Raw genomic sequence first — 72,089 nt, forward strand, 5'->3', positions numbered from 1 at the left:
GAAAGACCGGCACAGATGGTTACTATTATATTTTGAATCATCACCAGGTGTTCTTCATATGAATGATATTTTTCGTGCAGTTGAAATGGGACTTCTGCACGTTTTATAATAAATGAAATCTTGTGGTCTATTAAAATGATGAAAATGAAATGATTACTATAAACTAATGAACTCACCAACCTTTTGGTTGACACTTGAAAGCATGTTTATTCTCAGGTTTGAAAGAAATCTTCCGCTGTGCATTAGCTCATTTTAAGGATATTACTTGGAGTCATTCATGACATATTTCAAAAGACGTTGCATTCGAGTCGTTGAAGTTCATTAGAGATTATTATTAAGTAAATGACAGATTAGGTCATTTATAGTTGGATATTATGAAATTGTATGCATACCTGTCAACTTTCAATGAAATGAAAGTTTGTCTTTTAAAAACGAATGCAATGTTTGTAAAAATGTATCATATAGAGGTCAAGTACCTCGCGATGTAATCATATGTTATTGTATTCGTCCATATGGATTAGGACGGGTTTTAATAACTTGTAGGAGACGGGTCGGACCGGGAGTTGATTAGTGCTTAGGTTTATGTGAACTAACCTTGCTCTAATTGTTTTGTGTTGTGTTAGCAATCATCAAGCGAGATAAACGTTGTACTAGCAAGTTAATGCGACGTGCTCACGTAACAATGATTAGCTACCATTGTTACGGGTTTAAATCGTGTCAAACAAGCAATGTACGACGATTGTTGAGCAAGATGGGGTAGTGTGGTGTGTATACATATGTGTTAAGTCTTTTCGTGCGTTGCTTAACCTTTTCCGTTTTATAGTATGAAGATGAGAAACGGACCCGAGACCAATGAAGGGGGTTCGAGCGAGGATGTTGAGTTTACGGCCAAGGTTGAGGCCATTATGCAAAGGCGTCACGAGGCCTTCTTAGAGGATGTTAAGAAGATGTTATTGGATTCGATTGACGAACAAGTAGTCAATCTAGTCAAGGAACAAGTTAAGATTGTTCTTAAAGAGGATAACGCGGGAAGGCGAGACTTCCACTATAAAAACTTCAAAGATGCTCAACCACCCACCTTTGAAGGTGAACGAGACCCACTCAAGAGTGCTCGATGGATCTCCAATATGGAGGAGGCTTTTCGTACTAGTGAGTGCCCTCTCGATAAAAAGACGAGGTTTGGTAGTAGCATGATGAGGGGTGATGCCAAGTTGTGGTGGGACGCGAAAATCCGACTTTATGGCGAAGAACAAAGTATGAGTTTGACGTGGAACGAGTTTAAAGAAGAATTTTTCAAGGAGTACCGAACTTCGGTCGATCTTTCAAAGCTCAAGGACGAGTTACGTACTTTAAGGCAAGGGTCAATGGATTTGAACACTCTCAAGTCCACCTTTTTATCAAAGACCCAATTTTGCCCGGAGTATGACGGGAATGATCATATGTTGAAAGAAGATTTCTACCGAACCTTGAACGATAACTATCAAGAAAGGATTAGTAGGAATTCGGCGAAGACTTTTGATGAGCTTTTTGATATCGCTAAGGGTTTTGAGTCGCTTGCTCCAAGAAAGAGTGACTTCACCTTTGGCAAACGAAAATTTGAAGCTACTAGCCACTCGAACAAGAAGAGCAAGAGTGTGACCGAGAGCGTTGGTAGTGTGAAAAAGTAGGCTTCTAAGAGTTTTGGGCCCACGTGCTACAATTGTGGTCGACAAGGGCACTTGGCCGGTGATTGCACGAACTCATCTTCCAACAAAATCGTTTGTTTTAATTGTAATAAAGAGGGGCACAAGAGGCCGGAGTGTCCTGAATTGCACAATGATAATGTTAAGAGGCTAGAGAAGGTGGCGGGTACGGCTAGGGGTCACAATTATTTGATGACCAATGAGGAATCCAAGCAATCTAATGAAGTTGTCTCAGGTACTTTCATGGTTAATTCTAATCCGGCAAGGATACTCTTTGATAGTTGTGCAAACTTGTCGTTTGTGTCACCGAAATTTGTGCCTAAACTTAATAAACCGTTAGCTAAGTTAAGTCGTCCGATAGAAGTCGCAATAGCGGATGACAAGACGGTGCTAGTGGTTGATGTGTGTAAAAATTGTAATGTTGTGTTTGGTGCCGAAAACTTTAAAATCGATCTCATCCCGATGATTTTGGGTGATTTTGATATCGTTGTTGGTATGGATTGGCTCGATCATAATAGAGCCGATATTGCATGCCATGAAAAATCTATTCGAGTGAAGACCCCTAGTGGGGGAGAGTTAATTATTCATGGCGATAAGCGGAGAAGACTTGAACCGATATGCACTTTTGCACGGGCACGTCGTTTCCTTGTTAGTGGTGGCATGACTTTTCTTGCCCATGTTGTCGATACTCGTGATGAGCCATCACCCATTCGTGAAATTCCAGTGGTTAATGAATTTGAAGACGTTTTTCCGGATGAGTTACCGGGTGTTCCGGCGGAAAGACAAGTTGAATTTCGCATTGAGTTGGTTCCGGGGGCTACCCCCATTGCTAAAACTCCTTATCGTTTAGCGTCGACGGAAATGCAAGAGTTGTTAAATCAAACCCAAGAGTTACTTGAAAAGGGTTTTATCTGACCTAGTGATTCGCCATGGGGCGCTCCGATTTTATTCGTGAAGAAGAAGGATGGTAGTATGCGGATGTGCATCGATTATCGGGAGTTGAACAAAGTGACGATCAAGAATTGTTATCCATTACCTCGGATTGATGATTTGTTTGACTAACTCCAAGGTGCAACGTATTTCTCTAAAATCGACCTACGGTCCGGCTATCACCAAATGCGGGTCCGTGAGGAAGATATTGAGAAAACGGCTTTTCGAACGCGTTATGGGCATTTTGAATTCGTAGTTATGCCTTTTGGTCTTACGAATGCACCTGCGGCATTCATGAATCTTATGAACCGAGTGTGCCAACCTATGTTGGACAAGTCGGTAATTGTGTTCATTGACGACATACTTGTCTATTCGAAGAGTATGAAGGAACATGAACATCATTTGCGGTGCGTGCTAAAGACGTTGCGGAAGGAGAAGTTGTATGCTAAATTCTCCAAATGTGAATTTTGGCTAAGGGAAGTTCAATTCCTTGGCCATATTGTGAACGAAAACGGTATTCAAGTAGGTCCGGGGAAGATAGAGATGGTAAAGAGTTGGGGACGATCGACTACTCCTACGGAGATCCGAAGTTTTCTCGGATTGGCCTGTTATTATCGTCGGTTTATCCAAGACTTTTCCAAGATAGCTTCTCCATTGACGAAATTGACTAGAAAGAACGCAAGGTTTAATTGGGAGAACGAGCAAGAAATTGCTTTTCAATTGTTGAAGGAGAATTTATGTCAAGCTCCGGTGTTAGTGTTACCGGAAGGGGTAGAAGACATGACTGTTTATTGTGACGCGTCTTTAAATGGGCTCGGGTGTGTTCTAATGCAAAGAGGTAAAGTCATCGCGTATGCCTCCCGACAATTAAAGGAACACGAAACGGGATATCTGACTCATGATCTTGAGTTGGCGGCGGTCGTTCATGCGTTGAAAATTTGGCGCCATTACTTGTATGGTGTCAAGTGTACGATTTATTCGGATCACAAGAGTTTGAAACATCTTTTTGATCAAAGAGATTTGAATTATCGTCAACGTAGATGGATGGATGTTGTGAAAGATTATGATTGTGAAATACTTTATCATCCGGGCAAGACGAATGTGGTCGCGGATGCATTAGGTCGAAAGAGTCAACACCCGACGTTACGATTGGGATTGTTACGTATGATTATTACTAACGATTTTCTTGAAAAACTTGGTTTGATTCAAATAGAGGCTTACGTTCACAACAAGCATGCGGAACGAATTGTGGGGCAATCGGAGTTCATTACTATGGGCTCGCGTGGTTTGTTGTCTTTTCAAGGAAGAGTGTGGGTGCCTAAGATGGGTGATTATCGACAAGTGCTACTTGATGAAGCACATAAGTCAAAGTATTCCATTCATCCGGGCGCGACGAAAATGTATCTTGACTTAAGGAAAGATTATTGGTGTCCGGGCATGAAACGTGATGTTGTAAAGTATGTTGAGCAACGCTTCACGTGTTTGCAAGTTAAGGCCGAGCACCAAAATCCGTATGGTAAGTTACAACCGTTAGAAATCCCGAAATGGAAATGGGAGCACATTACCATGGATTTCATCACAAAGTTACCTAAAACGGCGAGAACCCAATTTGATTTGATTTGCGTTATAGTTGATCGATTGACCAAAAGTGCTTTGTTTCTTCCCATTCGGGAAGCGATATCGTCAGAGACCTTGGCTAAGTTGTTTATCAAGGAAGTCATCTCTCGACACGGAGTTCCTATATCTATTATTTCCGATCGAGATACTCGCTTTACATCTCGGTTTTGGGAAAAGTTTCATGAAGATATGGGTACACAATTAAAATTGAGCACGACATATCATCCTCAAACGGACGGTCAAAACGAACGTACGAATCAAACTTTAAAGGATATGTTACGGGCGTGTATTATTGATTTCGGTGGTAGTTGGGACGAGCACTTGCCTTTGGTGGAATTCTCGTACAATAATAGTTATCATACTAGTATCGGGATGCCGCCATATGAGATGCTTTATGGGCGTAGGTGTCGAACCCCGATTTGTTGGGGTGAGGTGGGTCAAAAGGAAATCGAAAGTACCGATTTGGTTTTAGAGACGAATAGCAAAATTGATATGATTCGGGCTCATTTGAAAAAGGCTCAAGATAGACAAAAGTCGTATGCCGACAAACGTAGGCGAATGATCGAATTTCAAGAAGGTGACATGGTGATGCTTAAGGTTTCGCCATGGAAAGGTATTATTCGGTTTCGAAAGTGGGGAAAGTTAGCTCCTCGGTTTATTGGGCCATTTAAGGTTTTAGCTCGTGTCGGTGAAGTCGCGTATCGTTTGGAATTACCCGAAGAGCTTGTGGGGATCCATAATACATTTCATGTTTCCCATCTCCGTAAGTGTCTTGCGGATGATTCATCGTGGGTACCATTAGACGAAATTGAGCTAAACAATAAGTTAGAGTATATTGAGGAGCCGATTGCCATACTCGATGAGAAGGTCAAAAGGTTAAGACATAAAGAGGTTAGGACTTCTAAAGTTCAATGGCGTCGTAGTAAAGGTTCCGAGTTTACTTGAGAGCCCGAAGAATTCGTGTTGGTTTATCTTCCCTCTTGTCATGCAGCTTGGATCGCGAGGACGCGCTCCGATTCAAGTGGGGGAGAGTTGTAAGACCCAAATCTTCATTGTACAGCAGGGTATATATGGTACATAGCGTGTGGGTGAAGTTGTGTAATCAAACAGAAGTCAGAAGCTGAGCTGGGCTAGGTGCGCTTAGCGCACACCTAATGGTGCGCGTCGCGCACTGTTCACTGTAGCCGGATCCAGCTCTTTTATTCAAATATTTTGATGGGCTTTTTGGTAATTGCACTTGTGGGCGTGATAAAGGCTACCAGATCAGATTGTGAGGAGTCATAATTCCATTTTCAACTACCATATCCATATCACTTTAATTTTAGAGAGAGAGTGTGATTTCTTGAGTGAGAAAGCTAAATCCAAGAGGAAGAAGTTGTTCTCGGACCAAAGTGCGGGTATTAAAGTTGCTCATCTCCTCTCTAGCTCCGTTGTGGTTGTTGTGGTATGTTCTAACCTTAATTTCCTTACTTTAATTTATGTATGGGTTTGAGTTAGTGATGAACATAAAACCCATATTTGGTGATTTTGGGTGTTCTTGTGTAAGATTGAGTCATGAGGACTCAAAGTTGACTAACCTAGGGTTTCAAAGTGGTAATTGATGTTTATGAGTCCTAATTGGTTAGTTAATTGCTAGCACACCTAACTAATTGGTAAATGGGTGTTAGCGGGGTTAGTGGATGACCCGAAATGGGTGTGTTGACTTTAAATGAGTCAAAGGGGTTAATGATTGACCTAGTTGGGGATTATGGGTATGAATTACCCTAATTATGTTATAATTAGCGTTATTGGACCTTAATCACTAGCTTTTAAGTGATTAATGGTGGTCTTGACCCTTAAGGGCGGTTTTGGTGAAAATGGGGCATTTAATGCATTAAGTCATTAAATGCACATGAATGAAGTGTTGGTATTTAGTCCAACAAGTTTGTTTGTTGATCGAGTACTTATTATATTAGGTACTTTGCCTTGAAGCTTGCGGAAGTATAAAACATTCACCGAAGACGTTAAGGTGAGTGGAATGATTATATGCACATGTATGTAATGTATTTATTTGTATGCTATGGTATGAACCAAAGAGCCGGTAGTGCCATAGTATGTGCGAGCGTGCTATGATGTGAACCAAAGAGCCGGTAGCGTCATAGTACGTGCGTTATAGTGTGAACCAAAGAGCCGGTAGCGCTATAGCACGATTTGTTAGGGTGTGAACCAAAGAGCCGGTAGCACCTTAGTGTTGTTAGAGTGTGAACCAAAGAGTCGGTAGCACTCTAGCGTGAGTATGACTCGAGTTGTGATGTGAACCAAAGAGCCAGTAGCATCATGAAAAATGTGTATGGTGTGAACCAAAGAGCCGGTAGCACCATGACGCGAGAATGGTTAACCATGGTTGTGTATTGTTTTGTAGCATATTATATTATGTTGATTATATGTTATTGATTACGCTAGTAGTGGTTTGTTGGAGATTATTAGCTTGTACTTGAGATGGTATGCTAATTGTATTGCTAGCGTGTATGCGGTATATGTGTAAGTGATTGCAAGTAGGTATATTATATATATATGGGTATAATTATTGCATTCACTAAGCCTTGCTTACCCTCTCGTTGTTTATCTTTTTATAGGCTCCGGCGTTGACAAGGGTAAGGGCCTTCGATTGGATTAGAGATCCCGCTTGTTGTTTAGGGGACGCTTTTGGGATGTGATAGCTTTTGGAGTTTGACAGAGATTTGGGTAGTTTAACCCCAAACACCATGCTCATAGTGTCGTTTGGAATTTAAACTAGTGTGGTCGAAACTCGAACTTTTGTATTAAACTCGTAAAACGGCCGATGTGGGCCCCGTTTTGTAAAACTCATTTTATGTTTGAATCATATGAGTTTTTCATATTAGAACTTGTTGTGAAAAGCGTTTCGTCTAATTATGTCGGGAAGTGGGAGATCTTTATTTGCAAATTCGGAAATTCGGACAGAACTGAATTGGGGCCTGTGCGCGCTGCGCACCCCATGGTGGTGCGCGACGCGCACTCCTCTGTATAAAAAAAAATTTGTGTCTTCGCGTAATCGGTTGGTTATTGGTTTGGGTTGTTACATATATATATATATATATATATATATATATATATATATATATATATATATATATATATATAGTCAAAAGTTCAAACGAGAATCACAAAAATGACGAGAACTGCGAGAACTCTTTAATTTACAAAGATTTTCACATGTGAATAGATTGAATCATCCATACATGTTGATGAAGAGTAAGAATGAACATAAAATAGTTTTAAAAAACTTATATTATACCTATATAATCAAATATATAGTTTCTCGTTCACATGTGCATATTTGTTTGTGATACATGTGAACATTTCATATAGTTAACAATTTAACATGTAATTTGTGGTAATGAACATATGTTTGTTAATTATATGAGCATTAATTAACATTTGCATGTAATTTGTTGCATTTAAATGGATAAAAACTATGAAATTAAAAAGTTCTCGCAGTTCTCGCCCTTTTTGTGGTTCTCGTTTGAACCTGCCCTGTGCAGGTTCAAATGAGAACCGCAAAAATGGCGAGAACTGCGAGAACTTTTTAATTTCATAGTTTTTATGAATTTAGATGCAACAAATTACATACAAATGTTAATTAATGTTCATATCTTTAACAAACATATATTCATTATCACATATTACATGTTAAATTGTTAATTATATGAATCTGTTTACATGTTCACAAACGAAGATGCACATGTGAACGAGAAACAATATATTTGATTATATAGGTAAAATTTAAGTTTTTTCAATCTATTTTATGTTCATTCTTACTCTCCATCAACATTTATGAGTGATTCAATCTAATCACATGTGAAAATCTTTATAAATTAAAAGTTCTCGCAGTTATCGTCTTTTTTGTGGTTCTCGTTTGAACTTTTGAATATATATATATATATATATATAGTGGTAGCATCAAGAGGGAAGTAACCAATCGGAGGGAAACGGGGGGAAGTAAAAACTTTTTTTTTCGTTTTTTGAAAAAACTTTGTTCACGAACATTATAGATGAGATGAAAATATGAACATTTAATAGAGATACTTTGTGATAAATGTTTTTATTTTGGCAGAAAAACGCTCGAAGTAGTAATATATAACAATTATCGTGTTTTTTGAGCGTATGTTGAGATTTTAGCTATTAGGGTTTAGATATTAGGGTTTAGATATTAGGGTTTAGAAATTTAGGGTTTAGGGTTTAGATTTAGGGTTTAGATTTAGGATTTAGATTGAGTTTTTAACACGAACGGTTTAGAATTTAGGGTTTAGGGTTTAGAGTTTAAGGTTTGGTGTTTTGGGTTTAGGGAATAAACCCAAAACACCAAACCCTAAATCCTAAACCCTAAACTCTAAATCGGGCTAAATTTTACTTCACAAAACATTAAAAAAAAACGTTCACAATTTTCACGAACAATATTATCTTGAATGTTATTTTTGTCGATCGTTTTCCCGCCTAAATAATAACATTCATCACGAAGTGTCTTTTCTAAATGTTCATATTTTCGTGTGATCTTGATTCCGGAAAAAATTCCAAAACAAAAAAAAAAAAAAAAAAAAAAATCTTCCCCCCGCTTCCCCCTATTGGTTACTTCCCCATTGATCATGCCCCTATACATACATATATATATATATATATATATATATATATATATATATATATATATATATATATATATATATATATATATATATATATATATATATATATATATAAGTAACCAATAGGGGAAAAGCGGGGGGAAGCAAAAAAAAAATTGTTTTTTGAAAAAACTTTGTTCACGAACATTATAGATTGGATGAAAATATGAACATTTAGAAAAGACACTTCGTGATGAATGTTATTATTTTGGCAGAAAAACGATCGATAAAAATAACATTCAAGATAATATTCTTCGTGAAGAATGTTAACGTTTTTTTTCTTCATGTTTTGTGAAGTAAAATTTAGTCCGATTTAGAGTTTAGGGTTTAGGGTTTATGGTTTGGTGTTTTGGGTTTATTCCATAAACCCAAAACACCAAACCCTAAACCCTAAACCCTAAACTCTAAATCGTTCGTGTTAAAAACTCAATCTAAATCCTAATCTAAACCCTAAATCTAAACCCTGAACCCTAAATTTCTAAACCCTAATATCTAAACCCTATAAACCCTAATATCTAAACCCTAATATTCAAACCCTAATATCTAAAACCTCAAAATACGCTCGAAAAACACGATAATTGTTATATATATTACTTCTTCGAGCGTTTTTCCGCCAAAATAAAAACATTTATCACAAAGTGTCTTTATTAAATGTTCATATTTTCATCCAATCTATAATGTTCGTGAACAAAGTTTTTTTTTCAAAAAACGAAAAAAAAAAAATATTTGCTTCCCCCGTTTCTCCCCGAATGGTTACTTCCCTCTTGAACCTACCAATATATATATATATATATATATATATATATATATATATATATATATATATATATATATATATATATATATATATATATATATATATATACACACACACGTTTCAAAGGTGATTATTAACAATGAAAATCTGATTTTCATAACTATTCTAAATACTTACATAAGCTACAAAACAAACAAACGACAGCCTAAAAAAGTTTGGCATAACACAAATTAATAGTCGTAAACTATAGCACCATTTAAATAAAAAATACAGTTCAATATTCTATTATTACCAAATCAAGCAAAAGCAAATAAAAGCAAAGCAAAAGCATAGTTTCTCAATTTAAAGTTTTTATAATAATAGTAAGCCGCCGATGCAACCTAAGCAGTCAAATTATATTCCCACAATTTCTTCACAACATAGACTTGTGTACTCTATGAACAATTATTAAAAGTATAAAAATTCTTTATCTTTTTTTCTTTTCTTCTCTTTAATAATTACAAAATTACAATTACAATAAACAAACCCCAATTCGAATCCCAATCAACCCACCTCAAAATTCCTCTAATTTCCATTAAAGCTTCTTAATTTTTGTTGGGATCGTGAAAATGAATGGGTTTGTTTTGGAACTCGAAAAAGTTTGAAACTTTTTCAAAATCCAATTGAAATTATCAATCTTTTTGTTGTAATTTTTGTGGGTTTTGTGTGGGTGGTTGTTTACTATGATGGGTTTATCTCGATTTCAAAACTGTGCAAATTGAAGGAAAAAAAATTGATCATTGTTTGATAGAAAGTAATTGTATTTCTGTGCATTTTTGTTACGTTTTCAAATTGGAAATCAATATTAATTTTGAGGACAAATTTTGTGAGTGGAAGCACAAAAAAAAAAAGATGTTGTGTAGGATGATTCATAGAAAAAAGAAAACAGGGACTGTTCCTGTATATTTGAATGTATATGATCTAACTCCCATCAATGGTTATGCTTATTGGGTTGGCCTTGGTGTTTATCACTCTGGTGTTCAAGGTTTGTGTTCTTCAATTTTTTTTTCATACCTGTAATTAGATTAGAGTATTTTTTAATAAAAATGATGTTTTGTGTTTTACTTAATTGCAATTAGTATAAAATTATTTAGTTTTCTTAGTAAGTCCTGCTATTGTATATGAATTATGTATACTGAGATGATTAAATCACAGTCAAATACATATGAATTAGCCAGTATATCTGATGGTATGATAAGTTTAACTCTTGCATATGTATATATGGTTTCATATTACTATAATTATTGTAAAATTACTAGATTTTGGTTTTGTTTTCTATAACTTGCAGCATTTTGAGTTCACAAGTCAATTATCCTATGTTGTTTTAATTTTTTTTCGATACAGTGATTAGGTTCAGTATGGTAATGGGTTTAATCCAAAGCCAGTGCACTACGTTAAAATGTGTTTTTTCATTAATATGTTTGTATGGTTATTTGATTTTTGTCGATATGAGTATCTAGCTGGCAGATCTAAGTTAAATGTGGAACCTTACCCTACTAGTTTGTTGTTGAGGAACATAAGATGATGAAAGGTGTCAATCTTATTATATGATTAATTGTTCAAATAGTCTTTACTTTTGCAAGAATAATTGACTTAACAATATAGAAAATGTTTGGATTGAATACTCTAATCATAAGTATTAATTAAGTATTACCATGATAACATAGTTAATAGTTAAATTTTATTATGATCATTACCATCAAGATTGTGAAGGACTGTGATTCTTGAAATTTGGCAGTTCATGGTGTAGAATATGCATTTGGTGCACATGAACATTCAACAACAGGTCTATTTGAAGTGGATCCAAGAAAATGCCCGGGATTCACGTTTAGGAAATCAATATTGATAGGCAGAACAGATTTTGGTCCGAGAGAGGTTCGCGGATTTATTGAGAAATTGGCTGCAGAGTACTCTGGAAACAGTTATAATCTCATTACAAGAAACTGTAATCACTTCTGCAATGATTTATGTCAAAGGTTGACCAAAAAGCCAATTCCTAGTTGGGTCAACAGGCTCGCTCGACTTGGTAAGATCTCAAATTATAAATCATTTTCAGGTTCTGGGTTCAGGTTTTTTGAGTTATTATAGTTTCTTGATGATCTTAAGAAAATTAGGTTATTTTTTTCTCAGTATTCTAAGATTAATAAATTTGTTACAACTTTATACTTGAAATTGCCTTGGAAGTTATATTCTGCTTTTTATAAGATTAAATTAGACGGCAAAGCTTTAACTTTAAGTTGCAACATTCGACTTGATAACTGTTTAAGGAAGGCATTTTACGATTTGTCAAACGTTTATGAAATCGTATTGAAAGAAGTATTTGACTATTTGTAATGAGGAAATGAATGTGCTAGCAAATTGTAAACATGAAGTCTTGAAACTTATTAAAATACTGCAGTTTTCATGGGACAATTAAGAGTACTTGTATTGAATAAAAAAATATATTTTGACTTTTTAAGCTAGGTTTGATTACAATATAAAACTAAAACATAAGAATTTTTCACAAAATTTACACAAATTTATTTGTGGTATTAATGTTAAGGGTACTGCCGTACTGTAGTATATTATTTTACTTTATAATTCAAGACATTTATTTTTGACTATTTTGAAGCTGAAATAGCCTTTTGTACCTGTCATGTATTGGGTCATTTACATGAACATCCTTTCTTAATTTCTTGATTTCTGATCTAGCAAAGAAGTTTGGATATGATTTAGTTGACCGAGTCGAATTCCCACATGATCCCATGTTTATGATCATTAGAACCCATGAATCAAATTAGTTTTTTTTATGCTTAAGAAACATCTGCATTTAAGGTACAAACGTAAAGTATGAATCTCGGTTTACTTACAATTATGAGCTCTATTATCAAAGCCATATCAGCCTTAACTTCTTCTGTCATATGATTAAAAAAAAAAGAGATTATCCTACTTATCACATATTTTGTATAATGTTGATTTTGAAGGTTTTTTCTGCAATTGTGTTCTTCCTGCTGGTCTAAACGAGACGAAAGTGAGACAAATTAGAGCAGAAGACGGTCCTAACACTGAACAGAAGATTAGAAGCCATTCAAGTAGGTCTACATCAGCATCTAAACCTCAACCGCCATTACCTTCTCGTTCTTCAAGTTCATCAGCACGAAAAAGTGCACCTTCAGGAACAAATTTGAAGCCTGTAACAATCAGAAAGTGTGTTGAAAATTAGTCGATTCGTATGGAAATTATGACATGCTTTTAAAACTGTTTTTGATTGTTTGAACAATAATGCATTATTATCATCACAAATCTGTTTAAGTTGAAATTTTTTCTGTAAAAGTTTGTGGGCAAGTCTCCATATCAAAATATATATATATATATATATATATATATATATATATATATATATATATATAATAATAAAAAAAATTTAAGGAAAACACAATTTAGGGATGGGATAATTATATACTCCGTAATATTTATCGCGGTGAATGTTAACTTTCGTCGGTACAAATGTTAACAAAGAAGAAAGTGAAATTTAAATTTAAAATATGTTCTAATGTTGAAATGTTTAACAATTCTTAATAGATTCCTTTTGTAGGTTATAAACCAATTGATGAATATTATATCCAAACATATCCAGTGAGAAGTTTAGCAAAATTATGATGAACACAAGAGTACAATCAATTTGATTTTCATTGATTGAAGAAGATGAAATACAAATTACAGTTTACAAGCCCTAATTTCTTAATCTCTGCCACCTTAACTGTCGTTAACCATCTAATAACCAATCTGTTAGATAAGTTACATTACAGTCCCTAAACAATTAGAAATGACAAAATTAGTCCTTTAACTTGCAGTTGACTTTATTGTTGACCTTCTTGTCGTTATATCCAGTAACATTTATTGCGGTGAATATTAAAATGCTACAAAATTATACTCGTTTGGAAATATTTATGAAAAGGTTTCTTTCTTAGCAGCAGTTGGGGGCGGTTATGCAACTGCAGGAGATAAACGTCTGGGTGGTTTAGTCTCCTGGGTGATCCTGAACTGTTGTTAAAAAGAAAAAACGTGACCTAATGACTGAGATTTACTTTCCTTGTAGATTAACCATTTCCTCTAGATTACTCTTATAATAAGTTTGTGTAATGTACATGCAGCCCATAGGGTAATGGAATGGATGTGAATCTAGTCAGAATCTATATAAGTATATAGCAATGAAGTTGTTATGTAGCATGTTATGGGAGTGGACAGAGAGAAACATGAATGGTATGGATTGAACATATATACATTGTTTAAGGTATCTTAATTTTATCATGTGATCAAAGTGGTCCATTCTATCCACATGATTTGATTATTTTTATTATTGAGTTGCACTTGGAATTTACATGCATGGTAAGAGAGCCCTCCATGTGACGTTACATCAATTGTTGTTTCTAAGATCTAAAAACTAGCCAATAAAATGTTGAAAATTTAGTGTAATTTTGGGTTTTAATCTACACTTGTAAATGGGTTTGGAGGTACGGAGTGTACACCCATTAAGTGATAGATTACCCGGACCCAAAAGTGGTTTTCCATTATTTACTATCATGACTTGGTCTACCTGAAATTTGACTAAGTGTTTTCAGTACTAAGTTTTCTTAGTAAGCTGAAATTTGGCTAAGTGTTTTGTGCTGGTTGTTCTGCATTGCTGGTCCTTGTGCTGGTTGTTCTGCATTGCTGGTCCTTGTGCTGGTTGTTCTGCATTGCTGGTCCCTGTGCTGGTTGTTCTGCGCAGCTGGTCCCTGTGCTGGTTGTTTTACGCAGCTGGTCCCTGTGCTGGTTGTTCTGCGCAGCTGGTCCCTGTGCTGGTTGTTCTGCGCAGCTGGTCCTGTTTGCTGGTTCCTCTGCGCTGCTGGTCCTGTATGCTGACTTTTGCGCTGCTGGTCCTGTATGCTGACTTTTGCGCTGCTGGTCCTGTTTGCTGATTTTTGCGCTGCTGGTCCTTTTGCAGTGCTGGTTCTTAAGAGACAGCAGTAAGAAAACACTTAACACAATTTTGAGTGATTACGGAAGAATTATTCTTGCACCCACTTTTGCTTTAGTGGTTGGAGGAATAATACTTGTTTATTATAAAGTGATCACTCATGCTTTGATAGTTGTAAAATATAATATTTGTTTATTGTAAAAGTAACAACTTTTACTTTAATGATGGAAGTGATAATATTTGTTTATAGAAATATTCTTCCTGTAACCACTTTTGAATATTATAGAAGATACTTTTATTAATCAATCGGCCAATTGATTTTAATAAAAAGACTCTTTCATGATTAAGGGTGTATATAAATATATTAACCAATATGCATGAGAAACACACAAGTTACGAACACCAAAATATTCTTCTGCAAAAGGAATTCTTGTTTCTGCCAAAACAAGAATTTAATCTCTGTCTTATCCCAAAGTGATATTCGTGTAACCCAGGCTATAAGGGTCGAATAATTACTTTCGGAAAGTGATACCACGATTCAGTGATTTATCCGGCTATCGATTATTTTACCCTACACGAAAGAATTTAATAAAACCTCCAACAATCGAAAGTAATTATTTGTTATAATCGATGGCGGCTACGATGAAACACATGACGGCGAATTTCTCCAAACTTGATAAGTTTGAGGGAATTGATTTTAGGAGATGGCAAAAGAAGATGCACTTCTTTCTGAGCAGCATGAGTGTGGTGTACGTACTCAGCACACCAATTCTTGAAGATCATGGTGATGATGCCACTATTGAACAAATTCGGAAAAGGTGCAAGTGGGAGAACGATGACTACATCGCTAGAGGTTTAATCCTCAATGGTATGGCTGATTCCCTTTTTGATATTTACCTAAATGTTGAATCTTCTAAAGAACTATGGGACTGTTTAGAAACCAAGTATATGTCTGAGGATGCTTCTAGTAAAAAGTTCCTTGTGAGTAATTTTAATAATTACAAGATGGTCGATTCTAGACCGGTCTTGGAACAATACAATGAGCTCATTCGTATACTTGGTCAATTCACACAACATAAGATGAACATGGATGAGTCTATTCAAGTCTCAAGCATAATTGATAAACTACCTCCATCTTGGAAAGAATTTAAACATTCTTTGAAACATAAGAAGGAGGAGTTAACTCTTGTTGAGTTGGGTAGTCATCTGCGTATTGAGGAATCCCTCAGGTTGCAGGATAATGACAAGCCAAAGAGCAACGAAGTTGCTGGTACGTCTGTTGTCAATATGGTGGAACATAAAAAGTTCACTAGTAATAATGACAAAAAGGGCAAACGTAAACATCAAGGTTATAACAAGGCTAATCCGAACAAGAAGTCTAAATTGACTTGTTGGAAGTGTGGTAAAACTGGACACATGAAAAAGGATTGCAAGGTTATTTTTGGTAATAATAATGCCAAAGGATCTAGCACAAGCGGTTCGGGAAATGGTTTAAACAACCACAACTCGAAAGGTCAGAATATATTTAATAATTCAAATGAGAATTATTATGTTTCATATATATCTGAGGCTTATTTTGTGCAGGATGATGATGTCGCGTGGTGGGTTGACTCGGGAGCCACCACCCATGTATGCAAGGATAGATTTTGGTTCAAGACTTACGAGTCCGTGACTGATGGATCCATTCTTCATATGGGAAATGAGTCAACAGCCTCTGTTCATGGACGTGGAAGTGTGGATTTGTGTTTTAGTTCTGGAAAAACTATTTGTTTGTTTGATGTTTTGCATGTACCACAAATAAGAAAAAATTTGGTTTCCAGTAGTGTGTTAAATTGTTGTGGTTATAAACAAGTGATTGAATCTGATAAGTTTGTTTTGTCTAAACATGGTATGTTTGTTGGTTTTGGTTATTTATGCAATAGAATGTTTAGACTTAACATTAATCACTTGAATGTTAATTTTGCTTTTATATCTACTTCTAGCATAAATAATTCTACACTTTGGCATGCTAGACTAGGACATGTACACTTTAAAAGAATGCAAGATATGTCTAAAGATGGTTTAATACCGGCCTTTGACATGAACAATGAAAAGTGTAAAACGTGTATGTTAACAAAGATCACTAAGAAACCATTTCAAAATGTACATCGTGATACTGAAATTTTGGAATTAATACATAGTGATTTATGTGATTTGCATGCTACTCCTACTTTAGGGAACAAGAAATATTTTGTGACTTTTATTGATGATGCTTCTAGATTTTGCTATGTTTATTTGTTACATACTAAGGATGAAGCATTAGATAAATTTAAAATATTTAAAACTGAAGTAGAATTACAACAAAAGGCTTTGATTAAAAGACTTAGAACGGATAGGGGAGGTGAATACATTGACCAATCGTATTTCCAATCCGTTGGTATTATCCATGAGACCACAGCTCCTTATACTCCACAACAAAATGGTATATCTGAAAGGAAGAATAGGGTCCTTAAGGAAATGGTTAATTCCATGTTATCCTATTCGGGTTTAAGTGAAGGATTTTGGGGGGAAGCTATGTTAACAGCTTGTTATTTGCTTAATAGAGTTCCTAACAAAAGAAACAAGATTACACCTTATGAACTTTGGAATAAAAGGAAACCTAACTTGAATTATCTTCGGGTATGGGGCTGTAGGGCGGTTGTAAGACTACCTGATCCCAAGAAGAAAAGTTTAGGTGAAAGAGGTATAGATAGCATATTTGTTGGATATGTTGAACATTCCAAGGCATATAGGTTCTATGTAATAGAGCCTAATGAGTTTGTCTCAATCAATTCTGTGATTGATTCAAGGGATGCAATCTTTGATGAAAATCGATTTTCATCTATACCTAGACCAAAGGATATGATTCCAAGTAACAATGGAATCAATAAGGATTGTAATGATGAAGTCTCTGAAAAGGCTGTTGATCAGTCACTTGAGCTTCGGAAAAACAAAAGAAAAAGGAAACCTAAATCATTTGGACCAGATTTTCAACTATACTTAGTTGAAGGTTCTAGGGATGATGTGTCTACCCAATATTCGTATTGTTTCAATGTTGATGATGATCCTAAAACATATGATGAAGCAATGAGGTCTCAGGATGTTGCATTCTGGAAAGAGGCAATTAATGATGAGATGGATTCTATCATGGGCAATAACACTTGGGTGTTAGCTGATCTACCTCCTGGTTGCAAACCTTTGGGTTGCAAATGGATCTTCAAAAAGAAGATGAAGGTGGATGGAACTATTGAAAAATTCAAGGCAAGGTTAGTCATTCAAGGCTTTAGACAAAAGTCTGGAATTGACTATTTTGATACTTATGCTCCCGTGGCACGTATCACTACCATTAGACTGCTGATTGCTTTGGCTACGATTCACAATCTAGTTATTCACCAGATGGATGTGAAGACAGCATTCTTGAATGGTGAATTGGATGAGGAGGTTTATATGAACCAACCTCAGGGCTTTGTCATGCTAGGAAATGAAGGCAAGGTGTGCAAACTTGTGAAATCCTTATATGGTTTGAAACAAGCACCTAAGCAATGGCATCAAAAGTTTGATGAAGTGATTTTATCTAGTGGTTTTAAATTAAACCAAGCAGATAAATGTGTATATAGTAAATTTGATAATTCTGGTAAAGGAGTTATAATTTGTCTATATGTTGATGACATGTTAATCTTTGGGACTGACCAAAGTCAGGTTGATTTAACAAAAGAATTTTTGTCATCAAAATTCTCCATGAAAGATATGGGGGAGGCTGACGTTATCCTTGGCATTAGGATCAAACGTGAAAGCAAAGGAATTTCGATTTGTCAATCTCATTATATTGAGAAGGTGTTGAAAAAGTTCAATTGCTTTGAATGTAATCCTGTGAGTACCCCTGTTGATCCAAGTGAGAAGCTTATGCCTAATCAAGGTGAAGCTGTATCACAACTTGAGTATTCTCAGGTGATTGGCTGTTTGATGTACGCCATGACTTGTACAAGGCCGGATATTGCTTTTGCTGTGGGAAAACTGAGTAGATATACTAGTAATCCTAGTACTCATCACTGGCAAGCAATTAGGCGGGTACTGAAGTACTTGAAGAAAACTATGGACTATAGTTTATCTTATAATGGGTTTCCTTCGGTAATAGAAGGATATTCTGATGCGAGTTGGATAACCAATATTGAAGATCATTCTTCAACAAGTGGTTGGGTGTTCTTGCTTGGGGGAGGTGCTATTTCATGGGCTTCTAAGAAGCAGACATGTATTACCAACTCAACGATGGAATCTGAGTTTGTTGCTTTAGCTGCTGCTGGTAAAGAAGCAGAATGGCTTAGAAACTTGATCCATGAGATACCATTATGGCCTAAACCTATAGCACCCATGTCTATCCATTGTGATAGTGCTGCGACATTGGCAAAGGCTTATAGCCAGATGTACAATGGAAAGTCTAGACACTTAGGTGTCAGACATAGCATGATTCGTGAACTCATAATGAATGGGGTAATTTCTATAGTGTTCGTGAGGTCACAACAGAATTTAGCTGATCACTTGACGAAGGGATTGGCAAGAGACTTGGTGAACAAGTCTGCTGTGGGGATGGGTTTAAAGTCCACATAAATTTCTAATTATAAGATACCCAATTCCCTTCTGATGAAAATTAGAAGTTGAATTCAATGTGGAAGACTTATACTTAGAAATTTGGAGTACAAAATTTTGTATCATCCCAAGGTAAGGTATGTACTCGGACCTGTTGAAGGTGAGGATGAAGTTTAGCTTCTTAATGGTTTATTTGAAAAAGTGCAATAGCAGGTGCATGACTGAAATGAACTACCTATGTGAATGTGAAGTTTTGCCGCTTCAACAAAGCTTGGACTTTTGCTTTAGATACATTCATGAATGGATATGGACACATGGCTTGTAAAGTGTCAGGATAGCTTTAGAGTATTTGAAAACTTATGTGTATGTTATTTTCAGTTATTCAAATGGGTTGAAGGGTTCAATTCTTAGAACACCCCGATTCTCGAATATTTGGAATGTGTAATGTACTAAGGTGAAAATTCAATCTTCAAGATATTTTCATTTATGCATGAGTTTTGTTTTAATTTGTTTAATTCTCATGAAACGAATTGCACTAAATTGGGGAGGATTGTTGGAAATTTAGTGTAATTTTGGGTTTTAATCTACACTTGTAAATGGGTTTGGAGGTACGGAGTGTACACCCATTAAGTGATAGATTACCCGGACCCAAAAGTGGTTTTCCATTATTTACTATCATGACTTGGTCTACCTGAAATTTGACTAAGTGTTTTCAGTACTAAGTTTTCTTAGTAAGCTGAAATTTGGCTAAGTGTTTTGTGCTGGTTGTTCTGCATTGCTGGTCCTTGTGCTGGTTGTTCTGCATTGCTGGTCCTTGTGCTGGTTGTTCTGCATTGCTGGTCCCTGTGCTGGTTGTTCTGCGCAGCTGGTCCCTGTGCTGGTTGTTTTACGCAGCTGGTCCCTGTGCTGGTTGTTCTGCGCAGCTGGTCCCTGTGCTGGTTGTTCTGCGCAGCTGGTCCTGTTTGCTGGTTCCTCTGCGCTGCTGGTCCTGTATGCTGACTTTTGCGCTGCTGGTCCTGTATGCTGACTTTTGCGCTGCTGGTCCTGTTTGCTGATTTTTGCGCTGCTGGTCCTTTTGCAGTGCTGGTTCTTAAGAGACAGCAGTAAGAAAACACTTAACACAATTTTGAGTGATTACGGAAGAATTATTCTTGCACCCACTTTTGCTTTAGTGGTTGGAGGAATAATACTTGTTTATTATAAAGTGATCACTCATGCTTTGATAGTTGTAAAATATAATATTTGTTTATTGTAAAAGTAACAACTTTTACTTTAATGATGGAAGTGATAATATTTGTTTATAGAAATATTCTTCCTGTAACCACTTTTGAATATTATAGAAGATACTTTTATTAATCAATCGGCCAATTGATTTTAATAAAAAGACTCTTTCATGATTAAGGGTGTATATAAATATATTAACCAATATGCATGAGAAACACACAAGTTACGAACACCAAAATATTCTTCTGCAAAAGGAATTCTTGTTTCTGCTAAAACAAGAATTTAATCTCTGTCTTATCCCAAAGTGATATTCGTGTAACCCAGGCTATAAGGGTCGAATAATTACTTTCGGAAAGTGATACCACGATTCAGTGATTTATCCGGCTATCGATTATTTTACCCTACACGAAAGAATTTAATAAAACCTCCAACATAAAATGGTATCAATATTAATTGTTTCTATTTAGAAAGTAGAACTATGTAATTGTATATAATAAATATGTAAAATATAGCTACAGTTTACCTTACATACTTAAAAACTTATATTTCAAGTAATGTTTAGTGATGACCTTTATACATTTTTTAAAAAATTTAAGCCAGAGAGACAATTATGTGGAAAGATATATTAGGTGGTGGATTATACGAGTATTATATTGGACTAAGTTTAATTATAGACTCATGATTCTTTAAAGTTTAGTTTCGTCATCAACATGTCAGCATGTTACTCTCTATAGACTTTACCTTTTAAGTAAAAGAGTAATTTCATTGTCATTTTATATACTCCTTATCTCAATTTAATAATCCACGTACAAAAAAACACACAGTTTTAAGCTCTAATATCACCGCGGTACAAACTACCGCTTCAAGGTATTAGAGCTTTAGGTACAAACTACCACCACGGTTAAGATATGGAAGCAAAGAGTCATGTACAAAAGGGCAATACCAACTACCAAGAAGCTGGAGTAAAATTGCGTCTGAGTAGTTAAAGCGTGATGCCTTTTGGGGGAAAAAAAATAGTTAAAGCGTGATTCTGAAGCAGGCTCGATTTAGCCCAGTCAATTAAAACCTACTAGGGTATGATTTTAGTCATGTCTAGCTAAGCCAAATAATATGATTCGTTTTTTCCTTTAATCATAAATAAAAGTTTCTAAAATCCTTTCACCAACTTGTAAGATACAACAATGGGGTGGTGGTGACATGAAGGGCTGGTCCTGAGTTTCTTGATGCTCTGTGCGATTTGATCGGATGATGCCCTTAGAATTAGGCTACCGAAGGTATAACAACATAATACTATTCCCGTCCCATATTAATAGTTCATCTTTCATTTTCTAGTTGTTCCAAATTAATAGTCGATTTCTATAAATATATAAGAATAATTGATTAAAGTTCTTTTGTACTCTTACTTTATTCAAGTAAGACAAAAATATATGTAAAAAGTAAGGGGTAAATTTGAAAATTAGAAAAAAATACATGTGACAATCATTTTTTCTTAAAGTGTGTTTTTTGTCTGAAGATTATTAAATTGGGAGTATAAATCAAAGATGGACATCTAATTTGTGAGTTGAATAGTAGAAAAATATTATATGAACGTGTAAAATAGCTAACAATTTTTAAGTAAAATTAAGTTATATTTTATAAGTTAACGCTTATTATATGTAATGGTAGAAATTAAAACTCATCATAATTAACCCCAAGAGGTGACTTTGTGGTAAGATGTTTGGAAAGTTTCAAAGAGACCCAGGTTCAATCCCCATCTACAACACTTTGAGGGGCTTGCATTTCAAAAAAAAAAAAAAAAAAAAAAACAATCACATATTTATATGTATATTCAATATTCAATTTGTAAATATTCACTACTCATTATATTTTCTGGTTGCAAATAAAAATTACAGAGTATATTAAATGAGGAATATTCATTTGAGTCCATAAATTAAGTTGAGATTCAAGGGACCAATGAGAGCGCGACATGTGTCGCGAAAATCACATGTGATTGGAAAAAAAAAATTCAAATTTTAAATTTTTTTTTTCGAAATTTAAAAAAAAAAAAAATTTTAAATTTTTTTTTTTACAATTATATGTGATTTACCTGCACAATCACATGTGATTGAATTGTACAATCACATGTGATTGGATTTGTCATGCATAATCACATGTGATTGACATGCATAATCACATATGATTTTTAAAAAAAAATTTCGAAAAAAAAAAATTCCAAACAAAAAATTTCGAAAAAAAATTTCAAAAAAAAAAAAATTTCGAATTTTTTTTTTAATCACATTTGATTTTCGCGCCACATGTCGCGTTCTCATTGGTTTCTTTGTTTTCAAGCAAATTTATGGATGCGAGTGATTACAACTCTATATTAAATAATAAACTTATGATAATATTTGATAGTGTAATCTTTGTATAATATAAATTGCAAATATATACTCCGTATTACATATGACTCAAAAGTCAAATGTTATTTTGTAAAATAAAATAAAAGAGGCCAAGACATGTTAAGAAATCTACCAATTCTCTTTGGAAATATGCAATCTGATCTCTTCTCCTATGTGTTTCTATTTTGAAATACAGGATTTACAAAACCCTCTACAAGTTGAGTTCACCACTTTTTTGTTGTACATTTTCTGATTCGGTCCATGCCAGTGAGATGAACCAGTGCAAACATTATTGGAGCATCAAAGAGACAGATATTGGGTCAATATTGGATCAAAGGGATATGCATATGGAGGAGGTTGAGATGAAGAATATCTTTAAGGAATGGATGCTTTGATATTGATGTTAAAGATCTTTACGCTCATTATAGAAGTATCGAGATCGTCGTCTCTTACAATTTTGGCTTTGTAATTTAAATCCTAATATTTGTTGTAATATCTTTTTTTTTTTTACGGCCAAAAAATGAATATATTAGAAAAACGATCCCTAGCTAGACGCTAAGGGAAGATTACAAAGGAATAGAGAGCCATGTGTTCCAATTTGGAACACCATGACTTCTATTTTTCAACCAACGAAAAGCAACTAGCCTAATTACATCAAATAGATTACTTCTACTACAAAACGAATCATGAAAAACAAGACCATTACGAAAACGCCACAACGCCCATAAACTTGTCACCACCACCGCAATAATCCGATTCTTTGAAGAGACTTGTATCCGAACACCTTCCAACCAAGATATAAAAGAATCCCATGAGACTAAGGGAGCCATACCACAATCGAGCCAAATACGAATCTTACGCCAAATCTCAGTAGCAAAAATACACTCGAAGAAAATATGCCTGGACGTCTCTACCCCGTTATCACATGCTGGACAAACGACCGAATCAATATCTATCCCCTTAGCGGAAAGATTCCAACGAACAGGAAGACAATTGAGCCGAAAGCGCCACAAAAAAACGTTAACTTTGCGAGGCAAAAACTTAAACCATGAAGTGCTAGTAATCGAAGACTGAGTTAGAAGACTATCCATATGAACTCTCGTATCTTTAACAGTGAATTCGCCTTCGTTGTTGATCGAACACAACCACGAATCAGATCTATTAGACAACGTTGGACAGCCTATCTCCTCAAGTAACATAGACAGCAGACTAGCAGTTCTACCTCTCAAACGGTCCCTCGTCCACTCGAATATCCACTCATTATTGTTGCGTTTATCAGCGATGGTACCAAAAGGGGACGAGTCTAGATGAAATAAACGACTAAATCTATCTTTCAAAGGAGCATTTCCAACCCATAAATCGTACCAAAAACCGATTCTTTGTTGTAATATCTTAGCATTTTTATTGGAAGTCTCAAACTAAGAATACAATATGAACGGTCATAAGTCAGAAATAGCTATACATTGACCAAAAAATGCTCTCTCCTACTGAACCCTTCATCTTCCTCACAACTTCGCCGGATCTTATCTCCGGTACCGATTTCTGATTGTTTACTGCACTCGCTTTCTTTTACGATTCTGTATTTCTCTATTTGCATTTTCCTTTTTGGTTCTCTTCATCATGTATCATATTCCTACATCTCCTTTCACCCCACAACAACCCAACCGCCGTTACAACAAACCTGGTTTTTCCTCCAACCACATCCAATACCAACCTATCAACGAAGGAATCTGGGTTAAAGTTGAACAAGGAAACCGAAAAAAACCTTCCTCATCCAACACCAAAACCGACACCATTAACCCTAACCCTAAGAACACCAATCTTAACTCTTCATCTAATCTCATCTACAACCAGTTCAAACAAAGAGAAGCATCTATTAATCTTGTCAGGCAATTCGGAAATCACAAACCCAATACATCCACACCCCTAAAACCTATCGACAAAAACCGTATCACATCCTATCTATTTTATAATTTCCCTGAACAATGGACATCTGCTGATTTATGGGCAACCTTCAAAAAGTATGGGAACATCCATGAGGTCTACATTCCAAAAAAAACCCTAAAAAATGGAAAAAGGTTCGGTTTCGTTAGATTTTTAGACGTGCCTGATTATCACAAAGAATCTCTGGCCAGAAGATTAAGTTTAGTTGTTGCTGGGGATTTGATGCTCAAGGTCCATAAAGCTTGGGACAAGAAACCTAATGATAACTCTAAACCGTCTCAACAGCCTCCTCCCAAACCTAACATGTCTGATTTCCCCAAAAATAATATGTCCAGCAAGGTGGATGGCCGCAGCTTCATGGATGCCTTTACGAACAAGAAACAATCTGATGCAAACACTCCTACGATTAAGGTAACATCTAATGAATCCCTAATTGATTTGCTTGGTCATGCGGTTATTGGTAAGGTAAAGGATCTCGAATTCCTTGAATACTTTCACGAAATATGTCAAAGTGAAAACTTAGATGGTTTCAAGATTAAGTATCTAGGTGGACACGATATCATGCTTGTTTATGATGATAAACGTATTGCCCTTGAAATGCTTAACAATCAAAATCACCCACTATGGAATTGGCTCGAGGATATCAATCCATGGGACCCTGAAGAGTATTCCACTTCTGGCCGTCTTGCTTACATCGATATTCTGGGTGTACCGATTACATGCTGGATGGAATCCACCTTTCATGATATTGCTAGCAATTGGGGCCATGTTATCGAAACTTTTAATTGTTCTATTACTAATGAGGATAATCAGGATCTATCACATGGCTCGGTTATTATTAAAACGAATGATTTTAAGCCTATTGATTCACGAGCTTTAATCTGTCATGATGAGTCGAAGCAAACGGTCATATATGTCAAGGAACTCCTGAATTTTTCCATGTTTAATTGTCATGAAAACTCAGCTTATGATCTTACTTCTTGTAATGAAACGGACAACGATGACCCGGTTTCGGATGAGGAATCCTATATGGACGAAGATGACCTAAATGATGATAATCCAACTAACCGTAATCCACAAAAAGTACAGGACACTTTTATCTCCGGCAACATTCCCGATCATAATTCCGTCAATACTACACCGGTTAACCCCTCGAATTCTCAGTCCACCAAACGTATGGAAACCAATAGTTTCAATAATAATGAGGGTAATAAATATCACAACGGCTCATCTCACGTGACTTCCAAGCTTGATATCGGGTATAATTCCAATGATGACAACTCAGAAGCATCGAACTCTGAACCCTCCTCACCCCTACCCATTTCCCCTACAGCCCAACAAACTAATTCAGAAGCTTCTATACCCCAAACTGCCGTAAACCAATCAAATGGGCCTAATCATACAGGTTTATCTTCACAGCCCATTAATCCACCACTTATTCCCACTAGCCCAAGCCCAACGGTCAACTCATCTTTGCATACAGACGAACAGGAAGAATTAATCAGAGACACTCCTAATCCTGATGACAATCCAATTGGCACTCAAACACCTTCTCAACCTTATCATATATCCCCTATAAACCTTATGCCCGACCCACCTCAATCCAACATCGATAACGCACCTTCTGACCCTTTCAATCTTGAAGACCTTATTAACATCACCAAGAAAAAACCCAAAACCAAACAAAAACTCTCCTCCGGTTTTAAACCCAAACTAATCCCTAAAGAGAAAGAACGTCCATTTAAGAGAAGTGTTAAAGATGATATATTGAAAAACAACACCTCGACACGCATACCTACCGATGCCCCTCTCCCTAATCCGAAAACCAGGCCTAGATCAAACATGCTCTACATTAAACACCTAGCAAGAAGTGGCCAAAAATTACGATTCTCACAACTATCGAAGCGTAGCAAAACACCATCATTAAACGAGGATAACTCTTTTGGACACAATCGCGCTGCTGACACTTCCACAGGTCGATGTCACAATAAAATTCCATCGGGTTCCTCAACTGACAAAAGCCTGGACACTAAGGATTTTGGAAACAACATCGGTATCCAATGGAACTCCCGGTAATCTCACTCCTCTTATTTCGTTTTTTATTATCATTCATAATGTGTACGATATCTCTTAACATTCGGGGACTTGGGCAAATGGGTAAAATCTCATGGCTAAAACGAATCCGCAACAAAGAAAAACCGGTAATACTTGGTCTTCAAGAAACTAAAAGTGAACAAACGCAAGACAACATCATTGAATCATTCTGGGGAAACCCCGACTTCAAATTTGTTCAAAAAGACTCGATTGGTGCATCGGGTGGGATCATCACTATATGGGATTGTAATTCTTTCACCTTCGACCACGCTATTGAAGGTGAATTCTTTCTTGCAATTTGCGGTTTTTGGGTGGGTTATGATTCTAAGATTGCTTTCATAAATGTCTACGGCCCACACTCCTCAGTCAAAAAGCTTAGACTTTGGTCTGAGCTATCCTCTCTTGTAAGCTCTCTCACTATCCCTTTTATCATTTTCGGTGACTTCAATGAAGTCAGAAAAGCTTCCGAACGTATGAATTGTGAATTTAACCATCAATGGGCCACTAACTTTAATAATTTCATTAACAACTTTGGACTAATAGACATCCCACTTGGCGGAAAAAAATTCACCAGAATCTGCATTAAAAGAATGAAATTTAGTAAATTAGATAGATTCCTCGTTTCGGACGACATCCTGAAAATTTGGCCAAACATCTCATCTAAAACCCTCGATCGTGATCTCTCGGACCACTGTCCCATACTCCTTAGGAACACATTATTTAACTCCGGCCCCAAACCTATTCGTGTCTTTAACACTTGGCTCGACCTTAAAAACGCTGACTCGATCATCTCTCGTGCTTGGTCAATTCCTGTAAGAGGAACCCGCCCTGATTGTATCTTTCGTAACAAGCTTAAAAACGTCAAATCTGAACTTAAGAAACATAGCGAACAACTCGATAACCTTGATTCTCAGATCCTAGATCATTTAACAAATATTAACAAATGGGAAACCCTAGCTGAATCTAGACCGTTAACCGAATCCGAAAAAAACAAATGGCTTGAGGATAAACACTCACATCTCGAAAAAGAAAAGAAGAAAACAAACATGTTAAAACAAAAATCCAGAATTAAATGGGCCCTCGAAGGAGACGAAAACTCGAAATATTTTCACAACTTTATTAAAAAACGCAACAGCAAAAACAATCTTCATGGGCTATCGATTAACGGAACTTGGATTGAAGACCCTGACATCATAAAACACGAAACCTATCTTCATTACAAAAATCTCTTTAAATCCAATAATCTAAACAACCAATGCCCTCTTGATAATGCACCTCACCTAGATTATATCTCCTCGCAAGACAATCTACTTCTAGAATCCGAATTCCTCGAAAACGAAATCTGGGATGCTATCCACGGCTGCGATAGCTCGAAAGCTCCAGGTCCCGACGGTTTTAACATGAAATTTTTTAAAAAATATTGGGACCTCATAAAACACGACCTTATCGCAGCACTAAACTGGTTTTGGTCCAATTCCGAAATTTCCAAAGGCTGTAATGCGTCTTTCTTCACCTTAATACCCAAAAAATCTAATCCAATCGGTCTTAATGAATATCGCCCTATTTGTCTAATAGGGAGCTACTATAAAATTCTAACCAAGATTTTTTCCAACCGCCTCGCCAAAGTCATTCACAAGGTCATTGGGGTGGAGCAAACCGCTTTCCTTAAAGGCCGTAACATCTTAGATAGCGTATTAATTGCTAATGAAATTATAGATGAACTTAAACGCAAAAAACGCAAAGGTTTGATCTTCAAAGTGGATTTCGAAAAAGCTTTTGACTGCATTGAATGGGATTTCCTATTTAACACCATGCATTACATGGGATTTGGTCCTAAATGGATCAGTTTCATTCGTGCATGTCTTTCCTCTTCATCTATCTCCATCTTAATCAATGGATCCCCTACGGCCGAATTCTCCCCCGAAAGAGGTATACGCCAAGGGGACCCAATCTCGCCTTTCCTATTCATTATCGTCGCTGAAGGCCTTAACATACTCACTAAACGGGCCTTATCTAGCGGTCACCTCCGTGGAATCAATGTTGGCGATGACAACATTTGCGTCACCCATCTTCAATACGCCGATGACACAATCTTCTTCGGGGAATGGAGTAAAAGAAATGCCAAACACATTTCCAAACTCCTCAAATGCTTTGAAAAAATTTCTGGACTCAAAGTCAATTTTCAAAAAAGCAAACTCTACGGTATCGGTATTCCTCCCCATGAGGTAGAAGAAATGGCCAACTATATTAATTGTTCCTCCGATACCTTCCCCTTCACATACCTTGGACTCCCCATTGGTGTTCCCTCATCCCACCCTTCCTCTTGGCAACCAATTATGGAAAAGTTTGATAAAAGACTTTCCGACTGGACTGCCAAAACAATATCTTTCGGAGGACGACTTACCCTCATTAAATCTATTCTAAGCAGCATTCCTCTATATTATTTCTCCCTCTTCCATGCACCTTCCTCCATCCTTAAACTCCTTGAATCTAAAAGACGCAAATTCTTCTGGGGCGGGTCTTCAAGTGAAAATAAAATTAATTGGATAAAATGGGATCAAATTTTATTACCTTATGATAAAGGGGGATTAAATGTGGGTTCACTTTTTAGTAAAAACATCTCACTACTATGTAAATGGTGGTGGCGCTTTAAAAACGAAAAACACGCACTATGGGTAAAAATTATCACCAGTATTTACGGGGGGGGCGGGGGGTTGGATACTAACGTTTCTTGCAGGAACATTTCAGGTCGCACGGTTTGGAAGGAAATTATTAAAGCTGGAAAAATCGCTGACAACACTGGAGCTTCATTTTCTTCATCCATTACAAAAAGTCTCGGGAATGGCACATCCATCAATTTTTGGAATGACACTTGGTTCGGCTCGGAACGTTTTAGCACACTTTTTCGCAGGTTATACATGCTTGAAACCAAGAAAGATGCTACAGTCGCTGAAAGAATTATACATTACAACGGATCTTCTGTTGGTAATTGGTGCTGGACAAGACCCCCATCTGGTCGGGCCACAAATGACCTCTTAGAATTAAACAACATCATATCTTCCGTATCTTTATCAGACGTCCAAGATTCATGGAGATACGAGTTAGACCCCACAGGGATTTTCACTACCAAATCTTTGTCACGCCTGATCAACTCTCTAAAGCTCGGAAGTAACGCTTTAACTTTATCGATTCCGTGTAACAAACTTCTCCCTCAAAAAGTTTACACATTCATCTGGCGAGCCATTCAAAAAAAGATCCCAGTCCGATTCGAAATAGACAAAAGGGGCATTGATCTCGATTCCTCCTTATGCCCCCTATGTGAAGCAGATATTGAAACCACAGATCATATTCTCATTGCTTGCCCCAAAGCAACACTCATATGGAAACTTGTTCTCGATTGGTGGGCCCAAGATGTCTCTCTTATCTCCAGCCTCAACGATGCCATTATAAATGATCAACCATTTGCTTCCAACAACTTTGGTTCTTCACTTTGGCAAGCAACAAAATGGATAACTTGCTACATAATATGGAAACACAGGAACCAGAAAGTTTTCTCCAAAAAAACGTGGTCTCCGGGCTCGATTCTCTCCGAAATACAATCCCAAAGCTTTTCTTGGATATCTACAAGAACACGTAAAAAGATATTAATCGAATGGCATCAATGGCTCATAAATCCTTCCTTCTTTGTTGCAGGCTCTCCACAACGTGTCGGGATTGGCTAATCTTATAACAACACCTTCGGGTATCCCTCAGATTCCATTTCTTCTACTGAGGGTCTGATTAATCGGGCTAGTGTTGTTGCCTTTGTTGGCGCTTGATCGTCACTGGTATCCTCTCTAGTCCGGCTTGTTTCTTTCAAGTTCTTATTCCCTCTTTAGTTTTTTTGGTTTTTGTTGGGTCCCGTAAATATTCTAGCCTACTTTTTGTAGTTCCGTTCCATCATTGTATAGATATGTATAGGGCCATGTAACTACATTTTATTAATGAAATATTTTCTTGCTTTTCAAAAAAAAAATTTTGTAAAATATATAATTTTTAAGGGCTTAAATGAATTATTAGAGTAGTAATAAGGATTCTTTTTTGTAAGATATTACTGTAATTATTAATGGGGCTACTTATGAATTATTAATCATCTTCCGCTTTAATATATGTACAAACCCTCGCCATTTTTATTCCACAAGTATTTCTTGGATATCCTTGGCTATTATATAAAAAAACAACACAAAAAGTTCCCTAAAAATCCTCCTTATTTGATGCCCCTAATACATACGGTCGCACGCCCCGCACGGTAGCAAGCCCGGCCCTGATGACATGTTAAGATCATGACCTTTCAATGTGGAGGTCAAGGGTTCGATTTTATGCAACCGCAAATTTATTCTCCCTCATAGCCAAGATAATTGTAAATGTAAACCCAAAACGTTAAACGTAAACATAAAATGTAAAAGTAAATCGTAATCGTATAATGTAAAACGTAAATCGTAAATGGTAAAGCGTTTGACATAAAAGATGAGAAATATAGAATATTTCCAAATCTTTCACAAATAGAAAGAATTTTGATCAATTTGCGCAATTCACCCGGTTACGGGTCCTGTCGTTCGGGAGGCTCGTCACCCAACAGTTTTACTTGCTAGTGAGGACTCAACTTGATTGTCGCTAGGTATGTTTTTTCTACGAACCTAAAAAAAATTGAAATCCTTTCCTCACAAGATTCAAGAATTCAAAATTTTAAAGCATTTGAAATCACCACCTAACTCCTCCTGTCTCTTTCTACTGCCTTTTACTATAACGAAACCGCTTCCAGATCTGAGTTTAGACTACATTGCTCTGTTATAATACTAGTTCAATTGGCTAAAGTCAACTTGACTTTTCCCGAATTTGATGTATATGTGAGATTTGATCGATTAATTGTTCATCTGTTATGCGGCGAGTTGGTTGCTGAATGTTGGTAGGTAGTTAAGTAGGCTCTACTCATAGTTGAGTGTTATCAGGATTGATGTATATGTGAGATTTGGTCGATTAATTGTTCATCTGCTGATGATTTTGGGTTTTTTTTACTCCGTATAATGATATTGTTTACCTTTTTATCTTGAAAAGGTTTAGTATGCTTTTTATTGTTATAGATGATAGATGATATGATATGATGTGAGGCCTATTGTTAGTTGATATTTCTTGTATCTACAAGGTTTACCGTTATGCTTTATTTTTTTTTATATAAATTGCTGAAAGTACTCAGTTTAAGTAGTTGTAGCATTTTGGGAATTGCTGATGAAATTATCTTGTATTCTGATATACACATTCAATTTGTAATAATGTTGATTGAAATTGAAATTTGATAAGATTCACTTATAGCAAGTTTTTATTTTTATTTTTCATTTTTTTTATTATTATTTTTTTGTATGTTTGTGTAGGTATGCATGCATCTTTGTTTGTTTGTATGTGTGATGACCCGGAAATTTCGACTAAATTTAAACTTAATCTTAAATGATTAATGATTTCGACACGATAAGTAAAGTCTGTAAAACCGAATCTCAAAAATTTTAAACTATTCAAATACCCTTCAGTTGTTCTCAACGATTCGCGAACCATTATATGTAAATAGATACATATATATACTATAACTTGAAAACGTAACAAAGTTTTAATTGCATGTTACCGTACATTAAACTTATTGGTTAATATATCTATTTGAATATATATGATTTTAAGTTATTTAGTAAACGATAGTAACATTCGATTATTGATTCGATTGATATTTAGATAAGTTAACTAAAACGTTTAAGATGAACAAGTAAAACACTAATTTGCTACAGTATTTTCAAATTGCTACAGTACCCAAAATGCTACAGTGTTTTCGAAAATCACTATTTGCTACAGTGAAATTTACTTTGTTACAGTGAATTGCTACAGTAAAAATTGACTTTGCTACAGTAACTTTGCTACAGTAAAACACTATTTTAAAAATGTATTTTAACAAATAGTGAGACGATGATTTATAGAAGTAAATGACCAAAACACTCTAAAGTTTAAGATATACTTTAAGTGGTATAGTTTATGGATAACTTAAGGCTATATTTTGACAAAGGTACGTGACACGAAACGTAAAATGCAAGTTTTCTAAAGGTACGAAAGGACATTCGAAAAACCGGAACCGGGACATAAGTCAAGTGATGACGTACGACTTATCGGAACAAAAATTACAAATCAACTATGCACGGGAATAAAATATAATATATAATTAATTAATTTAAATTATATATTATATATATATTATTTAATTATGTCGACAAGCATTAGGACAAAATTATGTGAGCTGGAAAAATGGGCCATGCGATCGCATGGCCAATGGCCTTCAGAACCATGCGATCGCATGGGGTCTGGGGACAGGCCACACCTATAAAAACTCGATCATTCTGCTTCTGTTTTAACATATATTACTCCGTATTTATTATTATTATTATTATTATTATTATTATTATTATTATTATTATTATTATTATTATTATTATTATTATTAATAAGATTATTATTAATCTTACTATTTTTATTATTAGTGTTATTATTTTTGCGATACAAAAATAATAATGTACATAAAATATTACGACGGAGTGCTGTCCAAGTAATTTTCAAAACGAGTTTCTGAGCGAGCTAGAGCTAAGGAAAATATGGGTTATTACCAAGGAGGTTATGGGTAATGTTCGGGGGTATTTTTGTGAATCAAACCTCGTGTTTATCATCTCTGATGCGTCTACGTGCTTTCCTGCAATATTGTATATCAATATAAAACAGTGAGTTCATTGATCCCTTTTTATACATATTTTTGAGCTGAGAATACATGCGCTGTTTTATAAAATGAATACAAAAACTAAAACGGATTTGAGTGAGTTTCATAAGATCCCTTTTACTGTCTACATTTTTGGGCTGAGAATACATGCAAATGCTTTATTAACCGATATACAATATTTATATGCGTGAGTTTCATTTGCTCCCTTTTTAAATGCTTTTGCAATCTATATTTTTGGGCTGAGAATACATGCACTTTATTTTAAAAGCAATGGATACAAGTACATACTAAATTCTACACTGAGTTTGAACCAAAAATCCCTTAGCTTTGGTAACTAGTAACTGCCAGTTATAAGAACTGGTGGGCGCGAGTAGTAGTATATGGATCCATAGGGCTTGATATCCCCGTCCGAGCTAGAGCGCTAGCCTTTTAACGGACGTATGCTATTTGAGAAGCGTACACGTTGGTTTGCGTGTATTATTAAGATGATTATACAAAGGGTACAAATTATATATACGTTAAGTTTAGTTACCAGGGTGCTCAATTTTGTAGAATCGATTGATAAACGTTTCGGATGAAACAACTGAAATCTTGTGATCCACCTTTTATGTAAAACCTATTGATAAACGTTTCGGATGAAACAACTGAAATCTTGTGATCCACCTTTTATGTAAAACCTATTGATAAACGTTTTGAATAAAACAACTGAACTTTTGTAATCCACATTGATATACGGATTATGTGTAATATTAAAACTATGAACTCACCAACCTTTGTGTTGACACTTGAAGCATGTTTATTCTCAGGATTCTAGAAGTCTTCCGCTGTTTGCTTATACGTGATACAAGATATGTGCTTGGAGTCATACATGCTATATACAAGAAACTTGCATTCACCAAACCATTACCATGTATCTTATTTTGACTGTATTGTCAACAGATATATTATTGTAAATCATTTAAATGGTGATTGTCTATATGTAGGAATCATCAGATGTTAAAAACCTGGAATTTATATATTCATTTATGAAATACCTTTTCAAACAAATACAATGTTACAAAATGTATCACATAGAGGTCAAATACCTCGCAATGAAATCAATGAATGACGTGTTCGTCCATATGGATTTGGAGCGATCGTCACAGTATGTATGTATGAATGTACGTTTATGGATGTATGTTATGGAGGTACGTTTTTGCATGTATGTATGCTTATGTAGGTACGTTTGTATGTAGGTATGGATGTATGTAGGTATGGATGTATGTATTATGTACGTATGTAGGTTTGTATGCTTATGTAGGTATGTATGTATGGTTGCATGTATGTATGGATATATGTATGTATGTACGTAGGTAAGTTTCATGTATGTATGTTGATATGCTTATGTACGGATGTATATAGGTATGTATATATGTGTATTTATTTATGTGCGTGTGGGTGTTTTGGGAATGTTGTGTGGTGTGTTTTTTGGGTGTGTTTGTGTGTGTGTGTGTGTGTGTGTGTATGTAGGTGGGTACGTGTGGGTGTGGGGGGTGGGTGGGGGTGGGGTGTGTGTGTGAGTGCGCCTCGCATCGTTCGGTGCATCTTGGGACCATTATGACGAAGAACGACCTTCTTTGCTTTTGACGTTGGTTGGTTTTTTTAGTTGTGTGGCTTCGGGGATGTCTACCGTAAAGGTGCATGAGTGGTGTTTGGTTTGTTAAGGGTGGTTGGCTCTTTGCTTGCGCAACAACTTCCACCTGGCATGTCTCTCGAGTTATGTTTACAAGGTCTTTTGACTCTATTATTCGAGGCAACAACAAGCGTTGAGGGCGTCTTGACTGCCGCTTAGAGCCTAAATTAATTTTCAGACATATTTAAATACCCATGGAAATTTGATTTCTACCATTCCCATGGCGTATCATTTTTATTTTATTTATTTTATTTATGCATGTTTTTTCTTTTTTAGGCCGGAGGTCCTCACGGAAGCAATCTCTCTACTCTGAGGTAGGGAGAGGAATGACTTTCACTTCATGTGAGTAGAGAATTTTTTCTCGACTCGTGGATAGAGGAAGGATTGTCTACATCTCACATCCTCCATACCTCGCATATGCGGGATTGGGTATTGTTGATGTTGTTGTTGTAATCGCTAATTCTCAATCATCATCGTGCGAATCTGTAACAAATAACTGTACGAATCCTTTATTTGCCTGCTATCCGAATTAAATTCAAGTATCATCATCCTTCAACCGTCACCGTGTGATCACCATAACATGTAGCCGTCTTCAAATCGATTTTAATTTTGAACATCAAATTAAGTTGTAAAATCGATTGAATCATCCTTCTATGGCAGCGATTAGACCATTCATGAACATCTTCAAGTAAAACATCACGAAATCAAAGATTCAGGCATGAACTGTACGAACTCCATGATGAAATTGAATATGACAACTCATTTTCTCTCCCACCCAAACCCTCCCATCCCAACATCTACATTCACGCCGGCAACACTGAAACGTTTTCGGCAACCACCAAACACAAACAAGATCGATCGTAAGAACTATGGCATGAGGCTTATCGAAAATTAAAACACATGGCTTACCTTTATATTTTAGGGACTATATACAACTAAAAAGTTAAAAAACTTGAGCTTTAGGATTAAGCTTACATTTAATGACACTAACTACCTATCTTCTTCGTCACCAGTTTCCACTTTACAGATGGTTATGGTTTTTTCTGCTCAATCTTATCCTTTTCGTATGTCTTTTTTACTTATGTTTGGAAATTGGCTTAACTTATTGGCTTGTACATTGATCATTCCTAAATTAGATGCTACGATCTAATTTAGGAATTGATTGCAATAAGGGGTGGACGGTGGTGTTGATAATTTTTTTCGGACCTTATGATCGTCTTTCACTTAGATTCAAGTAATGAATCACCATGTCCCGGTCTTGATTGCATTACCTTGGCTCGATTATAATTGATACTTAGGGGTAGTCACAAGTGAATCACAAAGACTAGAGCAATTGAACAAAATCAACAACCTAAAATTAGAGGCCAAACTCCCTATTTATAGAGGCCAAGCTCCCTATTTATAGGTTTTAGGATATCCGCGAAATCAACATTCGCAAAGAGTAATTAGCAGATCGGCAATGTTTGTGCGGGACATCTTCGCACGCTTTATTTATGCGGGCATCCGCAATGACATAGCGTGTAAGTAACTAGAGGGGGTGAATAGTTACTTAATACGTTTTTAATATTTTTTTCGATTGATCACCAAATTTGATTAACTATGATCAACCAATTCAACTCAAACTTGATGTGTGTGGTGTAAATGTTCAAAATGATAAGTAAAGTAATGTAAAGAACATAGACATAAGGATTTATAGTGGTTCGAGTGGATGTTAACTAATCCACTCCCCGATTACACTAATCGGGATTTCCTGCTTCACTAAGCACTTTTCTCCAAACCTGGTGGAGATCCGATTTACAAGTCTTCAACTTCTTTGGTAGACAACAAACCTAATCTTTCTATCCCTTTGAAAGACCAACTCCAACCTAGCTCAACTTGTCTTCAACTTGAACAAGTATTAATCTCCAAATAAGATTAATCAACTTACTAAGTCCCTTTAAGGAAGTAGATCACTAAGCTAGCATATGCTTCTACTAATTGAAGTTACAAGACTCATACAATTAGTAATGATGATTCTAAGACAATTCTAGGACATACATCACACTAAGTAAACTCATAAGATAAACAAATTTGATTAGTAAGTTTACAAGAACCAAATTCTATATCTATAAGATCATAGAATCTTCTCTTGCTTGATCACATTTGAGTAGTATTTAAGGCCCTTGTGATCTCTGGAAATATGCCTTTTGAATGGTCAGCTTCAAATGCTCTCCAATGCTTGCTATTTATAGTGGAATTCAAAAACTAGCCGTTGTCACACGGTCACAGGCATGATCGACCGTGGTTCGACCGTGCACGCTGCAGTCCAAAATTTGTATCCGTTATATAGCCGTTTGACTCAGATTTGAACACCATATTTTGGAATCTTTACTTCATCTAGCACCTACAAAAGAAACCCAATATTCTACACAAGTACTATATGCATTAAGTGTGTGAGATTTGATCTTATTGTGTGAAAATGACATAACACTCCAAATGTGGTAAACCCAACGTTCTTGGAGAAGTGTCTTGATTGTCATTTTAGGTAATCTCAGTTTGGTCAAGACTTAATTAGGTTCATTAATGCATTTGGTTCAATCCTAAAGATTAGTCAACATGTCATTAACTTCCTAGTTTCAATTAATCACAAGTCATATTCATTTTAAGACTAAGTAGAGATTAATTGAATGATGTCTTTCTAATTAAACATTAAGTATGTAAAGACACTAATGTTAAGTCATACATGGACATGTTACACAATGTGTTACTTAGACAAGACCAAATAGATTATTGACCATTATTGTTTGTGAACCATTTTACACTTAATTCATTGAAGTAAACTAGTTACTTGAATCCTAGTTCTAACACATAGCAAGTTTAAGAGCATGTTAACAAGTTGGAAAATCAATGAGTATCAAACACATTAGCAAGTAGCAAGTAATACTCACATATAGCAAGAGATAGTTATTCTAATGTATAGATATTTGGACAACAATATGGGTTAAGCTTTAGCAAGCTTACTTGCAATGTGTTACATTGCATGATTAATGTGTAAACACACATTAATGTCCAACATATGTACAAGGGAAGAGAAATCTCTAGTTGGGACTTGGTAACCATCTTAAGTGTATTTTAGGATCATAAGTCTTTACTAATTACACTTCAAAATGTTGTTCCTTATTTAGCCTTAATTTGTCATTAAGTAATCTTTAATTGTAATTAGTGTTCTAGTGACATTAGCTTATATGTGTTGGTACTTGGTGATCATTCCAAGAATGTCTAGACATGTTTTAGGATCACAAGTTATTGATTAACACTTATGTGTTATGCCTAATCATGGTTAAGTTGTCATTAAGATGTAATTAAGCATAATTAACCAAGGTTAGTGTTTTTATGACCAAAACTCAATTGAGTATGGAGGAGGCATCTATTCTAAGCGTGTTGAGAAAGGTTTCATGAATTATAGATGTCGGGAGTCAAACTAAATTTGTTCAAAAATGGTGACAGTGAATTTTGCGATCGCACTGCGGTTGACCGTGGTGGCGACCGTACAACTTGTTTTCACAAAACTGCATTGCAGATTCAGTCTTGGCTTCTACGGTCAAGTATACGGTCGACTGTGGTTTGACCATGTAACTTTATGATGTTTATTTTCATTCTAAGTTTTGTTTGATTTGATCTTTGCAAGGTCAAATATGGATTAGTGAACTTGCGTGTTTTATGTTAGGATGTCGATCATCACTTATGCATATGTATGTGTCATCATCAAAACATATTCTTTGGTTAAGCATCATACTTAACTCTGTCGGTTAGTCCATTAACCAACATTCAACCAACATAGCGCATTTGGCAAGTGCTGTTATCTTCGCGGTTCTGTTTGCACTTGTATTCAGTCTGCCTTTTGCACTTAAAATATACATATATATGCCTATATATATATGATCAAGTCACCCACTTTATTGTGTTATATTTACGCAGAAAATATAACATAATAAACTCTAAAAATTGTAGTTAAAATTGCATTTCTTGAACGGTCCGCAAAATTATATCCGATACGCATAAAATATTACGTCTGACAAATTGTGTGTGTCCCATCAATGTCGCCTAACGGCTCTTTTCTAGCCGTTGATATACTTCTGCAAAGTTATAGCCGTTGATTGTAATTATTGAGAATAACCTTTAACATTTCAATTAACACTATAAATATGATCGGTCTTCATTCAATTGCACTTTACTCTTTGGCATTCATCTTTCTTTCTTTCATACGCTTTCACTTATTTCTAACGTCGATTAACATTTTGCCCGTTTTACTTTTGCCATTCGCATACTTAATCAATTCTACCTTTATCATCTTAATTTCAATCTTTTCTTAATTATCATGGCCTCACCTTCTACACCTCAATCTTCAACCGCGACTACTGCGGAAAAATTCTCGTCGTATATGACGGATGAGAAAATCGACCAATTGAAGATCAGCTATCCATTATTGGATCAAGCCCAACAGCTCCCTCTGGAGATGAGAGGGCAAACACCCCTCCACAGGGAACGATTACGGTGTATGAGATCGTGATGTATCAAGAAAATAAAATATTTCCACTGAATGATTTCTTTTTGGGTGTTCGCGATTCGCACAACATCGCTATCGCCCAATTGCATCCATATGTAGTTGCTAAAGTGATTTTATTTGAAATGTATTGCAGGGCTATCAACAAGCAACCCCTAATTGATGTAGTTCGCAGTTTTAACACTATCACGCCAACTGACAGCGGATGGTTCACATTCAAATCACGCCAAGGTGTGATTACAACCCCCAAGGCGTCCATTGGAAACTGGCGCATATCCTTCTTTTTCGTTAAGGTTGAAGCTGTACGTGAGCATGATAATGCTAAAAACGAACATATATTTCATAGCATTATCCCTCAAGAAAGACAAGCTTTTAGTTGCAATTGTTCTATTTACAAGTGATATTCGTTTAAATAATAAAAGGTGAAGACAAAAGACAGATTCGACGAATTGAAGACGCAAACGACCAAAAAGCTAAAAAGTACAAAGTACAATCAAAGTGGTTCAAATTATTGATAAGAAACGTCTCAAAATTACAAGAGTACAAGACGTAAAACGCAAAATACAAGATATTAAATTGTACGCAAGGTCGTTCGAAAATCCGGAACCGGGACCAGAGTCAACTCTCAACGCTCGACGCAACGGACTAAAAATTACAAGTCAACTATGCACACAAATATAATATAATATTTAAATAATTCTATAAATTATTTATATATTATATATTATATTAAAAACCGTCGGCAAGAAAGAAAACAAGCTCATGTGAGCTGGAAAAAGAGGCCATGCGATCGCATGGCCTGGAGGTGCATTTTCCATGCGATCGCATGACAGTAGGTAGCTGGCCACACTCCTATAAATTTCGCAGTTTGGTGATCAATTAACATATCTATTTCTTCTCCTCAATCTCAACGTGTGTGTGCATATATATATATATATATATATATATATATATATATATATATATATATATATATATATATATATATATATATATATATATATATATATTATAATTTTAATTTTAATTTTAATTTTAATAATAAGGGTATGTTAGCGAATGTTGTAAGGGTGTAAGTCGAAATTCTGTCCGTGTAACGCTACGCTATTATTAATCATTGTAAGTTATGTTCAACCTTTTTAAATTAATGTCTCGTAGCTAAGTTATTATTATGCTTATTTAAGCCAAAGTAATCATGATGTTGGGCTAAATATTAAAATTGGGTAATTGGGCTTTGTACCATAATTGGGGTTTGGACAAAAGAACGACACTTGTGGAAATTAGACTATGGGCTATTAATGGGCTTTATATTTGTTTAATTAAATGATAGTTTGTTAATTTAATATAAAGATTTACAATTGGACGTACCTATAAATAACCATATACACTCGATTGGACACGATGGACGGGATATTTATAAGTACTAATAATCGTCCATTTAACCGGACACGGGAATGGATTAATAGTTAATGGACTTATTAAAACAGGGGTGAATTATATACAAAGACACTTGGTGTAATTATAGTTTAAGTCCCCAATTAGTTGGAATATTTGACTTCGGATATAAGGATAATTTGACGAGGACACTCGCACTTTATATTTATGACTGATGGACTGTTATGGACATAAACCAGACGGACATATTGAATAATCCAGGACAAAGGACAATTAACCCATGGAAATAAACTAAAATCAACACGTCAAACATCATGATTACGGAAGTTTAAATAAGCATAATTCCTTTATTTCATATTTAATTTCCTTTATTTCATATTTAATTGCACTTTTAATTATCGCACTTTTATTTATTGTCATTTTATTTATCGCATTTTTATTTATCGCAATTTCATTATCGTTATTTACTTTACGCTTTAAATTAAGTCTTTTATATATTTAATATTTTACATTAGGTTTTAACTGCGACTTAAGTTTTAAAATCGACAAACCGGTCATTAAACGGTAAAAACCCCCTTTTATAATAATAATACTACTTATATATATTTTTGTATTTTTACAATTATAAGTTAAAAATATAGCGTTAAACTTGGCTAAAGTTCCCTGTGGACGAACCGGACTTACTAAAAACTACACTACTGTACGATTAGGTGCACTGCCTATAAGTGTTGTAGCAAAGTTTAGGTATATCCACTCTATAAATAAATAAATCACTTGTGTAAAATTGTATCGTATTTAATAGTATTTCCTTGTAAAAATATAACTATTTTGTTTACCACCTCGCACACATCAAGTATTTTTGGCGCTGCTGCCGGGGACACTAAAACGCCGAAAGTGCAACGCTATAAAAAAAGATTTTTTTTATTAAGTTCTTTGTATAAAAAAAATATACATTTTAAATATTAAAAATACAAAAATATAAAAAGAAAAACAAAATATATATATATATATTTAAGAGTTGTTCAAAAATATATAAAATTATAAAATATTTCTATTTCTATGTTTAGTTTGTAAAAATATAAGTTTTATTTAATTTATATAAATACTTTTTATAAATATTAAAACAGAAAATTAAAACAGAAAAAAAGTAAAACACTCGGGCCTGACACTATTGAAGCCCAGTCTTCTGGCCCGGATCCAAGAGCCATGCGATCGCATGGCCCAGAGGCGTAGAACTCATGCGACCGCATGAGGCTGTCTGACACGCCGAAGTTGACCTAGTTCAGCATTAATTACGGGGTAATTATTATTATTATTATTATTATTTAATTAAAACCCTAATTTGGGTTAGTGTTTTTAACTATTTAATTTTAGTTTTTAATTAATTTGTATTGTTTGTTTATTTAGTTTTATAAATATATAAAAATTAATACTTTTATAAAATAAATAATATAAAAATAATATTTTTATAAAAATTGTACTTTTTACAACTTTAAGTTTATTTTTATATTTTGTATCTTTTTATTTGTTTTAGCGTAATATTTGTATTTTTCGCTCGTATTTAGTTTTAAGTCATAGTTTTTGCCGTAGTTTTTTTTTTATTTCTAGATTTTTAGGCTTTGCCGTAAAATTCCTTAAGTGCTTTTAATTTAGACTAAGATTTAGGTGCTTTAGAATTTTTCGACGCCGTTTTATAAATTTTAGTACCTTTTTAAGTTATTACCGTTTTGGATATAGTATTTCTTTTAAGCTTTAATATTTTTAGACGCAACTTTTAATTCTTAGTTTTTAGTTCCTTTTTAGTTTCGCCGCGCTACTTTCTTATTTTTATTTTTCGACCTTTTATTTTTTGACGTTTTTCGACGCGCTCTTTTTCTTTCTTATTTTACGCCGCTCTAGTTTTTAGGACATAGAATTTTCTATTTCTTCTCTAAAATTTCTTTAAATTTCAACGAAAAATTATTTTAAGTGGTTAAATTGATAGACATCCAAATTTTCTGCTTCGTAGTAATAGTTGGATTTGTTAGTGGCTGAGTTGTGAGCTTCCGATTTAAAGGGTTCTGGCTCCCTGCTGCATCTATTGGCTATTCGAAACGTGGGCAAAATCAGAAAAGTCTATTAATTTGATAACTTAAATAATTTTTATCTTTTATAACTAATAGGATATTCAGTGAATGTACCGAGCAAAACGTTCACCACCTTTTATACGTTCACCACCTGTAACCAGATCAAGACATCTAGCCAATATTGTCGCCGTTGATTTTTCTTTAGAATCGTCATCAAGTTGACCAAGTACTCCAATTCAAATTTCCGATAATCCATTTTTTGAACCCGACCTCACAATTGAGAATTCGGAGAATATTCAGGGACAATTCAGAGATCCTGAACCATTAATCTTTTCTCCGGAACCACCAATCATTCAAACAGAAATTATCGAGGAACCAACCATTAAATCAGAATCCTCTAGTGATTCAGATTCAACAAATTCAATCATGGAAAATCTGGAACCTCTAAGTATGGAAGACCGAATGAGAGCTAAACGCACTGGCCAAGGTCACGCAATTACTCAACCAGACATTAATGCGCCAGATTATGAAATCAAAGGACAAATCCTACACATGGTAACTAATCAATGCCAATTTAGTGGTGCGCCGAAGGAAGATCCAAATGAACATCTTCGTACCTTTAATAGGATCTGTACTCTATTTAAAATAAGAGAAGTGGAGGATGAACAGATATATCTCATGTTATTTCCCTGGACTTTAAAGGGAGAAGCCAAAGAGTGGTTAGAATCATTACCTGAAGGGGCGATTGATACATGGGACGTTTTAGTTGAAAAATTTCTTAAACAATTCTTTCCGGCATCTAAAGCCGTAAGACTTCAAGGAGAAATTGTTACGTTCAAACAAAAGCCAAATGAAACTCTATATGAGGCGTGGACAAGATTTGGAAAGTTATTGAGAGGATGTCCGCAACATGGTTTAGACACTTGTCAAATAGTACAAATATTCTACCAAGGATGCGACATTACTACAAGAAAAGACATCGATATAGCAGCTGGTGGTTCCATTATGAAGAAAACCGCAACTGACGCTTACAAAATTATTGATAACACTGCTTCCCACTCACATGAGTGGCACCAAGAAAAAGATATCGTTAGATCATCTAAAGCAGCTAGAGCCGATTCTAGCCATGACTTTGATTCCATTTCCGCAAAGATAGATGCTGTCGAGAGACGAATGGAAAAGATGACTAAAGATATTCATTCAATACGAATTAGTTGTGAGCAGTGTGGAGGACTACATTTGACAAAAGATTGTCTCAGTATTGAACTAACAATGGAACAAAGAGAGAATGTTTCATACATAAACCAAAGGCCTAGAAATAATTATCAGAATAATTATCAACCTCCAAGACCAATCTACAATCAAAACCAGAACTATAACCGAAATGTTCCATACAACAACCAACAAGGTCCTAGTAATCAGCAAGTATCCAATAATACTTACAACCTGCAAAGACCTATTTTTCAAAATAAACCACCACAAACCGATGATAAAAAGCCAAATTTAGAAGATATGATGTCGAAGCTAGTTGAATCTCAAACGCAGTTTTTCACATCTCAGAAACAAACCAATGAATAAAATGCTCAAGCATTTAGAAATCAACAAGCTTCTATTCAAAATTTGGAACAAGAAGTGAGCAATCTAGCAAGGTTGATAGGTGAAAGAAAACCGGAAAGTCTACCTAGTGATACAAATGCTAAACCCCGGAATGAAACAGCTAAAGCCATTACCACAAGAAGTGGTATTACACTTAAACCACCTGAAATGCCTGTAATTTCTGATGATGCTATTCCTACTCCACAAGAACCACAATCTGAGCAAGATAAGGAAACAGAACCGGTAGTTGAAAAGGTTAATGAAGATAACACAGTTAAGGCTAAACCTTATGTTAAACCATACCAACCACCACTTCCTTATCCGAGTAAAATGAGAAAAGAAAGACTTGAAGCGAGCAATCCAAATTCTTGGATATGTTTAAACAGATAAATGTTAATCTTCCTTTCATTGATGTAATATCAGGAATGCCTAGATATGCCAAATTCTTGAAAGATCTAATCACAAATAGAAAGAAAACGGAAGAACTCTCGGCTGTTACTATGAATGCTAATTGTTCTGCAGTGCTATTGAATAAGATACCAGAAAAATTATCAGATCCAGGAAGTTTCACGATTCCATGTTTTCTGGGTAGTCTTAGTTCAATAGAAGCATTGGCAGACTTAGGTGCTAGTATAAATTTAATGTCGTATTCACTATACGCTAAACTAGACCTTGGAGAATTGAAACCAACACGAATAAGTATACAACTAGCTGATCGATCAGTAAAATATCCTAGAGGGATAATGGAGAACATGCTAGTTAAAGTTGGTACTTTAGTATTTCCAGTAGATTTTGTTATTCTGGACATGGAAGAAGATTCTCGAGTTCCTCTTATATTAGGAAGACCATTCTTAAACACGGCTAAAGCAATAATAGACGTGTTTGGTAAGAAACTGACCCTAAGTATAGAGGACGAGAGTGTTACCTTTTCTGTTGATAGAGCCATGCAACAACCGCAATCTGCAGATGATACATGTTATTATATTCAAACTAAAGATTCACATGCAGAATTATTAGAAGAATTTCCAGAATTACAAGGAACAGGAGAATGTTCGTTAGGAGAAGAAACTGAACCAATTGATGAAGCTGAAATGTTAGCCGCACTTATGGCTAATGGATATGAACCAACAACAGAAGAAATTCAAATGCTAAAGGAGGAAGACAGATATTGATATAAATCATCGATAGAAGAACCACCGACATTAGAGTTAAAGCCACTTCCAAACCATTTGGAATATGCTTATTTACATGGTGAATCTGAATTACCTGTAATAATATCGTCTTCTCTTACTAAAAATGAAAAATCTCAACTCATTTCTGTGCTAAAAGCTCATAAACCAGCTATTGCATGGAAGATTCATGATATTAAAGGAATAAGTCCTTGGTATTACACACATAAAATCCTTATGGAAGAAGGTCATAAAACGTATGTGCAACGCCAACGAAGACTAAATCCTAATATGCAAGATGTTGTTAAGAAAAAAATTATTAAACTACTTGATGCAGGTTTAATTTATCCAATCTCTGATAGTCCATGGGTAAGCCCAGTTCAATGCATACCTAAGAAGGGTGGCATGACTGTCATCACAAATGAGAACAATGAGCTTATTCCTACTAGGACTGTAACAGGATGGCGTGTTTGTATTGATTATAGAAAATTAAATGACGCCAACAGAAAAGATCACTTTCCCTTACCTTTCATTGATCAAATGTTAGAAAGATTAGCAGGAAACAGTTACTATTGTTTTCTTGACGGTTTTTTCGGATATTTTCAAATTCCAATAGCACCTGAGGATCAAGAGAAAACCACATTTACATGCCCTTATGGTACTTTTGCTTACAAACGCATGCCATTTGGACTTTGCAACGCCCCTGCAACCTTTCAAAGGTGCATGATGGCGATTTTTCACGACATGATAGAAGAATGCATGGAAGTTTTCATGGATGACTTTTCAGTCTTCGGTGATACATTTGAATCATGTCTGGTTAATCTTGAACGAATGCTTATTAGATGCGAACAATCAAATCTAGTACTTAATTGGGAGAAATGTCATTTCATGGTTAAAGAAGGCATCGTTCTTGGACATAAAATCTCAAAGGAAGGAATTGAAGTGGATAGAGCTAAAGTAGATGTAATTGCTAAACTTCCACATCCCACCAATGTTAGAGGAGTTTGGAGTTTTCTAGGGCATGCCGGTTTTTACCGACGTTTCATAAAAGATTTTTCTAAAATTGCCACTCCTATGAATAAACTCCTAGAAAAGGATGCTCCATTCGTCTTTTCAGATGAATGTATCAAATCTTTTAATATTCTTAAAGAGAAACTCACTAATGCGCTGATCATGATAACTACAAATTGGAATCTACCGTTTGAACTTATGTGCGATGCAAGTGATTTTGCAATGGGAGCCGTTTTAGGACAAAGGGTTGAAAAACGATTTCAACCTATTTATTATGCTAGTAAGATGTTACAAGGAGCACAAACGAATTACACAACTACTGAAAAAGAACTCCTTGCTATTGTCTTTGCTTTTGACAAATTTCGTTCATATCTCGTTCTAGCTAAAACGGTGGTCTATACCGATCATTCTGCTCTTAGATACCTAATTTTCAAAACAAGATGCCAAACCACGATTAATCCGTTGGATCTTACTCTTACAAGAGTTCGATATTGAAATCCGAGATAAAAAGGGAGCAGAAAATCTCGCCGCCGATCATCTTTCTCGTCTTGAAAATCCTGAATTAGAAGTTCTAAATGACTCGGCCATACAAGACAACTTTCCTGATGAATATCTATTGAAGATAGATTATAATGAAATTCCATGGTTTGCAGACTATGCAAATTATTTAGTATGTGGAAAAAGAATTATCGTACCAAAAACGAAAGAAATTCTTTAGTGATATAAAACACTATTTCTGAGAAGATCCACATTTGTTTAAAAGTTGTCCCGATGGAATAATACGCCGATGTGTATTCGGAGAAGAAGCTAGTAAAATCTTAAACCATTGTCACACAGGACCAACAGGAGGGCATTATGGGCCTCAACTAACAGCAAGAAAAGTTTACGATGCTGGATTCTATTGGCCTACAATTTTCAAAGACGCACACCTTCTTTGCAAATCCTGTGATGCTTGTCAAAGGGCCGGAAAAATAAGTCAACGTGATGAAATGCCACAAAATATCATTCAAGTATGTGAAGTATTTGACATTTGGGGTATTGACTTTATGGGTCCATTTCCAAAATCTCATAATAATCTCTACATTCTCGTTGCCATTGATTATGTATCTAAATGGACGGAAGCACAAGCTCTCCCAACTAACGATGCACGAGTTGTAGTCAACTTTTTAAAATGTTTTTTTGCTAGGTTTGGAACACCGAAAGCTTTAATAAGTGATCGGGGTACTCATTTTTGTAATAATCAACTTGAGAAAGTTCTCAAAAGATATGGAGTAACTCATAAAATCTCAACCGCTTATCATCCACAAACAAGTGGACAAGTTGAAAATACCAACCGAGTTTTAAAACGTATTCTAGAGAAAACCGTAGGATCAAATCCGAAGGAGTGGTCCATGAAATTGGAGGATGCACTATGGACTTTTAGAACAGCCTACAAAACTCCAATTGGAACCACACCTTTTAGACTCGTTTACGAAAAAGCATGTCACCTTTCAATAGAAATTGAACATAAAGCATTTTGGGCTTTGAAGACATGTAATCTTGATTTACATGAAGCCGGACGTCTACGGTTAAGTCAACTAAACGAATTAGAAGAATTAAGACATGAAGCATACGAAAATTCGTTAATCTATAAGGAAAGAACGAAGAAATGGCATAATAAAAGAATCAGAAGTTCAAAAGAATTTAAAGAAGGAGACCGAGTTCTTCTTTTCAATTCACGATTCAAGCTATTTCTTGGAAAATTGAAATCAAGATGGTCTGGACCATTCAGAGTCAAAAGAGTTTTCCCGTACGGAACGGTAGAATTAATAAATTCAAATGGGGTTGAATTTAAGGTTAATGGTCACAGAGTTAAACATTACATAGATAATCTAATGGAAGTTGAAGATGAAGTTAATCACAATTTCGACACCACAGCTAACTAAGTGTGGGAAGATTCGAATCTTTTTAGGGTAATAGTTATTTCTGTTAGAGTTAGATATTCTGTTTTCGTGTAGTTTCCGAGAATGGAATCCGAATGGTCTTTCCCTAGCAGACCCTAAAGAACTAGTCTTCTCCCCCCATTCTGAATTTTTATTTTTTTTAGGTTTTACGAGATGAAGAATTCCTGTGAACTAAACCATGGTCTAATGCTACACGCTTTGATCACTAAACGTAATAATGACACACTCCCGAGTGACCTGGTATCAGTAATAAGAGCCAAATTGGACGGAGTAAGAAAAGAACTCAGGAACGATCATAATAAGTTACATTTTGGTAAAGGAAAATCAAAATCCGCAGCGAAAAGAAGAGCACGACACCTTGAAAGATGTCACAAATGCGGAAAATGGCCACACGAAGGAAAATGCTCGACGAATTAAAAATATTCCAATACCGAGTTCGTTACTTTATGCAGAGAAGGACCGTTCATATGTTTCGAAGAAAAATCGTTAAATGCTCGAGGTTATGCCTATGTAGCTATGGAAAACCAATTAGTCCGACTATCTTATGAGTGGGCTAAAGCAGGTCACTGAGAATTCTATCTCACAGGTAAGTATGTACAGTTTTTATTTTTATTTTATTGCTTTTAACCTTTTGATAATAAACGCTGAATCGTTCGCTATAAATTATTAAATTGGTATTCAATAAAATTAGGTATGCGTAACCGAAATTATTGATATCATACAAAAATTTATTACATCACTGCGAAATTTACCGTTTATTCTTAAGGTATAAATATTTTCAATCAATCAACCCAAAATATTTCAGAAATTCGTCAGGAGTAAAACTAGGTAATATAGCCGAAATTACTTTACCGAAGAGAGGGGCGTATATTTTTGATAATATTTGATTGATTAAAGTGGGATAAAAGACCAAAAAGATTTTTAATTTTTATTTTTACTTTGTTTTTAAAATTAATATATTAATATTAAATTATTATTGTAAACTTTTAAAATCAATATATTTAAGTTTGTAAATATTTGAAAAATTTATGTTTTTAATATAAGTTTGTATGTATAAAAACAAAATTATAATATAAATTTGGTGTGAATTTTTAAAATTTTAATAATATGAATTTTTAATTTTATGCATTTTAAATTTAAGTTTGGTGTGAATTTAAAAACAAAAATTTACTTTATTTCACTAAGATAAAAATATGATTTTTAAAATTCGTCGTGAGTTGAAAACTAGGTCATTGAACCGAAATTGCTCTACCCAAGGGAGGGACGAGAACTTTTATTATCATTATTTTTAATCTTATTGAATTAAAGTAAGCCAAAAAAAAAACCCAAAAATCTTTGCTTTTAAAACTGAGCTTTGAATTGACAAATTTTAAAATTTTGTCGAGGGACGGACTAGGACAACAATCTGAAACGCCCTCATCCTAAAAAGAAACAAAATTTTAGATTTAATTAATTATTTGTTTTAATAAGTTAAAGGTTTTTAAAAAAAAAAGGGGACCTCATGTGATCGCATGAGATTTACCCTGTAACCTCATGCGATCGAATGAGGCTGGAAAACTGACCAGAAACATAAAGCTCAGCGAGCTGCTCTCTGTTACCACAATACACACACATATACACGAACCATCTCACCAATTCACCTCTAAAATCACCATTTTTTCACCAAATTCAACCAAATTTCGTCCTACAATCCGCTACAATCATGCCTAGGTTCGAATTATTCAACAAGAAGGTAAAAATTACACCACTAAACTCTTAAAATTCTTAATTTTTGTGATATTTACCAATATTTTACCTAATTTGATTTTGTTAATTTCTAGTGTAATTAGAGTTAAATTGTTAGTATATTATGCATGTATAACCTAGATTGATGCTATTTAACATGATTTGAAGCCAAAAACTTCAAAATTTTTAGAAATCTAGGGTTTGTGTTCTTGAGCAATTTGGGGCTTTTTGATATAAACAGGTTATGGCCGATTTTTGTCATGAATTATTGCTAAATTAAGTAGTGTAACATGTTTAGGTAGCTAAATGATCCAAACTTTGATCCTAAACATGATTTTTGAGAATTAAAGTGGACTTTTTAGGTCAAAAATTCATGAACTTGATTAATTTGATATAATTGCCATTTGAGACTTGTTTAATTGCTAGTAATGACTATTTTGACATGTTATTTGAGTTAAATGCTTATGAACTTTGTATACTGATGTTATGCGAGGTGTATATAAAATAGTTATTATTTTACTAGGAAAATACTATTAAATACGATACAATTTTACACAAGATATTTATTTATTTATAGAATGGATATACTTAAACCTTGCTACAACACTTATAGGCAGTGTACCTAATCGTACAGTAGTGTAGTTTTTAGTAAGTCCGGTTCGTTCCACAGGGAAATCTTTAAACAAAGCTCAACGCTATATTAGTTTACTTTTATAAAAATACAAATATATATATAAGTAATATTATTGTTATAAAGGGGGGTTTTTACCGTTTAATGACCGGTTTGTCGATTTTAAGACTTTAGTCGCAGTTAAAACCTAATGTAAAATATAAAATAAATACAAGACTTAAATTAAAGCGTAAAGTAAATAACGATAATGAAATTGCGAATAATAAAAGTGCGATAAAATAAACTTGCGATAATTAAAAAGTACGATAATTAAAAGTGCGATAAAATAAAATAAATAAAAGTGCGATAATTAGAAGTGCAATTAAATATAAAATAAAGGAAATTAAATATGATATAAAAGAATTATGCTTATTTAAACTTCCGTAATCATGATGTTTGACGTGTTGATTTTAGTTTTATGCCCATGGGTTAATTGTCCTTTGTCCTGGATTATTCAATATGTCCGTCTGGTTTTTGTCCATAACAGTCCATCAGTCATAAATATAAATTGCAAGTGTCCTTGTCAAATTATTATTATACCCGAAGATAAATATTCCAACTAATTGGGGATTCGAATTGTAACAAGGTTTTAATACTTTGTTTAATGAATACACCAGGTTATCGACTGCGTGTAAACCAAGGTTTTACTACTTTGTTAACAATTACACCAATTACCCTTGAATGTAATTTCACCCCTGTTTTGATTATTCTAGTGGCTATTAATCCATTCCCGTGTCCGGTTAAATGAACGATTATTCGTACATATAAATACCCCGCCCATCGTGTCCGATTGAGTGTATATGGTAATTTATAGGGACGCCCAATTGTAAATCTTTATATTAACATTAACAAACTTTCATTTAGTTAAACAAATATAAAGCCCATTAATAGCCCATAGTCTAATTTCCACAAGTGTCGTTCTTTTATCCAAACCCCAATTATGGTACAAAGCCCAATTACCCAATTTTAGTAATTAGCCCAACATCATGATTACTTCGTTTTAAATAAGCATAATAATAACTTAGCTACGAGACATTAATGTAAAAAGGTTGAACATAACTTACAATGATTAAAAATAGCGTAGCGTTACACGGACAGAATTTCGACTTACACCCTTACAACATTCGCTAACATACCCTTATTATTAGAATTAAAATTAAAATTAAAATTAAAATATAAATTATATATATATATTACTCGTATGAATGAGAAGAAAAAAAGATGATATATTTGATCAGAATTCGGTTGGCTTTATAGCCAGAGTTGAAAATTGGGGCTCCGCGACTCGCGGCAAAATGCCCTTACAACTCCGCGAGTCGCGGAGAGGTATTTACAGCTCACACCCTTGGAGTTTCTTGCTGCCGACGGTTTTTATTATATATATATAATATATATATAATTAATATAATTAATTATATATTATATTATATTTATATACATAGTTAACTTGTAATTTTTAGTCCGTTGCGTCGAGCGTTAAGAGTTGACTCTAGTCCCGGTTCCGGATTTTCGAACGTCCTCGCGTACAATTTAATATCTTGTACTTTGCGTTTTGAATCTTGTACTCTTGTGATTTCGAGACGTTTCTTATCAATAATTGGAACCTTTTTGATTGTCTTTTGTACTTTTGAGCTTTTTGGTCGTTTGCGTCTTCAATTCGTCGAATCTGTCTTTTGTCTTCACCTTTTATTATTTAAATGAATATCTCTTGTAAATAGAACAATTGCAACTAAAAGCTTGTCTTTCTTGAGGAATAATGCTATGAAATATATGTTCGTTTTTAGCATTATCAAATATTCCCACACTTGAGCGTTGCTTGTCCTCAAGCAATATCGTCTTGAAATACTAGAATCACTTCTTTATTCTTCACACTTTGTACATCAGTGATTTCTATACGGCGGTATAAACAATGGTAGTAACGATATGGTTTACAGTCCCACATGACTATAAAAATTTAGATCCATTAAGGAAATTGGATCTTTATGAAAACATTTGATCTTTTGAAATCTAGTTTTTTTTTTACCCTAGATAAGTTTTCCGGAATAACCCTTTACCGGTGTTTGCAAAATATTTTTGTGGGTTTGGTGGGTTTCAGATTTAAAAATTTTAGCTCAAAACTTGCGGTTTTGTGTCACCCACTTGCTAACCTTGTATTTGGAAAGCAACACGTCCAGTTTACTTGTCCCGTATATTACCTTTCGGTAAACTACCGTCCGGTTGTAAAGGAAAGCGTTGAACAAGCAACTGTTAAGGCAATGTCCCGTGACATGCTTTTGATTATGGTCTATAACGTGTCGGACGCAATTACTATCCTTGGTAGGAGCAATAGTAAAAGCTCACCCTTATAATTTTTCGGTCTGGCACAAGGTCCTGTCTTTGACCATGCTATGCAACCACCGTTCTTACGGTTGACACCCGATTTGGTTCAGGTGACCTAATGAATTCCAGGTGAATTCCTAGGATTTTACGTTCAATGGTAATGAACGCATTGAAAATAGGGTTTTCAGAAAACAAATCGGTTTATAATTTTGATCAAAATATTTTCTCGTTTAAGCTCGAGTTTAGATATCATCGAATTCCATGAGTTTGTAATTCTCAATCTTTAAGGTCAATCTCTAGGATTGAGTAATATCAGTCTTAAAAGCTGATTTTTAATCTTTAAGGAGATTATCCTTTCTGGGGATCTGATTCATTAGTCTTATCCAGCTAATTTGCATGGTGCCCCCCATTGTACGAGATAAATCCTTCTCATGGTTAGGATAAATCTGACCACTTGGCGACCCTGTTTAATGCTGAGGTCCGTGGATTTCCTGCTGATTTTAGTGATGACTTTTCTAGATTTTTTGTCAACCTACAGCTGGTCTGGACGACAACTTCATGACCTAAATCAAGAAGCGCGTGTCTTTTTCAGAAGACTTTACTTCCTTTTAATGATGGAATTGATTCATCGTGTAGATCCATCTCTTCTTTTCTTTCATCGGGTAAAACAGTTTAGTTTAGTCCAAAGCAAAAGTATTTTCAGTTATTTGTTATAGATATATGTGACATATGTTTAAAATAACTTGGTAAATTTTCCCACACTTGGCTTTTTATTTTTCTTTTTATCGTCCTCTATTCCATTTTAAATGAATTTTAACATTTTAATTTGTTTCTCAATTTATGTCCTTTCCGAGGTAACAATAATTTCGGTGTTAAAACCTAGTTTTATCGTTCATAAATATGTATAAACATGATTTTGAATTCATTTAATTGAAAATTTTGAAAAATTTTACTAGAATTGGGTAGTCAGTATATAAGACCAGGGCTGTTCTTTATTATCAGAGAGCACTAGATTCTAATACAACTACTGCTTTACTAGTATTTTTAATGGTAACCAAGTGTTTAATATAAAAATTTTAAAATCCGAAAGAATTTAATCCCTTCCCACACTTAAGATCTTGCAATGCCCTCATTTGCAAGAAATCAGTAACAATTTAAATTATTGAGGGTGATTTGTGTGAAAATGATTAAATTTTTACCAAAGTTTCCAAATATATTGGCGTTTGTTTGCTGAATGATAAATGGTGCACATCATTTGTTCTTTCCGTCTTGTTGTTATTTCACATGTATTTTGCATCTTGTCGTCAAAATTAGTTGCTTTTGCTGAACTTAATGCCAGTCTTTGAAAATGCGTTGTTTTACCCTGTTGTGTACATAAGATAAACTGCAAACATATATACATATTTTTGAAGTTTGGTTTATTACCCCACATTCAAAAATTATTAAAATCTAAGAATAAAAGTTAGATAATTATAAAAATGATTACAATATTAACAAAAGTATTAAACATATCAATAATTACAAATTACAAAATAAAAAAAAAAAATAATAAGTAAACTAAGGATGATATTGGTACCAATAGGGGTTCCACGCATAACCATAAGTGCTATAGAATGCTTCGGCAGGGTCATACGTAGGATATGGTGGCTGCATCTCTATCGACCAAGGAGGGAAGACGGGTTTCGGTGTAGGAATATAGTTTCTACCTATATGTTGGCAATGCGCTATGATCTGGTTCTGATGAACTTGCCAATCTTCAAATGCTCTCTGTCTAGCATTTTCGTATTCCTGAGAAGCTATAAACCTATGCATTTCTTGCATCTCATTCCCCCCTCCTACATTACCTTGTTCCTGGTTTCTCTCTACCTGTGGATGTCTACCATTGTATCGTGCTGCGGCGTTATTTCGCCGCTTCAAAACTTTTGCACCATGGTATACATTTAAACCTATAGTGTCGCGGGGTTCCGGCTCTTCTACTAATAATCCCCCCCGACTTATATCCACACCTAGATATTCACCAATCAAAGTAATAAAAATACCACCTCCTATTATGCTATGTGGACGCATCCCCCGAACCATAGCTGATAAATAATAACCCACACAATATGGTATACTTACAGCGCTGTGTGGGTCTCGAATACACATATGGTAAAACAAATCTTGTTCATTTACCTTTTCTTTGTTTTTACCCCTTTGTGTAATCGAATTAGCTAAAAACCTATGTATTACTCTTAATTCGGCTCTATCTATATCCAAATAAGAGTAGTTTCCCCCTTTGAAACGGTGATGGCTTGTCATTTGACTCCACACACCGTGTGTATCAAAATTCTCATCTATCTTTCTACCGTTTAGTATCAATCCTCTACAATCGGCAGACGCTAATTCCTCAGGCGTATATATACGTAAAGCCTGAGCCATGTCCAGTAAAGACATGTGGCGCATCGAACCGCCTAACAAAAATCTAATAAAAGAACGATCGGTTAAACTAGCTACCCGATCATTCAACTCTATACTACATAACAACTCTTCACACCATACTTTATATACAGGTCTGCGTATGGTGAATAAACATATCCAGTCATTAAAAGAAGAATTACCATACCTCTGTACAAGTAATTCCCTAATTGGCCCGGCCAATTCTACAGCTTCCAAGGGTCCCCATTCTATGACCCTCGGTACCTCAACAACCTTGGAATGAAGAGTATGCAAACCCCGTTGATATTTTGGATAATCTATCCAAAGTCTGTCAAATCGCAGGTTCGGGTGCAACTGTTCCAAGTGCATATCTGAAAAGGTCATGACTGGATGAGGTACATCCTGCTTGTAGTAGTTATCTACCTCCTGTTGTTCCAAGTTCTCAGCAGGAGCATGGCGGGCTTGGGATGAAGATTCACCCCTTTCATTCTGCAAAACACATCAAACACAAATTTTGTGCATCCAAATATGCATTAGTGTCAGCAAAATCATCAATCAAAATAATTACAATGACATTATCAATTTATATCAAACTTAAGCTTATTTTCACATTTTTATCAAATCTACACTTTTTCAAATAAGCATATACGAAAATTTTCACCAAGTTCATAAGCATTCAACTCAAATAACATGTCAAAATAATCATTACTAGCAAATAAACAAGTCTCAAATGGCATTATCTTTCAAAAATTAAGTTCATGAATTTTAGACTTGAAAAAGTCCACTTTAATTCTCAAAATCATGTTTAGGCTCAAAGTTTGGATCATTTAACTACCTAGACATGTTACACTACTCAATTTAGCAACAATTCATGACAAAAATCGGCCATAACCTGTTTATATCAAAAAGCCCCAAATTGCTCAAGAACACAAACCCTAGATTATTCAAAATTTGAAGTTTAAGGCTTCTAATCATGTTAAACAGCATCAATCTAGGTTATACAAGCATAATACATAAACAATTTAAGTCTAATTACACTAAAAAGCATCAAAATCAAATTGGAAAAAAAATAGCTCAAGAACACTAAAATTCGAATTAAATGGTGTTTAGGTGTAGAAATTTACCGTTTTTCTTGAGTAGTTCTTAGATATCATCCTTCTCAACATGATTTTAGCAAAAAATTTGGTGATTAACGGTTAAAAATTGAGATTTTTGGAGGTGATTTTCGGTGGTTTTCGGGTTCTTTTTTCGCAGTATTTGGGTGTTTATGTGTGTGGGAGAGTGAACTGATCGTTCAGCTCTTTTATTTTTTTTCTGATTTTTGATCCCTCCGCGAGTCGCGGAGGTTTTGTACTTCAAACTCCGCGAGTCGCGGAGTTTACTCTTTTTTTTTTTTTTTTTTTTTTTTTTTTTTATATAATCTTTAACTTATAAAACAATTAAGAAATTAATTTTAAAATTTTGTTTCCCTTGTTATTTAGGACGAGGTCGTTTCGGATCGATGTCCTAGTCCGTCCTTCGACAAAATTTTAAAATTTGTCTTTTTGTAGCGATTGTTTTAAAAGCTAAGATTTTTGGGTTTTTTTTAATGTTTTTGGCATACTTTAAATCAATAAGATTAAAAATAATGATAATAAAAGTTCTCGTCCCTCCCTCGGGTAAAGCAATTTCGGTTCAAAGACCTAGTCTTCAACTTACGACAAATTTTAAAAATCATATTCTTAACTTAATGAGATAAAGTAAATTTTTGTTTTTAAATTCACACAACTTAAATATAAAATTCAAAATTAAAAATTAAAAATTAAAAATTCACACCAAACTCAAAATTTAAAATGCATAAAATTAAAAATTAATATTTTAAAAATTCACACCAAACTTAATTTAAAAATTTATAAATTCATACCAAACTTATATTAATTTTTCAAATATTTACAATTTTAAATATATTGTTTTTACAAAGTTTACAATATTAATTTAAGATTTAAATATTAAGATTAAAAACATAATAAAATTAAAAATCTTTTTGTCTTTTTATCCCACTTTAATCAATCAAATATTATCAAAAATATGCGCCCCTCTTTTCGGTAAAGTAATTTCGGTTCCAAGACCTAATTTAACTCATGACGAATTTTTGAAATATTTTGGGTTGATTGATTAAAGATATTTATACCTTAAGAATAAACGTTAAATTTCGCAGTGATGTAATAAATTGTTGAATGATATCAATAATTTCGGTCGCCAAACCTAATTTTATTTAATATCAATTTAATACTTTTTAGCGAACAAATTAGCGTTTATTATCAAAAGGTTAAAAATAAAAACTAAAAACTGTACAGACATACCTGTGAAATAGATTTCTTAGTTATATGATCTATTATATTCATAAGATAGTCGGTTTAATTGGTTTTCCATGGCTGCATAGGCGTAACCTCGAGCATTCATTGTCTTTTCTTCTAAACATATGAACGGTCCGTCTCGGCATAAAGTAACAAATTCGGTATTTGAATAGGTTTGATTATTTGAACATTTACCTCCATGTGACCATTTTCCGCATTTGTGACATCGTTCTAGGTGTCGTGCTCTTCTTTTCGCTGCGGATTTTGATTTTCCTTTACCAAATTGTAACTTATTATCTTCGCATCTGGATCCTTTTCTAACTCCGTCCATTCTTTCTCTGATTACTGATACTAATTCACTCGGTAGTATGTCATTATTACGTTTAGTGATCAAAGCGTGTAGCATTAGACCATGGTTTAGTTCACAGGCAGTCTTCATTTCGTAAAAACCTAAAAAAAAATAAAAATTCAGAATGGGGGGAGAAGACTAGTTCTTTAGGGTCTGCTAGGGAAAGACCATACGTGTTCCATTTTCGAGAACTACACGAAAACAGACAATCTAACTCTAACAGAAATACATATTATCCTTTAAAGACTTGATTCTCCCCACACTTAGTTAGCTGTGGTGTCGAAATTGTGATTAACTTCGTTGTCGACTTCCATCGGACCATGTATGTAATGTTTAACTCTGTGACCATTACCTTTAAATTCAATCCCATTTGAATTTATCAATTCTATCGTTCCGTATGGGAAAACTCTTTTGACTATGAATGGTCAAGACCATCTTGATTTCAATTTTCCAGGAAATAGCTTGAATCGTGAATTGAAAAGAAGAACTCTGTCTCCTTCTTTGAATTCTTTTGAACTTCTGATTCTTTTATCATGCCATTTCTTCGTTCTTTCTTTATAGATTAACGAATTTTCGTATGCTTCATGTCTTAATTCTTCTAATTCGTTTAGTTGACTTAATCGTAGACGTCCGGCTTCATGTAAATCAAGATTACATGTTTTCAAAGCCCAAAATGCTTTGTGTTCAATTTCTACTGGAAGATGACATGCTTTTCCATAAACAAGTCTAAAAGGTGTGGTTCCAATTGGAGTTTTGTAGGCTGTTCTAAAAGCCCAGAGTGCATCCTCCAATTTAATGGACCATTCCTTCGGATTTGATCCTACGGTTTTCTCTAGAATACGTTTTAAAGCTCGGTTGGTATTTTCAACTTGTCCACTTGTTTGTGGATGATATGCGGTGGAGATTTTATGAGTTACTCCATATCTTTTAAGAACTTTCTCAAGTTGATTATTACAGAAATGAGTACCCCGATCACTTATTAAAGCTTTCGGTGTTCCAAACCTTGCAAAAAGACGTTTTAAAAAGTTGACTACAACTCGTGCATCGTTAGTTGGGAGAGCTTGTGCTTCCGCCCATTTAGATACATAATCAATGGCTACGAGTATATATAGATTATTATGAGATTTTGGAAATGGACCCATAAAGTCAATACCCCAAATGTCAAATACTTCACATACTTCGATGACATTTTGTGGCATTTCATCACGTTGACTTATTTTTCCGGCCCTTTGACATGCATCACAGGATTTGCAAAGAAGGTGTGCGTCTTTGTAAATTGTAGGCCAATAGAATCCAGCTTCATAAACTTTTCTTGCTGTTAGTTGAGGCCCATAATGCCCTCCTGTTGGTCCTGTGTGACAATGGTTTAAAATTTTACTAGCTTCATCTCCAAATACACATCGGCGTATTATTCCATCGGGACAACTTTTAAACAGATGTGGATCTTCCCAGAAATAGTGTTTTATATCACTGAAGAATTTCTTTCGTCTTTGGTACGATAATCCTTTTTCAAGGAATCCACAAACTAAGTAGTTTGCATAGTCTGCAAACCATGGGATTTCTTTATAATCTATCTTCAATAGATATTCATCAGGAAAGTTGTCTTGTATGGCCGATTCATTTAGAACTTCTAATTCGGGATTTTCAAGACGAGAAAGATGATCAGCGGCGAGATTTTCTGCTCCTCTTTTATCTCGGATTTCAATATCAAACTCTTGTAAGAGTAAGATCCAACGGATTAATCTTGGTTTAGCATCTTGTTTTGAAAATAGGTATCTAAGAGCAGAATGGTCGGTATAGACCACCGTTTTTGCTAGAACGAGATATGATCGAAATTTGTCAAAAGCAAAGACAATAGCAAGGAGTTCTTTTTCAGTAGTTGTATAGTTCGTTTGTGCTCCTTGTAACGTCTTACTAGCATAGTATATAGGTTGAAATCGTTTTTCAATCCTTTGTCCTAAAACGGCTCCCATTGCAAAATCACTTGCATCGCACATTAGTTCAAATGGTAGATTCCAATTTGGTGTTATCATGATCGGCGCATTAGTGAGTTTTTCTTTAAGAATATTAAAAGATTTGATACACTCATCTGAAAAGATGAATGGCGCATCCTTTTCTAGGAGTTTATTCATAGGAGTGGCAATTTTAGAAAAATCTTTTATGAAACGTCGGTAAAAACCGGCATGCCCTAGAAAACTCCTAATTCCTCTAACATTGGTGGGATGTGGAAGTTTAGCAATTACATCTACTTTAGCTCTATCCACTTCAATTCCTTCTTTTGAAATTTTATGTCCAAGAACGATGCCTTCTTTAACCATGAAATGGCATTTCTCCCAATTAAGTACTAGATTTGATTTTTCGCATCTAATTAGCATTCGTTCCAGATTAACTAGACATGATTTAAATGTATCACCGAAGACTGAAAAGTCATCCATGAATACTTCCATGCATTCTTCTATCATGTCGTGAAAAATCGCCATCATACACCTTTGAAAGGTTGCAGGGGCGTTACAAAGTCCAAATGGCATGCGTTTGTAAGCAAAAGTACCATAAGGGCACGTGAATGTGGTTTTCTCTTGATCTTCGGGTGCTATTGGAATTTGAAAATATCCGGAAAATCCATCTAGAAAACAATAGTAACTATTTCCGGCTAATCTTTCCAACATTTGATCTATGAAAGGTAAGGGAAAGTGATCTTTTCTGGTGGCGTCATTTAATTTTCTATAATCAATACATACACGCCATCCTGTTACAGTCCTAGTAGGAATAAGCTCATTTTTCTCATTTGTAATGACAGTCATGCCACCCTTCTTAGGCACGCATTGAACTGGGCTTACCCATGGACTATCAGAGATTGGATATATCAAACCTGCATCTAGCAGTTTAATAATCTCTTTCTTAACTACATCTTGCATATTAGGATTTAGTCTTCATTGGCGTTGCACATACGTTTTATGACCTTCTTCCATAAGGGTTTTATGTGTGCAATACGAAGGACTTATTCCTTTAATATCATGAATCTTCCATGCAATGGCTGGTTTATGAGCTTTCAACACAGAAATGAGTTGTGATTTCTCATTTTCAGTAAGAGAAGACGATATTATTACAGGTAATTCAGATTCACCTTGTAAATAAGCGTATTCCAAATGGTTTGGAAGTGGCTTTAACTCTAATTTCGGAGGTTCTTCTATCGATGATTTATATCGATATCTGTCTTCTTCTTTTAGCATTTGAATTTCTTCTGTTGTTGGTTCATATCCATTAGCTATAAGTGTAGCTAACATTTCAGATTCATCAATTGGTTCATTACCTTCTCCTAAAGAACATTCTCCTGTTCCTTGTAATTCTGGAAATTCTTCTAACAATTCTGCATGTGCATCTATAGTTTGAATATAATAACATGTATCATCTGCAGATTGTGGTTGTTGCATTGCTCTATCAACTGAAAAGGTAACACTCTCATCCTCTATACTTAGGGTCAGTTTCTTACTGAACACGTCTATCATTGCTTTAGCCGTGTTTAAGAATGGTCTTCCTAATATGAGAGGAACTTGAGAATCTTCTTCCATGTCCAAAACAACAAAATCTACTGGAAATACTAAAGTACCAACTTTAACTAGCATGTTCTCCATTATCCCTCTAGGATATTTTATTGATCTATCGGCTAGTTGTATGCTTATTCTGGTTGGTTTCAATTCTCCAAGGTCTAGTTTAGCGTATAGTGAATACGGCATTAGATTTATACTAGCACCTAAGTCTGCCAATGCTTCTATTGAACTAAGACTACCCAGAAAACATGGAATTGTGAAACTTCCTGGATCAGATAATTTTTCTGGTATCTTATTCAACAGCACTGCTGAACAATTAGCATTCATAGTAACAGCCGAGAGTTCTTCCATTTTCTTTCTATTCGTGATTAGATCTTTCAAGAATTTAGCATATCTTGGCATTCCTGAAATCACATCAATGAAAGGAAGATTTACATTTATCTGTTTAAACATATCCAAGAATTTGGATTGCTCGGCTTCAAGTTTCTCTTTCTTCATTTTACTCGGATAAGGAAGTGGTGGTTGGTATGGTTTAACATAAGGTTTATCCTTAACTGTGTTATCTTCATTAACCTTTTCAACTACCGGTTCTTTTTCCTTATCTTGATCAGGTTGTGGTTCTTGTGGAGTAGGAATGGTTTCATCAGAAGTTACAGGTATTTCAGGTGATTTAAGTGTTGTACCACTTCTTGTGGTAATAGCTTTAGCTGTTTCATTCCGGGGGTTAGCATTTGTATCACTAGGTAGACTTCCCGGTTTTCTTTCACCTATTAACCTTGCTAGGTTACTTACTTCTTGTTCCAGATTTTGAATAGAAGCTTGTTGATTTCTAAATGCTTGAGCATTTTGTTCATTAGTTTGTTTTTGAGATGTGAAAAACTGCGTTTGAGTTTCAACTAGCTTCGTCATCATATCTTCTAAATTCGGCTTTTTATCATCGGTTTGTTGTGGTGGTTTGTTTTGAAAATTCGGTCTTTGCTGATTGTAAGTATTATTGGATACTTGTTGATTGCTAGGACCTTGTTGGTTATTGTATGGAATATTTCGGTTATAATTCTGGTTTTGATTGTAAATCGGTCTTGGCGGTTGATAATTATTCTGATAATTATTTCCAGGCCTTTGGTTTATGTATGAAATATTCTCTCTTTGTTCCATTGTTAATTCAATACTGAGACAATCTTTTGTCAAATGTGGTCCTCCACACTGCTCACAACTAATTCGTATTGAGTGAATATCCTTAGTCATCTTTTCCATTCGTCTCTCGAAAGCATCTATCTTTGCGGAAATGGAATCTAAGTCATGGCTAGAATCGGCTCTAGCTGCTTTAGATGATCTAATGATATCTTTTTCTTGGTGCCACTCATGTGAGTGGGAAGCAGTATTATCAATAATTTTGTAAGCATCAGTTTCGGTTTTCTTCATAATAGAACCACCAGCTGCTATATCTATATCTTTCCTTGTAGTGATGTCGCATCCTTGGTAGAATATTTGTACTATTTGACAGGTGTCTAAACCATGTTGCGGACATCCTCTTAACAACTTTCCATATCTTGTCCACGCCTCATATAGAGTTTCATTTGGCTTCTGTGTGAACGTAACAATTTCTGCTTGAAGTCTTACGGCTTTAGATGCAGGAAAGAATTGTTTAAGAAATTTGTCAACTAAAACATCCCATGTATCGATCGCCCCTTCAGGTAACGATTCCAACCAATCTTTGGCTTCTCCCTTTAAAGTCTAGGGAAATAACATGAGATATATCTGTTCATCCTCCACTTCTCGGATTTTAAATAGTGTGCAGATCCTATTAAAGGTACGTAGATGTTCATTTGGATCTTCCTTCGGCGCACCACTAAATTGGCATTGATTAGTCACCATGTGTAAAATTTGTCCTTTGATTTCATAATCTGGCGCATTAATGTCTGGATGAGTAATTGCGTGACCTTGGCCAGTGCGTTTAGCTCTCATTCGGTCTTCCATACTTAAAGGTTCCAGATTCTCCATAATTGAATTTGTTGAATCGGTATCACTGAATGATTTTGATTTAATAGTTCGTTCCTCAACAATCTCTGTTTGAATGATTGGTGGTTCCGGAGGAAAGTTTAATGGTTCAGGATCTATGAACCGTTCCTGAATATTTTCTGGATTCTCAATTGTGAGGTTTGTTTCAAAAACTGGATTATCGGTAATTTGAACTGAAGTACTTGGTCTACTGGATGACGATTCTAAAGAAAAATCAACGGCGGTTATATTTGTTAAACGATGTCTTGATCGAGTTACAGGTGGTGAACGTACAAAAGGTGGTGAACGTCTTGCTCGGTGCATTCACTGAATATCCTATTAGTTTTTAAAAGGAAAGAAAAATTATAATAAGTTATCCAATCAATAGACTTTTCTGATTTTGCCCACGTTTCGAATAGCCAAAAGATGCAGCAGAGGGGCAGGATTCGTTTGGTCTCAATATAATTGAGGACTGTTTGGCTCCAATAACCCGGTCCACGTACAAATCCAACTATTACTACGAACCAGAAAATTTTGATGTCTATTAATTTAACCACTTAAAATAAGTTTTCGTAATTTTAAGAAATTTAGATAAGAAGTAGAATAAAATTCTAAGTCCTAAAAACTAGAATGGCGAGAAATAAGAGAGAAAAAGATTGCGCGTCGAAAAATGTCGAAAAAGAAAAAATGGTTGAAAAATAAAAGGTGACGGAAAAATAAAAGAAACTTATCAAAACTTAAAAATACTTAACTAATTTAACCTTATTACTACAACTAACTTAAAATTATAATCGCAAATTGAAATTACTAATTGGAATGATAATTGGTACATAGTAAAAGGTCTCTAAAAATATTAAAGCTTACAGGAAAAACTAAATCCCAAATGGAAATAACTTAAAAAAGAAACTAAAATTTAAAAAGGCGTCGCAAAATTCTAAAGCACCTAAATCTTAGTCTAAAGAAAAAGCACTTAAGGAATTCTACGGCAAAGCCTAAAAATCTAGGAGTAAAAATAACTATAACAAAAACTAAGTTTAAAATTAAATATGAGCTAAAAAAAATACAAATATTACGCTACAACGATTAAAAAGGTACAAAATATAAAAATATACAAAAAGTTGTAAAAAGTACAATTTTTATAAAAATATTATTTTTATATTATTTATTTTATAAAACTATTAATTTTACAATTTAATAAAACTAATTTAACTAAAATATATAAATAAAAAGTAAAAGTAAAATTAAAACTAATAATAATAATAATAATTAGGTTTAATTAATAATTAATATTAATAATATCCCGTAATTAATGCTCGATTAGGGCTTCCTTGTCGCCTGTCAGAAACCCTCCGCGAGTCGCGGCAATTAAAGAAGAAAACCCCGCGAGTCGCGGGGTTCAGGAATTCAGTTGACAGGGTTGAGTTTTTACGCGTTTTCTTTATTTTTTTTTTTTATTTTATGTTTTCTGTTTTTTATATTTAAATAAACGATTTTAAAATAAAACTTATATTTTTATAAACTAAAATAGAAATAAAGAAACTTATAAAACTTAAATATTTACAAAATCTTAAAAATACATATATATTTTTTTTTTTTATATTAGCGTTGCGCTTCCGGCTTTTAAGATAGTTCCCCGGCAGCGGCGCCAAAAATTACTTGATGTTATGCGAGGTGTATATAAAATAGTTATTATTTTACTAGGAAAATACTATTAAATACGATACAATTTTACACAAGATATTTATTTATTTATAGAATGGATATACTTAAACCTTGCTACAACACTTATAGGCAGTGTACCTAATCGTACAGTAGTGTAGTTTTTAGTAAGTCCGGTTCGTTCCACAGGGAAATCTTTAAACAAAGCTCAACGCTATATTAGTTTACTTTTATAAAAATACAAATATATATATAAGTAATATTATTGTTATAAAGGGGGGTTTTTACCGTTTAATGACCGGTTTGTCGATTTTAAGACTTTAGTCGCAGTTAAAACCTAATGTAAAATATAAAATAAATACAAGACTTAAATTAAAGCGTAAAGTAAATAACGATAATGAAATTGCGAATAATAAAAGTGCGATAAAATAAACTTGCGATAATTAAAAAGTACGATAATTAAAAGTGCGATAAAATAAAATAAATAAAAGTGCGATAATTAGAAGTGCAATTAAATATAAAATAAAGGAAATTAAATATGATATAAAAGAATTATGCTTATTTAAACTTCCGTAATCATGATGTTTGACGTGTTGATTTTAGTTTTATGCCCATGGGTTAATTGTCCTTTGTCCTGGATTATTCAATATGTCCGTCTGGTTTTTGTCCATAACAGTCCATCAGTCATAAATATAAATTGCAAGTGTCCTTGTCAAATTATTATTATACCCGAAGATAAATATTCCAACTAATTGGGGATTCGAATTGTAACAAGGTTTTAATACTTTGTTTAATGAATACACCAGGTTATCGACTGCGTGTAAACCAAGGTTTTACTACTTTGTTAACAATTACACCAATTACCCTTGAATGTAATTTCACCCCTGTTTTGATTATTCTAGTGGCTATTAATCCATTCCCGTGTCCGGTTAAATGAACGATTATTCGTACATATAAATACCCCGCCCATCGTGTCCGATTGAGTGTATATGGTAATTTATAGGGACGCCCAATTGTAAATCTTTATATTAACATTAACAAACTTTCATTTAGTTAAACAAATATAAAGCCCATTAATAGCCCATAGTCTAATTTCCACAAGTGTCGTTCTTTTATCCAAACCCCAATTATGGTACAAAGCCCAATTACCCAATTTTAGTAATTAGCCCAACATCATGATTACTTCGTTTTAAATAAGCATAATAATAACTTAGCTACGAGACATTAATGTAAAAAGGTTGAACATAACTTACAATGATTAAAAATAGCGTAGCGTTACACGGACAGAATTTCGACTTACACCCTTACAACATTCGCTAACATACCCTTATTATTAGAATTAAAATTAAAATTAAAATTAAAATATAAATTATATATATATATATTACTCGTATGAATGAGAAGAAAAAAAGATGATATATTTGATCAGAATTCGGTTGGCTTTATAGCCAGAGTTGAAAATTGGGGCTCCGCGACTCGCGGCAAAATGCCCTTACAACTCCGCGAGTCGCGGAGAGGTATTTACAGCTCACACCCTTGGAGTTTCTTGCTGCCGACGGTTTTTATTATATATATATAATATATATATAATTAATATAATTAATTATATATTATATTATATTTATATACATAGTTAACTTGTAATTTTTAGTCCGTTGCGTCGAGCGTTAAGAGTTGACTCTAGTCCCGGTTCCGGATTTTCGAACGTCCTCGCGTACAATTTAATATCTTGTACTTTGCGTTTTGAATCTTGTACTCTTGTGATTTCGAGACGTTTCTTATCAATAATTGGAACCTTTTTGATTGTCTTTTGTACTTTTGAGCTTTTTGGTCGTTTGCGTCTTCAATTCGTCGAATCTGTCTTTTGTCTTCACCTTTTATTATTTAAACGAATATCTCTTGTAAATAGAACAATTGCAACTAAAAGCTTGTCTTTCTTGAGGAATAATGCTATGAAATATATGTTCGTTTTTAGCATTATCATATACATTTTCATATATGCTTATTTGAAAAAGTGTAGAATTGTAAAAATTGTGAAAATGTGTATAAGTTTAATTTTGATTGAACATGTTATTGTAATTGTTTTAAGTTGTTATCTTGCTAACACTAATGCATATTTGGATGCACAAATTTCATGTTTAATGTGTTTTGCAGAAATATACTGAAACTGGAGGTGCATCATCATCATCTAGACAACCACAACTGGAACCTGAGCCAGAATTGCAATACGAGCCAGAACCCGAACAAGAACCACAACAGGAACAACAACATCAGCCTGATCAACACGTACCTTATTATGATCCGCTACAATTTGTTGATGCCTTCATAGTATTTCCGATGCATCCGCCAGTAGAATACCCAACGATTCCTGAACACACGTTGCATCCTAATCTGAGATTCGATAGAAGCTGGAGAGATTACCCAACATATCAAAGTAACAAATTCAAACTGATACCGAAAAATGTAGAAGTGCCGAGGGTAATCGATTGGGAGCCTTTGGAAAGGGTCCAACTTGCTAACTCAGTTAGGGAGCATCTGATCCAAAGGTATGGCAGCTCTTCTTTTCACGATTGGAAACGTTTATTCACCATTCGTAGACCTGTATATAAGGAATGGTGCATTGAGCTTATGAGTACTATAGCGTTAAATGCGGATGTAGATAGATTAGATGATAGAAGTTTTCTTAGATTTATACTTGGCCGTAGGATGTACAGGATGTCCATGCTGGACATGGCCAGGGCTTTGCAGATATATACTCCTGGTGAATTACTACTACCCGATTGTATGAATTTGATTTATCGTGGTGAAAGGGTAGATAGGAATTTTGACGCGAACGCTGTCTGGAGGCGTATGTCAGATTATAATGTTTTTACGCTGGGAGGAAAACACTCCTACTTACATATTAACAAAGCCGAGCTTCGTATAATTCATAGATTTTTGGCTAACTCGATTACACAGAGAGGTCACAACAAGGAGAAAATGACCTTACATGATTTGTTTTACCTAAAGTGTATTCGAAACCCAAGAGGCTTTGTTAATATCCCTTACTGTGTTGTTTTTATTTGTCTAAAATGGTGGAAGGAATACAGGAAGGGGGAATAATAGGAGGAGGTATTTTTGTTACTCTCATTGGAGAGTATTTGGGTGTAGATAGGGACCAAGGGGGTCCACTTTTGGAATGTAGGGAACAGGTTCAGCCTTTAGGATTGAGGGTCTATCAGGTGCTAAGGTATTAAAAAGCAGACGCAATCAGGCAATACCCTATGTTGGTAGTCATCCTCAGGTAGAGAGAGGTTCAGATGAGGAAATGGAGGAAGCGGATGAATTAGGGATGTCATTATGGAGGCTATGACTGACGTCTACCAGCGTGTAGATGAGGTGGAAATGACAAACGATGAGAGATTTGGTCGGATGGAGCAGTGGTAAGCCCGGAATGATTACGAGCATTCCAGGCAACGACAGCATGATAGATGGGACTATCATCAGCGTCAGATCATGAGCCGACTGTCACCTCAGGATCACTACGTACCAACCCGACCCGCTTACTATCCTCTACACCAGCCCGAGATGAGACCACCATATGCTCTCTACGACCCTAACCAGGCCTACCAGTACACCTATCACCAACCATGGTGTAATGACCCGGAAATTTTCAACCAAATTTAAACCTTAACCTTTATATGTCTCCGACACGATAAGCAAAAACCTTAATGTTGAGTCTAGAAAGTTTGAAATCTATATTTGGATAATTAGTTACCTTTTGACCTGTGACTATTTCCCGAAGATTCACGAACTATTGTGTGTAAATAAATATGTAAATAAATAAATATAGATATATATATATATATATATATATATATATATATATATATATATATATATATATATATATATATATATATATATATATATATATATATATATAAACGTAAGTGTATATATATATATATATTATGGAATTAATAAAACACACTTTAAATTACTTGAAGTATAATGTAAAATAATATACTGAATAATTAAGTTACTGTTAAAATGAATATAGTTAATACATAAGTAATATCACATATTGTTGTATGTATGTATCAACTATTCAATAAATGACATCATATAATAAACGATAAAAATTATTAGATGTTGCATAATTAGTAAATGGTAATATTAATATAGTATTTGAGATTACAAGTTAAAAATATAGTTATTATACTAAAATTTTTACTTCATAAATATTATAAATGTTAATATTAATATTAATATCAGTATTGTTAATATTACTATTTATTATAGTTGATACATTTAAATTATTATAATACTAATACTAATATTATTATTTTTATCATTATTATTAGTAAACTTAGTAAAAAAAATATATAATAATAATAAGATAAATAAATAAGTATGATCTTAGTCATTTTTATTATTATTATGATTATTTAACATAATTACCATTTATTATTATTATCTACAATAATAGTATTATTATTATGTTAATTTGTATTATCATTATATATTATAAATTATTATGTAAATAGACAATATAAATCATCTATATATACACACGTAATAGCTGTATTCCTATCATTTTTTTTATGCTCGTGAACCCTCCTGTCTATTTCTGTCGTCACCACAACCAAACTGGATCAATAATTGTTGTTACTTAAATCAATCGCTTATACAGTGTAAACCCTCCATTGCTAATTGAAACATCAAACTGGAAAGTTAAAAGGAACCAAACCGCCGGTACCTTTGTTTCATTTTTTTTCAAAACATGAAAACGAATTATTTGTTAAATCAAAAATTGCAGATGTGTTAGGAAGCATCAAGTCGACATAGCTGCAAGTTTTTAACTTCTAATTTCCTCGACTGATTATTAATTTCGGAGTCAATGGTTATTTTCTAAAAAGTCAACCCTTATGTTCTTCGTAAAATTTGAGTTTGTTTCGAGGTTTTTGAACAAATTAATGATTTATAAAGATTATAGGAACGATTTGAAACAAGTTTAGTGTTGTAATCTTTGGCTAAAACAGTACCAAATTCAAAATCAATTTTTTTTTCCAGCGACGGGTCTGTGATGAATATTTTGTTTTTTTTTTCTGTTATTTAAAAACTTCTCTCAATCTCTTCGTTTTATTTCGTGTACGAATTTTAAGCAATATCAAGCTTTCTGTTATAATGGTTATGAATGGATCGATCGGTTTGTGTTAAATGAAGAAGAAGGTATATAAAAATAGGATAAAAGAAATTAAAACGGGTTACACTTGAGAAAACAACAAGTCAGACGAATGGTTAGGGACTTAGTGGGTTAGCGTGAGGTTAGGGGTTCGAGTCCCGCTTGGTGCGTCTTGGTGCATATCTTTTTAAAGAGAGTTCATGAGGTAGTTTTTTTTTTTTTTTCTTTCAAAAATCATTATTTATATTATTATTGTTATTAATATTGTTATTAAAAATTATTACTAAGATTATAAATATTGATACTAATATCATTTTACTTATTTATTTATTACTAGTACTAAAATATTTTAATTTAACACATTAACATTTATAAATCACCTTTTTAATTTAATATTAGGTATTTACTTCAAATTATTGAAAATAAATATATTTAACTTATAATGAGTTATAAATCATTCTTATTACCATTATATTAACAATATAATTAGTATTATCAATATTATTATCACTGTTATTATTATTATTTTTTTTATCATTATTTTAGCATTATTATAATTTTAACAAACAAATGATATTTATATAAAAATATTTTTTTTTTCATATATCATAACTATATTAATATTACATTTTTTTTAAAATAAAATTTTATTATTATAAAATATTAATTAAACTACATATGATGAATAAACATATTTTAATATAATCACATATATATAAATATTAATTATCTATCTAAAGTATATAAAATAGTTGTAACTAAATTATTTATTAATATCACATACAAATTATTAAGCATATTAATATTAATATATATACTTACTTGATTGTTATTATAAGTTT

The 72,089-nt window shown here is 34.3% G+C and overlaps 2 protein-coding genes across 2 annotated transcripts; one reads left to right on the forward strand and one right to left on the reverse strand.

Annotated features, from left to right (window-relative positions):
- The first annotated feature begins 10,152 nt into the window (after window positions 1–10,152).
- LOC139863968 (deSI-like protein At4g17486) lies at window positions 10,153–12,987 on the forward strand. The gene is made up of 3 exons (XM_071852564.1): window positions 10,153–10,689; window positions 11,443–11,730; window positions 12,668–12,987. Exons 1-3 carry the CDS (start codon window positions 10,557–10,559, stop codon window positions 12,904–12,906), a joined length of 660 nt encoding a protein of 219 aa, XP_071708665.1. The 5' UTR covers window positions 10,153–10,556; the 3' UTR covers window positions 12,907–12,987.
- A 10,426-nt stretch (window positions 12,988–23,413) lies between these two features.
- On the reverse strand, window positions 23,414–24,444 carry LOC139888164 (uncharacterized). The gene is made up of 2 exons (XM_071871196.1): window positions 24,310–24,444; window positions 23,414–24,265 (listed from the first exon to the last, which is right to left on the reverse strand). The coding sequence occupies exons 1-2, from the start codon at window positions 24,442–24,444 to the stop codon at window positions 23,414–23,416; spliced, it is 987 nt and encodes a 328-aa protein (XP_071727297.1).
- Window positions 24,445–72,089: the final 47,645 nt, after the last annotated feature.

The sequence above is a fragment of the Rutidosis leptorrhynchoides genome, chromosome 1, assembly GCF_046630445.1.
Source record: "Rutidosis leptorrhynchoides isolate AG116_Rl617_1_P2 chromosome 1, CSIRO_AGI_Rlap_v1, whole genome shotgun sequence".
NCBI classification, from domain to species: Eukaryota; Viridiplantae; Streptophyta; class Magnoliopsida; order Asterales; family Asteraceae; genus Rutidosis; species Rutidosis leptorrhynchoides.

What these genes read in the sequence shown, in the direction of transcription:
- LOC139863968 (XM_071852564.1), top strand. Translation starts at nt 10,557, where the DNA reads ATGTTGTGTAGGATGATTCATAGAAAAAAGAAAACAGGGACTGTTCCT. An exon ending in TTATCACTCTGGTGTTCAAG is followed by an intron (nt 10,690 to 11,442) that starts GTTTGTGTTCTT and finishes GAAATTTGGCAG; the next exon opens with TTCATGGTGTAGAATATGCA. An exon ending in CAACAGGCTCGCTCGACTTG is followed by an intron (nt 11,731 to 12,667) that starts GTAAGATCTCAA and finishes TTGATTTTGAAG; the next exon opens with GTTTTTTCTGCAATTGTGTT.
- LOC139888164 (XM_071871196.1), bottom strand. Translation starts at nt 24,444, where the DNA reads ATGCAAATAGAGAAATACAGAATCGTAAAAGAAAGCGAGTGCAGTAAA. An exon ending in GAGAGCATTTTTTGGTCAAT is followed by an intron (nt 24,266 to 24,309) that starts GTATAGCTATTT and finishes TTGTATTCTTAG; the next exon opens with TTTGAGACTTCCAATAAAAA.